The 71685-nt window shown below is 43.9% G+C and overlaps 1 protein-coding gene across 1 annotated transcript; it reads left to right on the top strand.

Annotated features, from left to right (window-relative positions):
• Positions 1–19779: 19779 nt before the first annotated feature.
• SMS (spermine synthase) lies at positions 19780–70614 on the top strand. The gene is made up of 11 exons (XM_069463291.1): positions 19780–19922; positions 41429–41549; positions 45104–45197; positions 45728–45792; positions 50630–50805; positions 51542–51696; positions 52829–52918; positions 61263–61377; positions 62154–62233; positions 67744–67859; positions 70133–70614. Exons 1-11 carry the CDS (start codon positions 19874–19876, stop codon positions 70170–70172), a joined length of 1101 nt encoding a protein of 366 aa, XP_069319392.1. The 5' UTR covers positions 19780–19873; the 3' UTR covers positions 70173–70614.
• The last annotated feature ends 1071 nt before the right edge of the window (positions 70615–71685 follow it).

The raw sequence follows: 71685 nt of genomic DNA, 5'->3' as shown, positions 1-71685 counted from the left end.
GAAGATTCGGTGACTGTTGGGATGTGGGAAGTGAAGGGTGAAGGGAAGGGGTCAAGAATGAGTCTAAAGTGGCCGGCCATGGTGGCTCACGCCTGTAATCCTAGCACTCTGGGAGGCCGAGGCGGGAGGATAGTTCGAGGTCAGGAGTTTGAGACCAGCCTGAGCAAGAGTGAGACCCCGTCTCTACTAAAAAAATAGAAAGAAGTTAACCAGACAACTAAAAATATATAGAAAAAATTAGCCGGGCATGGTGGTGCATGCCTGTCGTCCCAGCTACTCTGGAGGCTGAGGCAGGAGGATCACCTGAGCCCAAGAGTTTGAGGTTGCTGTGAGCTAGGCTGACGCCACGGCACTCACTCTAGCCCGGGCAACAGAGTGAGACTCTGTCAAAAAATAAATAAATAAATAAATAATGAGTCTAAAGTGTCTGATGTGGTCAGTTCAGTGGACTGAGGTACAGAGTCTGTTTTTAATCACTATTTATGAGCATGTAAATGTCTCAAGTTAGAGATTACAGTTTGGTCATTTGATTTTGACATTATAGAGGGTGAAGACCAATAGCAGGTTCCATGCTCAGGGGAAGAAGTGGGAGCCAAAGATGGAGATTTGGGAATCTTCTGCATACAGGTGGTTAGAACTGTAGGTGTAGATAAGGTTACCTGAAGAAAGAGGTTCTCCACCTTGGCTGCACCTTAGAATCACTTGGAGGGATTGAAAAACCCCAGGGCCCAGACCATACCACAATAAAATCAGGGGTGGGAACCAAGTATGACAATTTTTTAAAGCTTTCCAGGTGACTTCAATATGCAGGCAGATTTGAGAACGAAAGGTACAGGGTAAGGAGAGAAGACATGCCAAGGATGGAACCTTGGAGAAGCCCAACATTTAGAGAAAGAAAACGGAGAGAGGAAGTGTAGAGCAGGAAGGAAAACAGGAGTAACTCCATGACAGACTGGACCTCCTAGGATAGGCCTAAGTTTTGGTTTCCCCGACGCAGGCCCTCCCCCTCCCCGGAATGCCGCTGGTAACAACTGAAAGCCCCCGGCTTGGAAACCCGCCAATCAGGAGCCAAGCCCCCGGCTTGGAAACCAGCCAATCAGGAGCCAAGACCCTGGCTTGGAAACTGGCCAATCAGGAGCCAACACTATCAGCCACTTTTGAAGGAGCAAATGAACTAAAAGGGGGGTGGGGGGATGGTGTGCCCCGTACCTGTAATCTACTGATGAATATAAAAGCTTAGTTCCCACCCTAGGGCGGGGTCCTGGCTCGTGGAGAGGCCACTGTGTTGGTGCTCTGGGCCTTGGACCCTAGCTCAAGCTAGAGAATAAACTCCTTTGTTGCAGCCTTGGTGACTCTGCCTATCTGTTCCTGGGGCTGAGGGAAACCGGTTCTAACAGAAGAAGTTTGTGAAGACATTGTCAAGTCAAAGAAGTAGGGGGAACGAGAAGATAGTGATGTCATGGAGGCCACAGGAAGAGGGGTTTTCAGCAATGGAAAATAATGAAGATCAAGTAATGAAAGAACAGGAAAAGGTGAACAAGGATTGCTGAAAGCGGCAAAAGCCCAATTGCATTGTGCGTGTGTGTAGCAGTCAGCACCAGCATGAGGTTCCCCAGTATCCTGAGCAACAGTGGAGGAGGACAGGAAAAGCGAAGGGCTGGATTAATCCTGGGTTGGGAGTTTGCAGGGACAAAGGATAAGGCCTTGAGTGGTTGAGGATGTGATGAGAGAGTGGCTGAGGTGACCAACCAGAGGAGAGAACTGAAATGAGAAGTTGAAGGATCAAGTGAGGAGGAAATAGGGCAGTCAGGGGACTGAAGGTCTTTAAAAAAAAATTTTTTTTAAACTTTTTAAAAAGGGGTGGGGAATTGTGGGGAGGGGTGCTCAGTTGCCTTGTTTGTTTTTGGTGAGACACAGTCTCCCTCTCTTGCCCTGGGTAGAGTGCAGTGGCATTATTGTAGCTCACTGCAAACTCCAACTCCTGGGCTCTAAGCAATCCTCCTGTCTCAGCCTCTCGGGTAGCTGGGACTACAGGCAGGCACCCGGCTGGTTTTTTTCCACCTTTCTTTTTGGTAGAGACAGGGTCTTACTCTTGCTCAGACTGGTCTTCAGCTCCTGAGCTCAAGCAATCCTCCCCACTTGGCCTCCCAGAATGCTAGGATTATAGGCGTGAGCCAACGCTCCCGGCCTGAATATCTTTTTTTTTTTTTTTTTGAGACAGAGTCTCACTCTGTTGCCCGGGCTAGAGTGCCGTGACGTCAGCCTAGCTCACAGCAACCTCAAACTCCTGGGCTCAAGCAATCCTCCTGCCTCAGCCTCCCGAGTAGCTGGGACTACAGGCATGCGCCACCATGCCTGGCTAATTTTTGGTATGTATTTTAGTTGTTTGGCTAATTTCTTTCTATTTTTAGTAGTGATGGGGTCTCACTCTTGCTCAGGCTGGTCTCGAACTCCTGAGCTCAAATGATCCGCCTGCCTCGGCCTCCCAGAGTGCTAGGATTACAGGCGTGAGCCACCGCGCCCGGCCTGAATATCCTGATATGATCGAAGAGCGGGCATAGCACACATATTCTGAGCAGCCCTAGGCCTTTTACACGAGCTGCCTCCTCCCTCCACTTCTCCATGGCCAATGCCCACCCCCATCTGCTCGTGTACCTGGAATGATTGGAGCTGTGGAGGTCAAGGAACTGAGATGGGGCATTGGCTGCATCATCCACAAAGAAGCCGAAACTCCACCCAGGATAAGGCAGGCTTCAAGGTCATGCTGCCATCAAAGTCACCAGTGAAGGTGCGTGGGAGACCTGGAGGCCTGTTAGAGAGGCTGAATGGGGCCTGAACCTCCCAAGGGAGGAGTGTGTTGAGTTTTTAGATTTTGTCATTAAGTCTGTGAACAACAGGCTGAAAGTATCAAAAAGGAGACCTGTTTTCCTCAACCCTGCACTTTAAAGTGCAGAATGTTTCCCTGAAGGTCAAGCTTGTTTGTTACCAAGAGATTTAAACATGTCTTAGACTCTGCTGTGTTGTATACACTTCAGTAGCATTGCTTTTTTCCCCCGTTTTCTTTTGTAGCATTCTTATATTTTCTATACAGTCATGATTTTGGTAAACATTAATTCTGATTTAGTTTTAAATGCATGCACAGAAAAGTTGCAAAAATAGTACAAGAAACTTTTGCATATCCTTTGTCTAGATTCAACAATTGTTCATGTTTTGCTCCATTTGCACTATGAGTCTGTTTCTAGATTTTTATTTGTCTATGCATATTATTTTTTTCCAAACCATATGAGAGTTAGAGATATTATTTCCATTCACCCAAAATGCTACAGTGTGTAAATCCCAAGAACAAGGACATTCTTTTATATAACCACAGTACAATGATCAAAGTCAGGAAATTTAACACTGAGGCAGTGTTATTATCTAATTTGCAGACCTTGTTCCATTTGGTCAATTGTCGCAATAATGTCTTTTATAGCTATTTTTCTTTCTTGGTCCAGGATCCAATCCAGAATCACACATTGTGATGTAGTTGTTACAGGTCCTTAATCTCTTTTCATCTGAAACAGTCCCTTAGCCTTTGCATTTCTTGACCTTGACATATTTTTAAGGCTATTCATCTTGTGGAAGTTCCCTTAGTTTAAGTTTGTCTGTTGTTTTTTCATGAATAGATTCAGGTTATGCATTTTTGTCAAGAAGACCACAGAAAGGATGTTAGGTCCTTCTCAGCAGGAGGCATGTAATGTCAATATGGCCCAGCTGATCATACCATTGCTTTGTTATAGCAAAGGAAAGTTCATTTAGCTTTATTTTTTTCATTTAGCAGGCATCTTGCATCACAGTAAAATTTTCTTTTTTGTATAAGAATGATAACCTGAAGCTTTAAGTTATTTGATTAATTGCAAATAACCAAAGAGCAATAACCTAGTTTTTTTTTAAGGAAGCAAATTTAAAATAATATGCATTCATTTCTACTTGTGGAGTTTTAATGTCAACAGGTATACTCAGACTGAAACAAAATCTACTACTTTCAGAAAAAAAAATGAGAAAACTATAGATTTGTAAATAAGCTTGAAAAAAATGTGGTTTAAGACTATTAAAGGACAAAGTTCCAGACACAATGAACATATTTTTAAAACATTAACATTAATATATCCTTAAAGTGCAAGAACTTTATGATTAACATTGTAATATGCCAGGCAATACACAATATCACCAGAGGAGACCTATGGCTTAGTAGAAAGGAGTGAATTTTCATTTGCGGCACGAATCCTGGCAGTAACCGCTACATAAAGATGATTCTAGGCAGATACTCAGAATCTGACAGAGGGGAGTCATGGGACTGGTTGTGCCAAGGGGAAGAAGGTGAATATGGTGCCAAAGAAGATTTGAAAATAAGATTTGAGTCAACATGCATAAATTCACTTTCTTTGAAGAAGTTGCAATGGGATCCAGGAACAGGAAAAAAGAATATTTATTGTTTTGCCTTTGCATGCCAAAATGTAATCTCTCTTTTTCTTCCACCCTTTCCTTAAAACAACAATTGTCTGCATGTACAATGAATGTGTTTTAAATGAGCCATTCAATGCTTTTTTTTTTTTTTTTTTTTTTTTGGCTCTCATTTCCAGTACTGAGTAGCAACATGATGACAGACTAGAAATTCTACTGACTTTGAGTCAGACTAACCGAGGAGCCAAGGTTCTCTCTGCCACAGACTGGAGTGTGGCCTTGAGCAAGTCACTTGGCTTCAGTGTCTACATATGGTATTTAAACGGGGGAATGAACCTAGCTGGGTTGGGAGGATTAGAAATAACACATAGAAAGAATTCAAAGTACATTACCAATACCATTGCCCGTCCTACGTATTCAATGATGTAAGCTAGATAGAAGGACAATGTAACAAAAAGTTCAGTTTAATGAAAAGAGCCCTAGCTTGAGAACTGGGACACTAGGATTCTGGTCACTGAGCCTTTGTTAAACTAATAAGCTCCTGACCTTGGGCTGGACTGTAGTCCCATTAAGGAAGTGTTAGGTCCAGAGCTGAGAGGGAGACACACAAAGTCTCATGTGTAGCAAAGTGCTGTTTATTTAGAGCATCTGGGTGCAGATGGGTGAAGGCCAAAAAAGCGTCCACCACGAGGGAGGTGAAAACCTTGGGTTTTACAGAGGGTTTTTCCTGGGGGAGTGAGCTACACCTGCAGAGATAGGGGGAGGGGGTAGCTTCATCCTTATCAGGGGGGATAGGAATGCTGGCCTTGCTGCAGCTGTCTGTTAGATTTACAACCTCTGGACTCTCCAGACTCCTGCGGCTATTGTTTTACAAGCCTAAGTTTTCCATTAACCGCATTCCGTCCCATACATACTTTTCGGTTCCCACCGGGAACAAACCTAACAGGAAGGAGTGTTGGCAAGAGAGAAACAGGTCAATTTCTCAGGGAGCAGGTGGGGAGCTAGCATGCGGACGCTGATACAAGTTGGAATGTTTTTCCCTGGTGGGCTGAATGTTGCGCTGTGGGAATGAAGAGGTGAGTGAGTGTGCAGTTCTGCCTGGGCCAGGGGTGCCACTTGAGCTTGGCCTTGAATGCTTGCGTGTGGATTTTTGTCACTGGAGAAAGGAAGGTTTTCCAGGCAAGGACAAACATCCAAGATCTGGCAGGTGAAAAGGCGGTGTGTTAGGCCGGGCGCGGTGGCTCATGCCTGTAATCCTAGCACTCTGGGAGGCCGAGGCGGGAGGATCGCTTGAGGTCAGGAGTTTGAGACCAGCCTGAGCAAGAGTGAGACCCTGTCTCTACTAAAAATAGAAAGAAATTATCTGGACAACTAAAAATATATATAGAAAAAATTAGCTGGGCATGGTGGCACATGCCTGTAGTCCCAGCTATTCGGGAGGCTGAGGCAGGAGGATCGCTTAAGCCCAGGAGTTGGAGGTTGCTGTGAGCTAGGCTGACGCCACGGCACTCACTCTAGCCCAGGCAACAAAGCGAGACTCTGTCTCAAAAAAAAAAAAAAGAAAGAAAGAAAAAAAGAAAGAAAAGGCAGTGTGTTGCCACTGTGCAAAATGGCACCTCACATCCAATCCCACTGCAGTCACCTTCCGGGACTGCCCCTGACTGTTGAGTTGTATCAAATACATGTTTAAGTGGACCCTTTGTGGACTTCAGGAATCTTTTTGCTCTACTGTAGGAAAATAGTACTTGATTGTTGTTTTGTTTTGTTTTGTTTTATTTTTGAGACAGAGTCTCGTTCTTTTGCCCTGGCTAGAGTGCCATGGCGTCAGCCTAGCTCACAGCAACCTCAAACTCCTGGGCTCAAGCAATCCTTCTTCCTCAGCCTCCCGAGTAGCTGGGACTACAGGCATGTGCCACCATGCCCAGCTAATTTTTTCTATATATATTTTTAGTTGTCCAGCTAATTTCTTTCTGTTTTTTTAGTAGAGACGGGGGTCTCGCTCTTGCTCAGGCTGGTCTTGAACTCCTGACCTTGAGCGATCCTCCCACCTCAGCCTCCCAGAGTGCTAGGATTACAGGTGTGAGCCCGGCTGAAAATAGTACTTGAAATGGGATTGCTCTATAAACTCCCAGCACCCACCATTTGGACTGGGGACAGGGAAACTATTAACAACAGTTTGAACGATGGTCTCAGTTCATTAATAATACTAGCTAACTTTTCCATGGGGCTATGTGCTAGGCACTGTTTTAAGTGCTATACTTCTATTAATTTATTTAATCTTCAGAACAATGGTGTGAAGGAAGTGCTGTTATTATCCCTCTTTTGCAGATGAAGAAACCGAGGCCCAGAAAGATTAGATGATTTGCTGAAGATGAAGATTAGGACCCAGGCTGGCTGACAGAAGGCCTGATCCAAACCATTCTGCTGTACTGCCTCTCCCGAGACTGAGGAAGTAGGGACTCAATCTCACAGAAAAAAAAAAAAAAATACACGTAACTAGCACTAACGACTGAGAATTTAGTTGCAGATTCAAGTATAGCTGTAGTAAATGCTGCATTCATACGAGAGGCCATTGCATTACTTTTTGGCCCACAATATGCTCTATTGTTTGCTTTGGTAATGGTTTTGATGGGATCATTACTTGGGCATAAGCGCTTAGGTAATGCATTACAACAATTAAGTCTCCTCTCCCCCTAGCATGCCATTTTATGTGGAGTGAGAGGAAGTGGGGTGGGTTGGACATTTCATACAGAGAAATGAGGACTTTGTAGAGTCTCAAGTGGAGGTTCTCTTAAAAAAGGCTGGCTTGGCCAAGTGCCGTGGCTCACGCCTGTAATCCTAGCACTCTGGGAGGCCGAGGTGAGAGGATCGCTTGCGCTCAGGAGTTCAAGACCAGCCTAAGCAAGAGTGAGACCCCCGCTTCTACTAAAAATAGAAAAATTAGCTGGGCATTGTGGCACATGCCCGTAGTTCCAGCTACTCAGGAGGCTGAGGCAGGAAGATCACTTGAGCCCAGGAGTTTGAAGTTGCACTGAGCTAGGTTGACACCATGGCACTCTAGCCCAGGAGACAGAGCGGGACTCCAACTCAAAAAAAAAAAAAAAAAAAAAAAAAGGCCGGCTTTATTTTCTCCCTGAGTTGTGTCTTCTCCTCAGCGTTGAGTGGTGTATCAACCCCATCAGAGCTTCAAAACTTTCTCAAGCTGGAGGAAGCCTCTGGGGGTGTACAGACATATTTCAGGGGTCCATGAGTCTGCAGGGGTGAGGAGTGGCCATGGGTTAAAGGCAGGAACTGACTTCTCATCCTTTTGTGTTCTATATGCTAATTCTAAATGGGTCACTGGAGATACAATTGAGGGTTATGACTGGCACTCATGGACTAGCTTGAAGTGTCTCAAGGAAAACTAATTTTGTCATTGACTTTTCTTAAATAATCATCTAGAAGTTTCTACCAGTGAACTCTTAAGGGGCTTCTGAATAGGCTGTGGACTGCTCAGCGGCCTTGGTGATCAGTTATGTGAGTCAAATGACGACAGGGAATGGAGTGCAGGAAGTCACTCTGTTGGGAACATGGGTTGGCTGTTGTCCTCACCTCCCTGCCCTGGAGAACTTGGTCTCTGCTTGGGTTCCTTTGCGGGTATCAAGCATGATGTTCTATTCCATAGATCATTTCTAAAGATGCAGATATTGAGGACCTACTGTGTGCCAGGCACCATGCTAAGCACTGGGAACACGGGAAAATTGGAGTCCTCAAGGAGCTTGGCATCTTAATAATAATACCAATGTCCCCTTCCGTGTTTCAGATACTGCTTTCAGAGTTTGTCATACATTTATTCATGTAATCCTCACAACAACTCTATGAAGTATGTACTGTTACTAGCTCCATTTTAGAGAGAGAGAAGGAGGCACAGAGAGGTTGATGAACCTGTCCACTGTCACACAGCTAGTAAGAAGTAGGGCAGGAATTTCACTCCAGAAATTGTTTGGTGGAGTTAGGCAATAGCTTCAGAGAGGAGCGAGGCAGGGCACTTCCTTCCGTCACACACACCCTGATGAGGAGGGCGTGCCCACTGGTGGGGGGCAAGCAGACACACACCTGGGGTGTGAAAAATTGTAAGAAAAGTGGGGGTACTTTGGAACAACTGAGGCAGGGCAATCAAGGGCAGCACAGTGAGGGGGTGAAGAGCCTGACTGTGGAGCCACCTGCCTGGGTTCTAGTCCTGGCTCTCCCACTTTCTACCTACCTAACCTCTTTGTGCTTCAGTTAACCTGTTTGTTAAATAGAGATAATTGTACCTACCTCTTAGGGCTATTGTAAGGATTAAATAATTCAGCATTTGAAGTTGAAGATGCTATCAAAGCAGGTAAATGTTAAGGAAGCTGACGCCACCTTCCTAGTGGCCCAAGAGAAATGTTTACCCCAGGGTATTGTATCGGCTGCATTGGTGATGGGTGAGAAGTCTTTCCTCTTGGACCCTAAAATGTTTAAGAAACTTTGTAGCTAATATGAGGCAAGACTTGAAGGTAAGGGTGGGTCTTGGGGCCAAGACAGAGGAAAACCCACTGCAGGATAGCCTCCTCTGAGTTACAGGGCAAGGGTGTGTGTGTGTGTGTGTGTGTGTGTGTGTGTGTGTCTCCCCCTCCCCTGCCCCATCTCTGGGAAAACTACAACCAGGAAGCTGTTGTCCCAGCAGCCTTCATTTTTGCTTTTTCGCCGACACCTCACTCCAACTCCCTCCCATCAGGTATTTACTTGAAATTTGCTTCAGATATGACATTTGCTTATAAAAAATTTCTATACAGCTTTACCTTACAAACTTGGTGTGGCTACAAGCTTTAATTTGAGGTAAAATTCACATAACATAGAATTAGCCATTTTAAAGCGAACAGTTCAGTGGCATTTAACACATTTACAATGTTGTGCAATCATTACCCCCATCTAGTTCCAAAACATTATTGTTACCCCAAAAGGAAGCCTGTTCCCATAAAGCAGTCACTCTCATTCCTCCCCCTCCCTTTCCCATTTCTAAGTCTCTATTGCCAATGTCTCTAGTCTGGATTTTTCATATAAATGGAATCATACAATAGGTGGTCTTTTGTGACTAGCTTCTTTTGCTTGGCATACTATGTTTGAGGTTCATGTGTGCTGTAGCATGGGTCAGGACTTCATTCCTGTTCATGGCTGAATAATATTCCATTTATGGCTAGACCACATTTTGTTTGTCCATTTATCTATTGATGGACATTTGGGTTGTCTCCGCCTTTTGGCTCTTGTGAATGATTGAATAATACTGCTGTAAATATTCATGTTTTTGTATGGACACCTGTTTTCAATTCTTTTGCGTCTACCCAAGAGTGGAATTGCTGGATCACACGGTAATTCTGTTTAACCTTTTGAGGAGCTGCCAAACTCTTTTCCACAGCAGCTGCACCATTTTACATCCCCACCAGCAATGTATGAGGGTTCCAATTTCTCCACAGCCTCACTGACACTTGTTATTTCCTGGTTTTTAAAATTTGTTTATTTATTTACATAGAGCCATCTTTGTGGATGTCACAGGGAGTGGTATCTATTGATACAAACTGCTTTTGGATTTGGCAGTGGTGTGCTTGTCTTTACATTGGAATCTCCTGGGTTTTTATTTATTTACTTTTTTAACAATCCCAATGACAGGCTGCACCTGGGCCAATTCCATCAGACGCTAGGGGTGAGCCTAGGCCTCCGCAGTATGTTTTAAAGCTCCCCAGGTGATTACAGTGTGCAGCTCAAATTGAGAGTAGCTGTGTCAAAGATCCAAGCCCCTCTCACTTAACACTCTTTTTAATCAAAATTTTAAATAGTGTTTAAATAGCTGGGCGAGTCCCACAGTCATCTGAAAAAATGGCGGGGGAGTGATCCAGGTTTTTGTCAGCCATTCTAACCCTAATAGTTAATGCCAAGTTTTTTAAGAGAGGAAGTGATTTCATCACAGCTGCACACAGGGGGCAGGGAGGCGAAATGTCTCCAAGGGTCCCAAGTGAACTGCTGAAAAAGCAAAACAGTAAAACAAAAGGCTATTGGCTTTGATGGCCAGGGCAGCTGCTAAGGACTGCCAGCCCCCAACAGGTCCCCCCAAAGGAAAGTTTGGGACAGCAGCATAATGGGCGGCCTCAGGGTGGTTCTGACAGCCTGTGGATGTTTCCAGTCGGCACCCCAGCTTCCCCTCCACTGCCATCACCGCCACCTTCTCCTTTTTAACAGAGGGCTCTTTTCTGCTCTTGATTAGTAGGTAGTTGCTGTTGCTAACTGTGCAGGGTGGTGAAGCTCTTTCTTTTGGTTTATAAATGCTCTGTTGCTGATGCCCAGCTTGGCATGACTGCTAATAAGCAAGTGGCCTTGAAGCCAGGGGCCTAGATTATAAAACTCAGGCAATGAGAATATGTTCCAGAATCCAAATAGGTACTCAGAGCCTGGTTGGAGGTGTTTAAAGAGGCTTTGATCCTTTGGTTCCTGTCCATGTCCTACCTTTAACAGTCTTGCCAGTCTCACTCATTTGAAAGTGAGTTTTGGAAAAGGGTACTACCTAACACTAAGTAGCATTTTGCTAAGTGGGACACCACAGCTTTCACACTAAGCTTTGACTTCATCTTATTGTCTATATTATCACTGCACTCCAGCCACACACTCCCGGGAACACGCTGGAGTTGAACAATCCAAGTTTTCTTCTCATTGCAGGGAGAACAGACACCATGGGAATGGGGTGGGGGTGGATCTCAACAAGAGGGTGTGAGAAAGGACGACTTAGAGGATTTGCACCTGTGTCAGGTGGTTCTGGGGCGCGGTTAAGGATGGTGGGTGTTGCTCTGGATTGAACGCTGCCAGGGTAATTCTGTGACTGGGTGTTTTAACAAATGTTTTCTAAAAGCAGGGAAAATTAGAGCCAGGCTACAGCTGTGGCTGGTGAAGAAGCAGTAATCAGTCGTATTAGCCAGGATTGAGGGATGTTTGGTTACATTTGTAGTGTGGATCGGGTTCATGTTTTGTCCGTATTCAGGCATAATTACGGAGTGGTCTTGTTTTGGTCTTATCCTGTCCTGGTCACAGAGTGGCCTTGCCTGATGTTGGAGTTCTGGGGAGCTGTTTCTGTTCAACAGGACCCCCAGGCCCAGCTGTGAGTGTCTGGCCAGCTCTGCAAAAGCAGGGCCACTGTTCTCTTTCTCAGTCCTCCCTTTTGGCTAAGAGCACTCGGGGGCAGGCCAGAGGATATGTATCCATAATATCCACATTTTCACCGTTGGCAAGATTTTGTTGGTCGGGAGATTGTTTCAAGAATGCAGACTGTAGTTGGACTAGGGCAAATCTCATCTCTCCTGTGTCTTTTGTTGCAGGATGAGTTGCTGAATTCTCTGATGTGATAACAGCTGTGCAGTAACATTTAAGACTTGGCACAGATATACTGGTTGACTGTAACATAATCAATTACCACAAACAAAATGATTATTAGTCCTGAAACAGGCCTTGAAGTCAGGAGCCTAGATTATAAAACTCAGGCAATGAGAATATGTTCCAGAATCCAAATAGGTACTCAGAGCCTTGTTGGAGGTGTTTAAAGAGGCTTTGATCTTTTGGTTCCTGTCCATGTCCTACCTTTAACAGTCTTGCCAGGATTGTATTAATGGTAAGTAGGACATGCACTGGGAACATCTTTGCAATAACTCCTAACATTACCCCAACAATGTTGGTTCCATATTAAAGCCCATTTATCTCTGATGTTCTGTTAACATCATGGAGCATTTTTGTTAAACTCCACTTTTGTTAGGCCTGATTAGTTAATTAATTGCAAAGCATCGTGAGGTTTTTCATCTGGGGATGAGGCCAAGGGCCACCTGCACTGCTGGACACAAACTGCTGAGCATGACCAGCCACATAATTTACAAGCCCAGTGCAACATAAAAACACAAGGCCCCTTATTTAAAAATATTTAAGGCCTGGCGCAGTGGCTCACACCTATAATCCTAGCACTCTGGGAGGCCGAGGTGGGTGGATTGTCTGAGCTCAGGAGTTCGAGTCCAGCCTGAGCAAGAGCGAGACCCCGTTTCTACTAAAAATAGAAAGAAATTATTTGGATAACTAAAAATATGTAGAAAAAAATTAGCCGGGCATGGTGGCACATGCCTGTAGTCCCAGCTACTCGCGAGGCTGAGGCAGGAGGATCGCTTGAGCCCAGGAGTTTGAGGTTGCTGTGAGCTAGGCTGACGCCACGGCACTCTAGCCTGGGCAACAGAGTGAGACTCTGTCTCAAAAAAAAATTTTTTTTTTAAGAATTTCAGGATGGTGACAACAGAGATTAAACCAAGTGCAGGGCTCTTTTGAGTATGAGGCCCTAGGTACAGGTTAAGTGCCTGTGTGGCCCACTCTGGTGCTGAGCGGGGAGAGACACACCTCAGGCCTGTGGAGCCCTACTTCCCCTGCAACATGCAGGACCAGGACAACTCTATTCCCAGGGGCCTGACTCCAGAGGAATGGCAAGAACTGGAGAATATCCCAGGAAGAAAGAGGAGCGGCAGACTGACATAGACTGAAGGATGAGAATGAGAACCTGGATCCACAGAAGAAAGGAAGACACACAAAGCAACAAGCAAGTGGCTGTGGGTAGGCAAAAATTAATGTGGGTGCTAAAAAGGGATCCAGTTCTTAATAGAGAAAGATCTGTTCTTTAACAGACCCTTGTTGAATACTCGTGAAGACATTGCCCAGTTCTTGTACAAAGGTGAAGGACTCAGCAAAACGACCATTGCCTTGGGGAGAGAGAATTTCCTCTTCACTCGGAGGGGCTCTGCCGACCGCCAAGCCCTGAACCCGGCCGGACGAGGTGAGGTGCAGACAACCAGGCAGAAGGCAACGGATACGGTAAGGTCCCGGGACCCTGTTCCAGTCAGTCAGGCTCGTCCCAGCAGATGGAAGAGGAGCTTGATCACCTCCTGCACAGGTAGAGGTGTCCCAGGGAGGGAATGTAATAACCTTTTTGTGTGTTTGTGTGTGAGTGTGAAAGCTTCCACGGCCTGTGGCTGCTACGGAACTTGATTGGGTCCTCACCTGGATCTCTGTGGCAGCTTTGCAAGGCATAACGGTGACTCACTCCCCAGAAGGGAAGTGACCCGGCCGGGATTTATACGGGAGCACCTTAGCCAAGACGTGCCTAATTCCCCGCAAGGGGAGCAGCCAGACGGACAACTGAAAGAACCCCCACATTTGTGTGACACTGTTCACCAGTCCATCATGGGAGGGCAGGAGTCCAAACCCACTGTTCTTAGGTGCATGCTAAAGAATTTTAAGAAGGGATTCTTGGGTGATTATGAAGTTAAGATGACTCCTAATCGCCTCTGTATGCTCTGTGAAGTCAAGTAGCCCTCTTTTGGGGTTGGGTGGCCAGATACAGGCACACTTGATGTCCCAGCGGTTCGGGCAGTTTGAATCTAGCCACAGGTACTCCAGGGCACCCCGACCAGTTCCCATATATTGATTCCTGTCTAGAAATAGCCCAGACTCTGCCTCTTTGGGTTCGGTTCTGCGTAGAGAAGGGTCAAAGTAGGGTCGTCTTTGCTCAGAAGCCAGTGAAGGTCCCCAGCCTTAAGACTATCTACCAGGGACCACGGGAAGGTGACCTAGTTCTGCCTCCTCCCTATAATCCTGCATACCTCATACCAGGGCTGCCACCCCCAACAGTCCCAGACACTCTACCACCATCGGACCCGCCACCCCAGATGCCAGAAACACCTACTGAGGGGACCCCAGTAGCCCACTGTCTCTGCTCCGCCCAAAATCCAATTCTGGCCCTCCAGTTGCCGGTCTACAAGGTTCAAGGCCAGCCCCCAGTTGCTGATGATGGAACTGTCCAGCCTGGGCAGCCAGTCCTCTACTACCAGCCTTTCTCCACCACAGACCTACTGAATTGGAAACAACACACTCCCTCCTATTCTGAAAAGACACAGGCTATGATAGACCTCCTGGAGAGCATTTTCCAGACCCATCAACCAACTTGGGAAGACTGCTGGCAGCTACTCCTGACACTCTTCAACACACAGGAGCGGTGCAGGATGACCTCGGGTGCTCGGAAGTGGATTCAGGACCATGCACCGGCGGGAGTCCTTGATGTGGAACCGTGGGCCCAATGTGCTGTACCTGATACTGAGCCCACATGGGATTTCAACACCCCGGGAGGCCGGGAGGCCCTGACCAGGTACTATGAGGCCCTCCTACGTGGTGTCCAGGAAGGACCTAAGAAGCCTACTAATATGAATAAGGTTGCTCTTGTCACACAGAAGGCAGATGAAGCTCCCAGTGACTTCTATGAGCATCTCTGTGAAGCCTACGGAATCTACACTCCCTTTCACTCTGAAGCACTGGAAAATCAACGGATGGTGAATTCAGCCTTCGTGGCACAGGCGTACCCAGACATACAACAAAAACTAAAGAAGTTAGAGGGCTTCGCTGGGATGAACATTACTCAGCTGATAGAAGTAGCCCAGAAAGTATATAGGAATCGGGACCGGGTTGTCCAGAAAGAAAGTGAGAGAGAATGAGACAAAAGACCACACTCCTAGCAGCAGCAGTTGGAAAGCGTGCACCCCCTCTAAAATCGGGCCAACACCCGGAGAAGGGACCTCAGAGAAGGGGAACACTGAGACCAGACCAGTGCATGTATTGCAAGGAAACCAGACACTAGAAGAATGAGTGCCCCCACCGGAAAACTGGCCCCCGCCCCTCTGAAACAGAATTCTCCCTGAGGCTTCCAGCTGCAGTCAGAAACCCAGGACCTCATCCGACTTGCAGGCACCAACTCAGAATAGGGCCGATGGGGTTCCCTCAACCTTGCCCCCCGGGAGCCCATGGTCATTATGAATGTGGGGGGCCAGCCAGTGACTTTCATGGTGGACACCGGGGCAGAACAGTCAGTGGTGACCACTCCAGTAGCCCCACTCACCAAGCGGGAGACAACCATAATAGGAGCCACTGGAGACCAGGTTGCTCGACCCTTTTGCCAAGCCGGCACCTGCCAGATGGGAGGACATGAAGTAACGCCTGAATTCTTATACCTTCCAGATTGCCTGGTTCCTCTGCTGGGGCGGGATCTCCTACATAAGCTAGGAGCCCAGATCACCTTCCATCCTGAGGGCACTGCCAACCTCTCACCACCGGCCCTAGGATCCCTCATAATGGCAGTCATGGTCCCCAGAGAAATGGAATGCGACTCCACAGTGACGGCACTCCCGGGACACCAGTCAAATCCTGTTAGCACCTGAATGGCCAGAAAAGCCCAAGTACACTCCAGAAGAAGACAGTTGGGCAAAATAAGAAGGTGCTGGAAGAAATTAATTGGGGCGGTGGCACCTGCCAGACAGTCGGATCTTCATCCCCGGAAAGCTAACATATCTGATTGCCTCCCAATACCACCTTCTGTGCCACATGGGAAAGACAGCCCTAACTAATCTGCTCCACAGGTATTACTACATTGCTAGGCTCCCCTCTCTTGCTGCAACTGTCTGTGCTCGCTGCCTAGTCTGTGCTAAGAACAACGCGACCACACAGCCCAGACCTACCCCGGGTATCCAATACACGGGAACCTCCCCCTTTGAAGACGTAGAAATTGACTTTATGGAAGTAAAACCATGCAGGGGATTCAAGTACCTGCTGGTGATGGTGTGTACCTTTTCAGGCTGGGTCGAAGCCATCCCCACATGAACTGAAAAAGCCAGAGAGGTAGTAAAAATCCTCCTAAAAGAGATCATCCCACGGTATGGACTGCCACTCTCATTCAGTAGTGACAACAGGCCCAGCTTCATGGCAGAGATTACACAATCCTTGGCTAAAATGTTAGGAATCAAATGGAAACTTCATACTGCACAGAGGCCACAAAGTTCAGGGAAAGTAGAGCTCATGAACTGAACCCTCAAAACCACCCTCGCAAAATTGTGTCAGGAAACACAATTACCCTGGACAGATTTACTCAGCTTGGCACTCCTCAGAGTCAGATGTACCCCAGGACCAGCAGGATACTCACCCTTTGAAATTCTATATGGAAGACCCCCCACCCATAATTAAGAGGATCAAAGGAGATATTAGACAGATAGGGGAAAGAAATCTACATACACAGCTTATTTCACTATCTAAGGCCCTAAGCCAGATTAACCACACTGTTTTAGAAAAAACTCCCATAGCCTCAGGACTCCCGGTCCATCCCCACCAGCCTAAAAACTTAGTCTGGGTTAAAGACTGGAAAAAGACACCCTTAGACTTGTGGACAGCGCAACGAGACCCAGAAAAATCCACTGAAGGTTCACCTACGCCAGAAAACCCACCCAGACTACAACACCAAAGACTGCGCCAGACAAATGAACGGACTGGCTCTCAACATTGCAACCGGACTCTTCGGACTGACTGTTGGCCCTACTTTTGGGTATCGGACTTTATACAGTGATCCCTAAAGACTGGACAGTGGGGGAAAAAATAATCTTTACTATATTGTACTGGGCCATAGCAGGATATTTCTTTTACTTCTGACACTAACTCTGACCCCCGTAGTAGAAGGAGGGCCCAAACCCCCATGCCTAGGAGCAGGCCACTCTTGAGTCAGGGACTATGCAGGGACTGCCTTTATCTCCCAAGTTTACATGCCAGCAAAGTGCTACATCAGAGCCACTCTGTGTACTTACGGGAACAAACTCTATTAAACCGGGCAAATTATTAGCACAAATAGATTCACTAGCTGCGGTGGCCTTATAAAACCTCACTGCAGAAAAGGGGGGAACTTGCGTCTTTCTGGGGGAAAAATGTTATTATGTAAATCAATCAGGGATAGTAACCACAAAGGTTAAAGAATTAAAAGAACAGAGAAGAGAAACCAAGAGTTAAAACAGTCATAGGGTTTCAACCACGGGCCATGGGTTACATGGTTATTCCCACTGGCAGGACCCATCATAATTATACTCCTCCTAATAACCTTAGGCCCCCAAATTTTTAACCTCATCACCAGGTTCATACAAAACACAGTTTCACAAGCCACGGCCTGAATCATGATTATACAGGAATATCATGATGCCTTATAGAAAGAATTTTATAATAGGCATCAAAGGGAGGAAATGATAGAGAAATAAAAATTCTATTAGACAAAAAATCTCTCCCCCTTGGGCTTCATGAAACCAATAAACTGCTGCCACTCTTGCTTCTGTAAACCGCTTGCAGGAGCTTCCTGCTATGACTAGATAGCACAGAAAGAAATTCTATAGAAACCCTATCCCAGGAATTAAGGTTATTCAAAACGCTGCCCCCAGGCCTGGTGCGGTGGCTCACGCCTGTAGCCTGTAATCCTAGCACTCTGGGAGTCCAAGGCGGGTGGATTGTTTGAGCTCAGGAGTTTGAGACCAGCCTGAGCAAGAGCGAGACCCCCCCCCCATCTCTACTGAAAATAGAAAGAAATTAGCTGGACAACTAAAAATATATAGAAAAAATTAGCTGGGCATGGTGGTGCATGCCTGTAGTCCCAGCTACTCGGGAGGCGGGAGGCTGAGGCAGAAGGATCGCTTGAGCCCAGGAGTTTGAGGTTGCTGTGAGCTAGGCTGACGCCACAGCACTATAGCCCGGGCAACAGAGTGAGACTGTGTCTCAAAAAAAAATTAACAAAACTGTGGAAACAACCCAAATGCCCATCAATTCATGAATGGATTAGTAAAATGTGGTATATGTATACCATGGAGTATTACTCAGCTATAAGAAATAACGGTGATATGGCATCTCTTTTGTTCTCCTGGAGAGAGTTGGAACCCATTCTATTAAGTGAAGTATCTCAAGAATGGAAAAATAAACATGTACTCACCAGCAAATCGGTTTCCCTGATCATCACCTAAGTGCACATTTGGGAATATCACCAATTGGGTATTGGACAGAGGTGGGGGCTGGGGGGAGGGGATGGGTGTATACCTACTAGATGAGTGCGATGTGCACTGTCTGGGGAATGGACACACTTTAAGCTCAGACTCGGGGGGATGGGGGGGCATGGGCAATATATATAACCTGAACTTTTGTACCCCCATAATAAGCTGAAATTAAAAAAAGGAAAGAAAATGAGGTATAAAAAAATTAACAAAACAAAACAAAATAAAACGCTGCCCCCCATAACAACATTGTAACTGTGCCCTACACCCTCCCTAAGAAAAAAACTGAAATGTATAAAAGACTGCTACGCTTTTTGTTGGAGCTCAGAATTTGGTGGCGAGGCCCCTCTGAGCCCGCCAGCGTAATAAACCTGCTTTTCTTTTCTTTTTTCAATATTTTTTATAATTTTTTAAAAATATATTTATATTTTTGAGACAGAGTCTCACTCTGTTGCCCAGGCTAGAGTGCAGTGGCATCAGCCTAGCTCACAGCAACCTCAAACACCTGGGCTCAAGCGATCCTCCTGCCTCAGCCTCTGGAGTAGCTGGGACTACAGGCATGTGCCACCATGCCTGGCTAATTTTTTCTATATATATTTTTAGTTGTCCATATCATTTCTTTCTATTTTTAGTAGAGAGGAGGTCTCGCTCTTGCTCAGGCTGGTCGCAAACTCAATGGATACACCCGCCTCAGCCTCCTGGCCTCCCAGAGTGCTAGGATTACAGGCGTGAGCCACTGCACCCGGCCATAAACCTGCTTTTCTGCACCCTTTAAGTGCCACTTGGTTTGTTCTCGGTCAACTCTGCTGTAACAGAACAACGCGGGAATCTGCAGTTTCCCAATTCAACACTAACAAGGGTATCCTTTTACTCACTTTCCCCCCTCTCCAATTTTGCGTGAAAACGTAGATAACTTAAATGCCCAAGAGCTTTCTATTGGGTCCTCAAATGCAAAGCAGACCCTTGCTAAAAATAATGGCAACAATAATCCGAGTGGGTTTAAAGGTAGCATTATTAAGAAAAAGACAGGCAGTACTTTTAGACTATATAGGGTGGATCCCAGCATTTTATTTTCTTGACTTGGCCAGGAATTAAGAGGGGCCTTGGCTTAGGGAGAGGTATATGGGAAGTGTATGGGGTGGGCCCCCCGGAAGTCCTGCTGCGCTGTTTAAATCTAAGGTGACCTAACGGATGGCGGGAGCGTCCGCCCGAGCCTCCGCGCAGGGCGCGGCCATTGGTGACGCACGCCGGGGAGCAGGCGCCCACGTTTCCACCATTAGCGAGGCCTCACACCCGGCGCTCCAAGTTCGGGGCTGGAGGCGTCCCCGCTTCTTCCCTCCCAGAGGCGGGTCTGGCCCCGCCCCTGCGCCCCGGGTCGCTCCCGGCGGCCCCTCCCACCTCTTAGGCTTGGCCTCCCCCGGCGCAGCGCACTCCCCGCCGGCCGCAGCCTGACACGCCGCGCGGCCCCCCAGTCTCCCGCGGTCGCCTCCCCTAGGCATGGCACAGGGCCTCGCCTCACTATGGCAGCAGCACGGCACAGCACGCTCGACTTCATGCTCGGCGCCAAAGGTGAGGGCGCCGGCCGCCACCTGCGCGGCCGCCCTCGCCGCCCGGCGGGCTGGGGCTGAGACCGGGCGGGGCGCGCGCCGCGGGCCGAACAATGCGGGCGGCCCCGGGCTGCCGAGCCGAGCGCGCTGCAGAGCCGCGTGCACCGGTGGCCGGGCGGAGGCCGCTCTCCAGTCCGCACCGCGCTCGGTCCCGGGCGCAGCTCGGGGCCCCGAGGGGCCACTCCGGGTGCCCGCCGGCCGCGCCGCCCTTCCGGGCCCGGACCGCCCACCCGCGCCCCACGCGGGCTCGCAGCCTCCGCACCCCCCGCACCCCCGCCGGGGGTTCCCCTTCAGGTTGCCCGTCGCGGGCGGACCCCCCGGCCCCAGGGGCGGGGGTGCAGGGGCCGCGTGGGGCGAGGCGTAACTCTCGCGGTGGGCCCTGGTGGGGGGCGTGCGCCACGCGGGGCTGCCCGCGCGACCTTTTCCTGTTCTTGCAGGCGGGTAAATTTCCCTCTTGGGGGCTGGGGTTTCCCCTCGTGGGGAGCTAGGGCTGGGGAAGGACCGCGGCCGCGCAGCACTTGCAGAATTCTTAGCCGTCTGCGTAGGAGACGGATCCCCCGGAAAGGACCGGGGGGACGGGAAAAGGAAACGATTATTATTATTGGGGGTGGGGAGGTATGAGGCCTGGGCGCGGGAAATATAACACCCGGAATCGGGGAGACTCAGGAGACAGAACTGGCTAGAACAGAGAGGGCTGGGGAAGTCGAACTGGGTGCAGGAATTTTGAAGAGGGGGGATACTTCGTAGGCTTTTCTCTGGTTGCTTCTAACAGGGGTGGGGGTGGGGGAATAGAATTGCCTGTTCTTTTTCTGGAGGCTTTTGAACCTGTGACTGCTGCAGACTTGAATCTGCACTTCCCGTACGTCCCACTTGGAGTGTCTCGCCCGTACCCTGCTTTATCGCTGTTTTCCGCGAATTGGAGGGAGCTGCCTTTTCTGTTACCGTGTCTAACATTGACTTTATCTTTCTGAACTCTGAATACTCATTTTGCATTTTCTTCCTCAATTTAAAGGATCTCCGAAGGCACAAGATTTAATAAAAAGACAGGATTTGAAGCCACAACTGGGTTTGAGTCTTGCTTTTCCTGATTGGTTCCGCCTGTGACCTTGGGTTTATCTCGCAACCTTTTTGAGCCTCGTCTTTCCTCTCTATAAAGGGAAGGACAATGCACAGCTCTTCGGGCTTTTTACTATTAAGGGAGTAGCTGTGAAACACTGTAGGGTTGTTGAGCAATGTCCAGTGTATTTGGGTGGTCAGAAGTGACCGGGAGAAAAGAAAGCATTTTTAGTTCCCGCGTTTTTTAGGTAGGATGGAGGGAAGGGAGACTGCTGGGGAGAATCTGGAGATAAGATGATGCCTGGGTGATGAAGTATAAGATAGCTAAGGTTTTGTTGAGTAATTACCCTAACAGCTTCAGGCTGGATGGCTAATGAAGGTTCTAGAGTACTGAATTTAGTGGTGAAGAGAGTGAGGCTTGAGGAGAAATAGTGGGTGAATGTATCAGCGTTGCCCAGCTGGTAAGAGGTGAGTCTGAGAAGTGTCCCTAGTGTGTCATGTGAACACTCACCTGTATTTATTGTGCATGTGTTCTAGGCTTAAAGGAGGGTGATCTCAGCATGGGGCCCAAATATTCTGGCACTTTCTTCAGCCCTTAAACGTCCCTCACTTAAATTCAGCTGTTGGCCTCCTGAAATGCTTGCTCACACAATGGGCTGCTTCTGTTTGGTTGTGAAAGTGCGGAAAGACCATCACTTAATTGTATGAAGAAAAATTGAGAGAATTTTAATACTTTGGGCTGACGTGGGCCAGAGATGGGGAGAGAACTCCTTGATGGGCAAAATGGGAGGGAGGAGAAGAAACTGGCGGGTTCTAAGTTGGCAAGGTGTGGAAGTGGCATCTAAATAGTTGTGCAAAGGGAAAGTAAAAAGATTGAGGATAAAGGGGTGTGTGTGTGTAGAGCAGAATAGAAGGTACTTAAGAGGGAAAGATCAAACAGCTGTTAATATCTTAATTCTGTCATTCTTGAAGATGAGAAAGCTTCAGGGTGAACAAACTAGAAAGAAATACTAAGAGGGATGTGTATATGTATGTATGTATGTATGTCAGATTTTAATTCCTTACAAAAGTGTTCTGTAAAAGAACTCTGATTCTTTTGAGTTTTTTTTTTTTTTTTTTTAGACAGAGTCTCACTCTGTTGCCTGGGCTAGAGTGAGTGCCGTGGCGTCAGCCTAGCTCACAGCAACCTCAAACTCCTGGGCTGAAGCGATCCTACTGCCTCAGCCTCCCGAGTAGCTGGGACTACAGGCTATGCGCCACCATGCCCGGCTAATTTTTTCTATGTATATTTTATTTTATTTTATTTTTTTTTTTTTTTTGAGACAGAGTCTCTGTTGCCCAGGCTACAGTGAGTGCCGTGGCTTCAGCCTAGCTCACAGCAACCTCAAACTCCTGAACTCAAGCGATCCTCCTGTCTCAGCCTCCCGAGTAGCTGGGACTACAGGCATGCGCCACCATGCCCGGCTAATTTTTTTTTTCTATATATATTTTTAGCTGTCCATATAATTTCTTTCTATTTTTAGTAGAGATGGGGTCTCGCTCTTGCTCAGGCTGGTCTCGAACTCCTGAGCTCAAACGATCCGCCCACCTCGGCCTCCCAGAGTGCTAGGATTACAGGCGTGAGCCACCGCGCCCGGCCTCTATGTATATTTTAGTTGGCCTGATAATTTCTTTCTATTTTTAGTAGAGATGGGGGTCTCGCTCTTGCTCAGGCTGGTCTTGAACTCCTGACCTTGAGCAATCCTCCTGCCTCAGCCTCCCAGAGTGCTGGGATTACAGGCGTGAGCCACCGTGCCTGGCTAAGAACTCTGATTCTTAACTGTATTCTCTCCCATCACTTCTTTTGGGGTGAAGCATGCCACTCTTGCTGTCCTATCCACACTAAAAAAAATAAAGGGATCTGGCTAGATTGGGATCTTCTAAGTTTTTAGTTTTCAGTAAGGGGTACTTGGTGAAAAATCCACTTGTGAGGTCTCTAAAAGCACTTAATTGATGATAATGAGTCAAAAGGCATTACTCTTGGCATGTGAGTATTGGATGTGACTCAAGGGTGAGTCAAATGCCTGTGAAGTCTAGATTCATGTTCTTTCTCCCCCTCATTTGTCAGTAATCCTAATGTTCCAATTCCATGATGTGATTTTAGTGGAATTAAACTTAAACCACTTAATTATTTTGTTAGGACTCCATTATAACTTAGTTACCAATGCAAGCCTAGCAGCCACCAGACCAAGAGCAGTTGTAGGTTGGGCCTGGTGAGTGCCCCGTTTAGTGTTTTGGCTGATGAGGTAACTCAGAAAATTGTTATTTTTGCTTTAAAAAAAAGTCATCTTTGGTCCTCTTATAAGTGAGGTATTGGAACTCTGAGGACTCTTGAGCCCAGAAAACATTTTGTGACTTAGCCTGAGGCCAAAAAGAATAAACCTGACTCATGTTTATATAGTTCAGGGATCTCTGGGTTGGTGGAGGACACGTGGTTTGTTCCTAGCTGTATATGCCAGGCAGGGTGCTGAGTATCCAGAGGTGAGTGAGGTGCCATAGCCTCTCCCTGTCCTGTTGGAGCAGACAGTCTCTAGCTGGCCAGTCAGCCCTTGGGAATGGTCTAGCAATCCTTTGTATGTCCGTTTCTTCCTCTGGGCTGGGCACTTCTCTAAAGGCAGATCTCCACGGTCTGCATCCTGGACACAGCTCTCGTACATGGTGGATGTTTGACAAATACTAATTAACTGGACCAAATTCATGTTGCAGTAAAGGTGAAATGCTGGTTCACATCCCTTCTGAGAGAGTGAGGCACACATTTACCTTTTAGAATGATGAGGATGCATCCTGTGTTCAGAAACGTGGCTGATGCTTTTTGGTCTGTCTTTTGGGCCATTGATATATGGCTTGTTTAGGGAAACCAAGTGACTTGTGTCGCTTAAATTCACAAATCAATTTTGTAACAGAAATCTTGTTTAATACATTAATGGAAGACTGCTTAGGAATTATGGGCTTAGCAGAAAAAGTTTGGGGTAGGGGTCCTATAGTGCCTTTGACCCCCATCAGAGAAGCCTGTGGACCTCTTAAGAGTAAGAATATTAAATGATAAGATAACCCAATTATTTAAAATACAACTTTCAAAAACCCCAAATGCGTGGTATAGTAATGTGTGCTTCTTTATTAACACATTAAATAAGATCTAGCAGCAAAGCTAATTTTCATAATGTTAAAGTAGAGCTGAGCAAAATTGTTATTTCAGCTGTAATGTGATATGAAAAAAATGTGATTTTATTGTGATGGTGGCCAGGTGTAGTTGATAATGTGTGGGTTTTGGCCTCTAAGCATAATTGAAATGCTAAATTTCACTTAGTGAAAATAAGGATGTATATTTTATTCCCCATCCAAATTCACAAACTCCCTGAATTGCATCCGTTGGCCCCTTGGGAATCTGTGGACGCCCCCCCCCCACACACAACCTCCCTCCCCCTCAGGCTGGAGAGAGAACTGGGACTGCAAGTTGTGTATGTTCCTATTAGGTGTAGTAGTTTTCCACCCAAGGCCATGTCCTAGGCAAATGTCCTTGGTTCCTGTTCAGGAAATCTTTGAAATCTTTGAAACCATAGCAGTTGCAATTTGTTGCCTCCAGGGCTAGGCATTGGCCTAAAATCCTCACAACGAGCCTGTGGTAGGTCTTGTTATCCCCACTTTAAAGATGAATAAATAGGCTCAATTGAGGGTTTTACCTTTTAACTGGTATATCTGAAATTCAAAGCCTTGTTTCATTCTAAGGCCTTTGCTGCTTCCACAACTCTGAAGCCTCTTAGCTTAAGGCAGTGATTCTCTACAGGCTTGATCCCTCCCATCCTGGGTAGGGTAGGGAACATTTGGCAATTCCTGGGAACATTTTTGGTTGTCACAACTGGGGAGTTGCTAATACCATCTAGTAGGTAGAGAGGGCAGGGATCCTGCTAAACACCCCACAGTGCACAGCCCAACACCTCGACAGCATTGACAGCCCACAATGTTTGTAGTGCCCGGATAGAGGAACCCTGTTTTAAATTCTAACTAGATCATTTCTGTAATCTGGATGACAAATTTGCAGCTAAATTTCCCTGGTCCTTTTTGGAAGTCTCTTTTATGCACACAGATTGTTAGGGAGGATGAACCATACCTTTCTTCAAGGTTTGCTTTCAGGGTCTTGTTAGGAGCCAGCATTTCCTACCCAACTGAACCTGTAGCTTGAGGTGATTTTCCCTCCGTCATTTTCTGAACTGTTGGCCCATCCAACCAGCTCTCACTTTCCCGTGTGTGTGTGTTGAGCTGTTTTCTGGTGGAAGCATATCTTTTTGTGTTTCCAATAGTCCATAAAACCTACACAATCTAGTTCTGATTGCATCTAGCTCTCTTGTTCAAGAGTAGAAAATGCTGCTCTCCCCCAACTCCTTCAGGATTATCCTTATCCCCTGTCCCATTACACTTTATCCCCCGTTGTGATAAACAACTACTGGGGCACACGTGCGCTGCTGCTTTAACAATGAAGCCTTGGAGGGCTGATGACTGGGAGTGGGGAATGCTTGCTTGCTTGAGCCACTGTAGACAGACTGAATCACGGTGATGGGGTGTGGGGGGGGAGTGTTCCTGGAATTTGCAGTTTTAATCATCTTCCTCCCAGTAATTCTGATGCTGATTGAGAGAACCACTCTAGAAGTTTGCACATTAAAAACAAAAAACCTTTGGCACACCCACCTCACCCCAACCCCCAGTCAGCCCAGTCATTAAGTCCTGTCTATTCTACCTGCTGAACTCTCTCAAAACGCTGTTCACCTGTTTCCTGGCTTTAGTTTCTTGGCCACAATCTCCCCCTTTGTCTCTGTTTTTGGGAAGGGCTAGATCATCAGGAATTCTGGATCCCTATCCCTTTTCCCATTTGAAAGTCCTTCCGTGGGTTCCTATTACACTGTGGATAAAGTCTAAACTTCGTATCAACATGTACAAGATCCATTTCTACCTGGTTCTCCCGCCTCCCCCAACATAACACCTGAGTCTAAGTACATTCCTTGTGCTTCCAAGTAGCCAGGAAACACCTGGACTTTAACAGCTTTGGGAAAGATTTTGTATGTGCTTTATGTGGGTATTCTCTCGTACGTTAATTGTGTTTGGAAATATTTTAAGGACTGCTTGGGAGAAGTCACTTGTTGGAATCTGCCTTCCTTTGGCATGCTCTTTTGCTTTGTGATGTTTTTCAAAAACGACTTCCCCAACTCTGCAAAAGAGACTTAATTGCACTGATCATGCTTCGTAGGACTCCAGGCTGAATAATCTCATGTTACTGGGAATTAGTTTTGTGGGCTTGCCATTAAAACGTATAAACCATGATGATTCTTTTTAGAGTGTAGTTCGTAAGTTATACCTATTTCGTTAAATCTATGTAGGTAGCACATGGAAAAATTAGTTTGTACTTTATATCAAGAAGCCTTATCTAGCTCTTACTGGGTAGTTTTCTATTGTTTTAAATACTTTGGAAGGGATACCAGCTGTTTAAGAAATTGACTCCACAATAAAGGCACTAAAAACGACCTCCACCTTAATAACTGATATAGTCAATTTGTCCTGCGATTTTTTTATTTTTAAAGGAGAGAAAGTCACTTTTGTTTTTGCAGTGGAGGAGTTACCAATTTGAAATCTTCTCATTCCTTCACTATACAATTAAATCTACTGTATTTGAATTGGCAGTTGCTGGCCTTAGCTACCTTCTTAAAGACTGAAACACTGATCTCTAATAGCTTTGAAAAATTAGAGCTTTTGGTTTTGGACTTGATACCTGGAAGATTTGGAATCAGGGGCTTTATAATTTGAATTGTGACTACCATGGTCATACTCATCCTTCACAAGGATTAGTTATAAGGTTAGTGGTATCTATTTAAAAACATTTTCAATACAGTTGTTATTGAGTTTCATTTTTGGAGTTGTTGCATATTCCACGTTTTTGTGGTTTTGTGTTTTTTTTTTTTTTTTTTGAGACAGAGTCTCGCTCTGTTGCCCGGGCTAGAGTGCCGTGGCGTCAGCCTAGCTCACAGCAACCTCCAACTCCTGGGCTCAAGCAATCCTCCTGCCTCAGCCTCCCGAGTAGCTGGGACTACAGGCATGTGCCACCATGCCCAGCTAATTTTTTTTCTATATATATTTTTAGCTGTCCTGATCATTTCTTTCTATTTTTAGTAGAGATGGGGCAGGGCGGGGGGTGGGGGTGGAGTCTCGCTCTTGCTCAGGCTGGTCTCGAACTCCTGACCTCGAGCAATCCTCCTGCTTCGGCCTCCCAGAGTGCTGGGATTACCGGCGTGAGCCACCGTGCCGGCCTCCAGGTGTTTTAATCCACCATTTCACTGCAGTTGTAACCGAAGCCTGCTGGTGTGCACTGGGGCTCCAACCACCATTTCGTAGTAGTTTAATTGCAGGCTCAGTTCTCTTGAAAAGCTGGGAAACCTCCTCAATTGAATCTGCAAACCAAGTATGTAAACTATGTACGATTGCTCTTTTAAACCCTTACGACTAGGCACTTTTCCAGACCCCAGGAAAAACAACTCTGCAGCCCTAAGGTGTGGTGGGCTTGGATTTCATTAAATTGATATTGTCATCTGTGTTCTCGAAGAAGCCACTGAGCTAGCTAGTGGTGATACTGGTGATCAAGTGCATTTATGTGCTAAGCCCCAAACTCAAGAAGCTGGTAAGCGCCAGTAGCATGTTCTGGATTCCTGAACTGACTTAACTGTGTGGGTAGTTTAACACGCACCTTGATTTCTTCCTCTCCATGAAGGTGCTAATGATACCAAAATCCCACACACTGTGTTGTTGGGTGGGATGTCCAATAAAATGTTTGGAAGAGTGTCAAATGATACATAAAATACTTAACACTAATTGCAATACTTAGGGCCGAGTACTTTGAAATTGTTCCAGTGGATAAAGATGCTCAGTTATGAAGAGGTGTGAATTTAACTTACTGAAAGATAAGGAAAGTTCTACTGGCAGGAAGCAGAAAATAATGGGTTGGTCTGTGATTTTTAAAGGTTGGTCTACTTTATTTAAAGGACCTCTCTAAGTTATTAATGCAGAATTTTATTTATTTTTTTGAGACAGAATCACTCTGTCGACCAGGCTAGAGTACACTGGCGTCTTCATAACTCACTGCAACCTTAAATTCCTGGACTCAAGTGCTCCTCCTGCCTCAGCCTCCTGAGTAGCTGGGACTACAGGTGCATGCCACCAGCTAATTTTTCTATTTTTTTTTTTTTTTGTAGAGATGGGGGGTCTCAATCTTGCTCAGGCTTTGTCTTGAACTCCTGGCCTCAAGCAGTCCTCCCAGCAGTCCTCCCACCTTGGCCTCCCAAAGTGCTGGCATTACAGACGTGAGCCACTGTGCCTGGCCTAAAGCAGAATTTTAAAAGGACACTTTGATTTTTAAGATATCACATGTTTTTATTGCATGACTCCATTTTTCCATAGAATGGAAATTTCTCCAGTGAGAAGCCTGAGCAATTTCTAGGACATTGCCATGTTTAATACTGAATTCTCTTTTCTGAAAGGACTGGATCATAGTGGTCAAACAAGACTGCTGTGCCAATGGGCATTCCAGATTTTTCTGTTGGTCTTAGAGGGGAATATAAAATATTTCTCAAATTTGGGTCAACAACGCTTTATTCTTAGAGTGTAGGTTGAGCATCCCTAATCCGAAATCTGAAGTGCTCCAAAATCTGAAACTTTTTGAGCACTGATGTGGCACTCAAAGGAAATGATCATTGGAACATTTTGGATTTTCAGAGTAGGGATACTCACTGGTAAGTATAATGCAAATGGCAATTCATGTAACCAAAACGTTACCGTGAAATAAAAAGATATAATGCAAATATTCCAAACTCTGAAAAAAATTGAAATCCAAGACACTTTTGGTCCCAAGCCTTTTGGATAAAGGACAGTCAACCTGTATTTTCAGGATTGGTGCTTTGGATCACACTTTGGGAAATAGTAGTTGTACAGGTTTTATAAATGTGTTAATATTGAATCTTTGAACCTGTATAATGCTACAGCTAAGTGGTGCAATTGGTTCTGGGGTTTTGAGAAAGGGTCATGAGCCTGTCTGTCCAAGTAAGTGTTTGATGTTCCTACCTGGGGTTTGTCTAGTCTGGAGCAGGTGGCTTGGTGTTGGAGAGCCAAGAAAGAATTTACTGTCAGCTCATATGAGGTGCAAGAAAATGATAGGACTTATTTAAAAAAAAAAAAAAATTTGTGAATGTTAAATTGTTAGTGCAATTTATGTAATTTTTTCTTTGAATAAAGGATCTGGCTTTACTTGGAGAGGCTGCAGAAATTGTTCAAGTGTAGTGGTTTATGCATGTGTCTTATTACATAACTTGTTTTGTTTGAAAAGTTATTTGCTTATTTTAGACTACGTTCAAGGGTAGGGAAATAAAAATTTAACTCTGTGATCCTATCACAAATAGATAACCACTTTGATGTATGGGACAAATGGCTTATTTTGTTGTACATATAACTAAAGAAGGCAACACAGTGTCATGATTAAAAGCACTGGATCTTGGAACCCAACTGCTTGGGTCTGAATCCTGGCTCCACTTACTGGCTTTGTGACTTTAGGCAAGTTGTTAACCCCTCTGTGCCTTACTAAGCTGGCTGCACTTTCATTACCATGTGCAATAGCAGAGGTGAGAATAAGACATCCTTGCCTTGTTCCTGATCTTAGGGGAAAAGCACAGTCTTTTACCATTGTGTGTTATGCTAGCTGTAGGTTTTTTGTAGCTATCCTTTATCAAGTTCCCCTCTATTCCTATTTTTCTGTGTGTTTTTATCTTCTATAGGTGTCAAATTTTGTCAGATACTTTTCCTGCATCAGTTAATATATCGTGAATTTTTTTTTTAGTGTATTAATATGGTAGGTTGCATTGGTTTTTTTTTGAATGTTTTTTTGTTTGTTTGTTTGAGACAGAGTCTCACTCTGTTGCCCGGGCTAGAGTGAGTGCCGTGGTGTCACCCTAGCTCAGAGCAACCTCAAACTCCTGAGCTCAAGCAATCCTTCTGCCTCAGCCTCCCGAGTAGCTGGGACTACAGGCATGTGCCACCATGCCCGGTTAATTTTTTCTATATATATTTTTAGTTGTCCAGCTAATTTCTTTCTACTTTTAGTAGAGACAGGGTTTCGCTCTTGCTCAGGCTGGTCTCGAACTCCTGACCTCGAGTGATCCTCCCGCCTCGGCCTCCCAGAGTGCTAGGATTACAGACGTGAGCCACTGCGCCTGGCCCAGACTGGTATTCTTAAATACTCGTATTCTCTAGTGTGGGGTTTTCATTAGTTGTCAATGTTACTTCCATGTATTCCTTAAAAAGCAGGGATTCTAGTTATATAGGTTATTAGCTGTTTTTTTTTTCAATATTTGATAAGTTGCTAATTTAGAACTGGAAAAGACCTTAGCATCAGCAAACTGATGCTCTTAGGCCCAAATCCTGCTCATCTGGCCTGTTTTCACTTTTTGCATGATCCTCCAGCTAAGAATGACTTTTTTTGGTTGTGTGGGGTTTTTTTCCCCTTTATTTATTTATTTTTTTTTTTTGGAGACATGTCTTGATATGTTGCCCAGGCTGGCCTTGAAGTGGGCTGAAGTGATCCTCCCACCTCAGCCTCCCTAGTGGCTGGGACTACAGGCGAATGCCACTGTGCCCTGCTGACTTCTGCATTTTTAAATGGTTGTAAAACATGCACACAGAGGAAATATGTGACAGAGACCTGATTTAGCCTGAACGCTTTACTTTGTGGCCCTTCACAGAAAGAGCTTACCCACTCCTGCCTTTAGACCATCTGAGTCCAATAATGTTGGTTGCCTGCTTCAGAGCCATCTGGAAAAATTTTGAGGTACAGATTTCTAAGACCCCCACGTGGCTTTTTTTTGGTCATCTGGAATCCATCATAGCACATGGCCCTCTCTGTTGTTTGGGTAGTTTTGACTTGTGTCCTTTGTGTTTCATCTTTGTACTATTCTCCAGTCACACTTTCTTTTCTAACACCTCCTAGGTGCTGAGTAATCGCAGTGGTCCATTCTGAAGGGGGCCCACTGGCATGTGGACTTGGCCGATAGTGCTCTGGCAAAACCAGAGGAAGGGAAGGTGGAGGGGCCTCCTCTGAGACATGTATATCAGGGATGGCTTTGATATAAATGTGATTTTTTTTTTTCCATAAAATTCACAAGAGTCCAAACTGTTTTATCTTTGGAAATGCTGTTTCATTTTTGATTCACAGCCTGGCATGGAAGGTTAGATAGAAACCCTTGAATTGTTCATAGAAACACAAGTGGTAACAGGTATGACCTATAAGGGATTCTGCCCACTTAAAGCTAGTGGGAAGAAAGCTGGATATTCATGATATTGCTGAAGCGCTTGGAAAGCCTGTTGCATCCTTCCTGGATAATAAAAGTGGCAGTCCCACAGTTTCTACTTTGGGAAAGAAATCTTCTTCCCTTTCTGGTCTGAGCCGGAGGAGACAGTTACCATTTGACCTTGGGCCAACCTGTAACCTCCATTTTCCACCTGTTGCTCTGCCATGAGGGAGCGAGGGTGGGACACCTCACAGGGGACTGTGGATACCAATTGTGAACTAAAGATAAGGGCTGGTCATTTTACCTGGTCCAGATGCATGCCTTCTTAAGTCATCTCCTGTCCTCTAACCTCAAACACTGTGAGTCCCCTCTTGATACCTTCTTCCTTGCCCTCTTTATGATGCTACTGTGCCTGGCCTCCCTTCACTTCTTTAACTTCTCCTTCCTGTTGGGTTATAGCACCCCCCTCCCCTTCTCCCAGACTTCTTTGTGGGTCCTGATCTTTTTTCCTGATCCTCTGCCTTGGTTCCCTTCCACAGCTCCTGGCCCTTCAAAAACACTGTCCTTAAGCTGATGGGGCATGTGTTAGTGTCATAGGATGCCTTATGTTGCTCGAAAGATTCCTTCCAGTAGAGGTCAAGTGACCTTCCTGTTTGGTGTCTCATAACCACAAACTAACAGTATTACCTTCCCCCCAAATGAAAGGGAGGCTTTAGCATAATCTCCCCTGTCTGTGCCTTATTCTCTACTTTTTTACTTTTTTTTTGTTTTTGAGACAGAGTCTCGCTCTGTTGCCCGGGCTAGAGTGCTGTGGCGTCAGCCTAGCTCACAGCAACCTCAAACTCCTGGGCTCAAGCGATCCTCCTGCCTCAGCCTCCCAAGTAGCTGGGACTATAGGCATGCGCCACCATGCCTGGCTCATTTTTTCTATATGTATTTTTAGTTGTCCAGCTAATTTCTTTCTATTTTTAGTAGAGACGGAGTCTCGCTCTTGCTCAGGCTGGTCTCGAACTCCTGATCTCAAACAATCCGCCCGCCTCGGCCTCCCAGAGTGCTAGGATTACAGGCGTGAGCCACCATGCCCGGCCTATTTTCTAAATTTTGGTTAGACTCCCATGTGGGTTAAGTCAGAAGGGTGAAGACAGGAGAGCTGAGTCTCTTGACAACTCTAGCAAGGTGCTGCCCTCTCAGATCCTGGCTGAGGTAACGAGAGTGAATCAGGCCTGGGGGCTGTCTCTCTACTTTTAAGGCTCTGCTCCTCTTGTGGGGGGAAAACACGGGCTTGCCAGGAAGGAAGGGGGTACAATGTTGAATTAGTGTTTAGTTTCTAAACCAAAGAGGGATTAGGATTGTGTCATAAATTACATTTTTATAAACCCTACTTTAATTTCATAAGGAGATTGCCTCATGGAGGACCTAGATTATTGGTGTTATTTTAAAGTAGAGCAGTGGGCCCCTGCCCATTTTTTAGTAGGTGTTAGGGGAGGGTGACAGAGCTGGCCCTGTGTATCTGTGGGAAATGCCCGTTTAACTGCTCTCCCTTGCAGTGGGACTGGGAAGGCCGGGCAGTGAAATAATTAGCAACACATTGACTTTATGCTATAAATTAGTGCATGGTGAGTTTTAAGAAATAGTCATTGTGGCTGGTACTCTATAAACATTCCCACATGGCTTTCCTTAATGCATGTTTGCATGAAAAGAGATTGGGTGTTGTTGCTGTTGTATGGCTGTTAATCCACCCTCAGTAGGTCTTTTTTTCTCTCAGGAGTTAATTTTTCCTGGTTTGGTTGCTCTTCTCTGAACATCAGAAACTGTGCTCTAAAAGTAAGCCCTCCAAATCGTTCACACCATTGTCTGTGTCTGTGTTTTGCAGCCACACCTCGATGCTGTGATTGAGCCGGAGCCCTAGACTGGCAGGAAAGCTGCATGGGAGCCGAGCACTGGCCGCCACACAGTGCCTGTGCACAGTGCCACTCAGACACTTGCTGTTCGGGGGGTGGGGACGGGTAGAGAAGACCACCCCTTGCGGCCTCTTTACCTGCTGCGCGTTGCATCCGAGCGTAGTATGTGGCTTGTGGAGGAGGGATAGAAGCTAACTTCTGGGACTTTCTGTCAGTTGCCTTGGTAACCTTGGAGTAAGTGGGAATCTGAAGGCTCAGCTTGTTTGTTTGGGTTTTTCGGGACAGCTTTATTGAGATACGATTCACATGCCATACAGTTCCCTTATTTAACATGTACAATTCAGTGGTTTTCAGTATATTTGCAGAGTTGTGTGTCCATCAGCACGATCGGTGTTAGAACGTTTTCATCATCTCAAAAAGAAACCTTATACCCCTTAGCCATCACGCCTATTCCTCCTAGCGCCCTTCTTCCATTTTTCTCTGCCCCTGGCAATCACTAATCTGCGTTCTGTCTCTATGGATTTGCCTTTTCTGGACATTTCATATAAATGGAATCGTACAATATGTGGTCCTTTGTGACTGGCTTCTTTCACTTTGCATGTTTTCAAGGTCTGACCGTGTTCTACTCTTTTTTTTTTTTTTTTTTTTTAATTAGAGAAGGGGGTCTGCTCTCGCTCAGGCTGGTCTCGAACTCCTGAGCTCAAGTGATCCTCCTGCCTCGGCCTCCCAGAGTGCTAGGATTACAGGCGTGAGCCACCACGCCCGGCCTGACCATGTTCTGTGTAGCATGTGTCAGTACTTCATTCCTTTTAGGGCTGAATGACAGTCTGTGGTATGGATGTACCACATTTTGCTTATCCATTTATAGCTTGATGGACATTTGGGTTGTTTCTACTTTTTGTCTTTTATGAGTCATGTTGCTCTGAATGTTTCTGTTGGCTTGGATTTTGTGTGATGAGATGAATCTCATTATGCAGTTGTAAAAAGGGCTGGACATGGGAATATAAAACCAAGCTGTCGAAGTAAGGCATGCCCAAGAACCACCTGTTTGATCCTCACGTTAATCCCTGGAAAACTCATTAGGCATCTGAATGTCAAGTCTGATAGGCATACCCTTTTTTAAAATTAAAAAAAATTTGAGTATAACTTAAAACTTACTGCAAAATATGAAGGATTTTTCCATATATCACTTGATTTCGGTGATCTGGACTTGCTGCCTGTCGATCTTCATGTTTTTGATGGACTTAGGGTATCCTAAGTGGGTTTGAAGGATGTTCTCCAATCCCTTAGGCAGTGCTGAGCCACCAGCTTGGGTGAGAGGGACTCCATGAGGGATGCTGTGCCCTTTTGTCATTCTTTTCAGACGGGTTATGCGAGTGGTGTTGGTGACTCCTGAATGGATATTTCTTTTTTAACTTGAGAGAAATACACATAGAGTACATTTTAATGTACAGTTCTGAGTTTTGACCAGTGCATGCAGTCATGCCACCACTACCACTATCAAGATTAGAACATCTGAACAGGGTTCTTTTTTTTTTTTTTTTTTTTAATTATTTATTTATTTATTTATTTGAGACAGAGTCTCGCTCTGCCCGGGCTAGAGTGCCCTGGAGTCAGCCTAGCTCACAGCAACCTCAAACTCCTGGGCTTAAGCGATCCTTCTGCCTCAGCCTCCCAAGTAGCTGGGACTACTGGCATGTGCCACCATGCCCGGCTAATTTTTTCTGTATATATTTTTAGTTGTCCAGATAATTTCTTTCTATTTTTAGTAGAGACGGGGGTCTCGCTCTTGCTCAGGCTGGTCTCGAACTCATGACCTCGAGCTATCCTCCCACCTCGGCCTCCCCAAGTGCTAGGATTACAGGTATGAGCCACTGCGCCTGGCCTGAACAGGTTTTTAAAGTAGCTACCTGAGTGACTTCCAGCTGGGTTGGAGTCCAGTTTCCCTTTTTTCCTCTTAGGTTTAGGGGGCCTATCAAGAAAAACCAGAAAGCTGCTTTACATGTGTACCTGAGTCTGGCTCTTAGATTCTCTGACATTAGAGTCTGGGGTTTTGGGAAGAGGACGCCTGCATTTATACTTCCCCTTGCAGGGAGTTGCTGACTGGATCTGTTGCCAGCCAGCTTCTGGGCCATCTTCCCTTGGAAACAATGCAGATATCCCTGAAAGGAGCAGGCAGGAGGGGTGCAGGTGGACCTGCGCTGTAGGTAGTAAGGGGGGTGGGAATAAAGTGTGAGTGAGGGCATGGAGCTTTGGAAATTTTGGTGGATTAGGAGTGGCAGCACCTGCAGTTGCTGGAGTAGTAGGTGGGCTGGAGACGAGGTTAGGCTGTGGGCCTCATCACTTTGGCATGACGCGAAGATGGGAATGATTAACCATCCCTTGGAGCCCGTGTGGGAGAGACCTAGGAGGCAAAGCAATGGGCGGTAGGAGCCTGATAGTGAGGTGTGGAATTTCCAGCCTTCATAATTAAAAAATACACTTGGCAAGAATAGAAACTCATCTCCTAGTTTCATAAGCCAGGTGCTACTTGAATGTGAGAGAGCTGAAAGGAATGTGAAGGCAGACCTTCTGTTCCACCCCCCTCACGTTGCAGAAGAGAATATTAAGCCTCTGGCCTGTGGCAGGGCAGGCTGAGCTGGTGGAGTTTGGCTCTGCACAGGGGGTGAAGTCCACACACAAGACACTTGGGATTGTGTGGCCTTCAGAAAGAGCCTGCATACCATCCAGTGTACCTTTGGCCGAGTTTTCTTAGCTGAAGTTGAAACAAAAAGCTGTAAGCCAAGGTTACAGTGGAGAGAGTGTGTAAGAGTTTTTTTCTGGATATGTGAGAGTTGCATATTTCCTTAGGGCAGCCTCTAATTGAATTCACTTTAAGAGGAGCATTTAGCCTTTCAAAGCTGAAGGAGAACCAGGAATATAACCAAAGCATGTTTTTTTTGCCAGGTCACATGGTGTCTTGGGTTTTTGTTCAGCATGACTTCCTTGGCTAGTAAGGTTGGGTCAGTACAGCAAATCTTCCTCAGGGCTGCCCATAATACAGATCAGTGATTAAATAGCAGTGTAAGACCATGAGGGATGGAGGGAACTAACACTGATTCTGGGTTCTGTTCAAGAACCCTGCGAAGTAGTGTCTCCACTTTTCCTAATTTGAGGAAATCAGGTCTGTAAGTGCAAAGTGTCCTGGCCAATGAGTTTGGGTGGGGTAGAGAGGCTGTGGTGGGTGGGGGATTTGTGGGAAAAGCTTGGAGGAGGGGATTATGGGCATCTGAGTGGCTGGTGGGAGTAGGGAAGTCACAAGTCTGATTTTGATCTCAGACCTGTGATGGAAATAGTGCAGTGGGCAGTTGCATGGGAAGCAGGTTCCAGCTGGATTATATAGATTTGGGCTTCAGCCATCTGGAGCTGATCTTCAGGGTCAGAGGAATGATGTTCTCAAAGAAAGGCCTATAAATGGATCCCTGGGAAAAAATGAGACAGGGAGGTAAAACGTAGGCCTTGATTCTTTTTTCTCCCCCTTCCTGTCTTCCTTTCCTTTGCTGTAGTGGTGTATTTAGTTTGGACCAGTTGATTCATTTTAACTTATTGTTGAACAAACACAAAGCAGGCAGTGGTCTGGAAACGGGGACATTGCGTTGTTCAGTGGACAAAGGATACATTTTTTGCCCTGGGAGAGGTCACTGTGTTTCTGAGTGGTAGGTTCTGGGTGATAACACCAGATATAATACATCATTCTTGCCTGACCATTGACATGCATTTTCTAAGAACTTCTGCCAGACAACATTTTATTGGCCTAGTTTGGATTACCGTGTCTCCTGGAAAGCGATGTGGTTATCTTTTTAGCATTTAAATCTACTTTCAGATTTTCTGTGTTCCCAAATTTGGGTATGCTTTGGTCAGGCTCATTTTCACCCATGTGTAGAGCATCTAGTAGTTCTCAAGAGATTGTGTTGCCCTTCTTCCACCATTGGGGCAACTGGGGTGTGGGTCTTTTTTTGACAAGGGGAGCTATTACTGATAATTAGTGGGTATGGCTGGGGTTGCCAAAGTCCTGTGAGGGACAGTACAGGCCTACCGTACTGTCAGCCTCACCCCCAATGTTGAGGAGCCCCTATAGAGCAAGTCTGATTTGTTTGGTCATTTTACAAATTCTGCACTAGACAGGTATGAATGTTGAGATTTGAAATAATTGCAAGGCATTTTTTTATGTGGTGGCAGGGGGCATGTGACATTGCCTGTGGCTTCAGTTAGTAGAGAGTTTGAACTTTTTTCAGCCCTTCTGTTTTGTTGAACATTTTATACTTAATATAACTTTTTGGTGATTTGGGTGTAGTTAGTATGAAGATGGGGGTTTCTTTTTCTTTTTTATCAGGTAGTTTAGATCAGTGATTCTCAACTGTGGCTGCACATTGGAATTTCCCAGGGAGCTTTTGAAAATGCTGATGCCTGGGTCCCACCCCTAGAATTTTTACTTAATTGGTCTAGCTGTATGGCATTGGAATTTTTAAAAACTCCCCAGGTGGTTATAATGCATAGCTAGGATTGAAAACAACTGGTCTGGATGTTCTAGAAACTCTGCAGAGATATGGTAATAAAGATCATGAATTCAGCCAAATGAAATAATTTTTCATTTACCTGTAAAAAATTTACCGAGCATCTGAGGTCAAGATGACTAAGTGAACCAACCGCTTCTGTAAGCCTAGCAGAGCTTGTGGCTTTGGCTTGTAGTTTTCACTTTAAAACTCTGATTTGGAAAAGAGATATGACCAGGTAGTTTTCAGCTCCAGTTCCCCTTTCTGGAGTCTTCCCCAAGGGCTAGGAGCAGACTGGGTAATGGGGGGGGGGCATGCAGGGAGGATCAGGAGGAAGGTGAATATGAAGTGAGGTGACAATGGGCAGAACAGCATTGTCCCCATAATGCCCTACAGATACCTTTCGTGGTAGGGCTGGCATACTCAGATGCCCACAGGAACCAGGTGGCCCGCACAAACAAACTGGGCATGTAGAAGAATGAGCTACCAGAAATAATTCAGACTTGGCCTGTTTATTACTGCACCGGTTGGGGGGTAAGCCCATAGTGTGGAAACAAGTAACACTTCAAATTGAGTTTCTTTTGTAAGGTTTTTTGTTTAGTTTGAAACCTGGCCGGAGGGCTTTCTTTATCCCACATGGTGCCTTTCCACTAATTGTGCCAGTTAGGAAAAGGGGATGGCCGCCATGCTGGGCTTGGCCAGCAGTCAAGGCGTTTGGGTAGAACAGACAAAGACACCCCCTTCCCCTGGCCCAAGGGATGGAGCTCACCCCAGCTCAGCCTCCAGGCCTGAGTCCTTGTTCAGTGCGCAGCCTGGTCAATCACACACAGGGTGGCCCTGCCTGGATTGTTCCTTCACCAGCATGGGGGATTTGTGTTCTGTTTCGTAATGTGCCAACAGAACCCAGTCTTGAGGCAATTTACCCAGAGTGATGACTTGTTTTATACACTTTCAAAACAGAAAACATCTGTTCTAGCCAAGGAGGGATTGCATAATTTCAGAGTGGCTTTCATATTCAGGGTAAGTTCTGCCGGGCTGGGCACACTCAGTCACCTCCACAGTGGGCTGACCCACCATGCTTCGGTGACAAACACAAAGTGAACAAGGTTAGTTCATTTGATCACATTTGAAATCAGAATTTTTCTTTTTCAAAGGGAGGTGGAATTCAGTCTTAAACACCGCAGTTCTGGGGATATAATTCAGGCCTTCCCTTTTAATTTCCTGAAACCAATTTCAGAATAGCAAAGCAAGCAAGATTATTTTCTGCCAAATGAGCTTCCCAAAGGCACAGTTTTGCTGGGAATGACTGAGAACTTAATGATTCACTGGGCTGCCGCTGGTGTTCATAGATGCTTGTGTTGCCACAGGGGTGTGATGTGGATTGCGGTAGTGTTTCCCTGGTGCGGGGCTTTCTCCTGGAAGCTTGTTCATTTTGGCCATCCATAGGGCTCCACCACCCTGACATTATCTGGCCCTACCCAGGTCCCCTTCTCTCTCAGTGAGTTTCAGCTGCATCCTTACTTTGGCTTGCTGGGTGCTGTGTTACATTTGGGGCTGAACACCTGTTGGTGACTTTTTTGGGGGGGATTCCTCTAATTCTCAGGGCTGTTTGAGGTCTCTTTGCTTTCTCTCATTTTCCTCTCACACAATTGCTAGTACCAGACAAGTCTCTGGGCTGTGGCCCATTTTATTTCCACCCACTCCGGTTTGGGGGTTTGGAGGTACATTCTGCCATCTAGTTTTGTTCTACATGTTATCTGAGTTTTGGTTGAGCTGTCCTAATGGCTCTGTTTGGCGATTCCAAAGATTAAATTATGGTTTCGCTGCCATTTTTACTATTCCATTTGCTGTCGTTTGTTAAACAAAGTTGAAAATGTCAATTTTTGGTGGGTGCATTAGCTTGCTAGGGCTGCCGTAACAAAGTACTACAAATTGGATGGCTTAAAATGGTAGAAATTTGTTCCCTCACAGTTCTGGAGGCCCAGAAGTTCAAGATCAAGGTGTGGCAGGGTCATGCTTCCCCTGAAGGCTCTAGGGGAAAATCAGTCTTGCCTCTTCTGGCTCCTGGCTTTCCTTGGCTTGTAGCCCTTATCACTCCAGCCTCTGCCACTGTCTTCATATCACCTGCCCCTCTTTCTCCCTGTGTCTTCTGTCTCTTGTAAGGGCACTTGTCGTTGGGTTAGGGTCCACCTGGATAATCCAGATGCTCTCATCGTGAGATCCTTAACTTAATTACATCTACAAAGACCCTTTTCCAAATCAAGTCGCACTCCCAGGTTCTGGAGGTTAGGATGTGGACATATCTTTTTGGAGGCCACCATTCTACCAATACAGTGGGAGAGGATGAAACCTTCTGATTTTTAAATAGCAACTAATTCACACTTTTAAAAAGTCTGTGCAGGCCTCAGTAAGAGACATCCGCTATCCAATTTGGCCTCTGACCCCCCTGTTTGTGGCCTTCATTCTTACTGTGTGCTGGAATGGCCTTTGGACACAGTTCCAGAAGTCACTGGAGATAGACTCTATATGGCATAGTGACAAAATCCTTAATTTCCCAGCTGCAGGTTCGGCACTACTTATGAATTGTTCCTGGCAGGAATTCTAATGTAATTGTCTGGGGAAACTGCACTGCAGTCAGCTGTGAATCTTTTTTTTCCTTTTGCCTCTGTTCAGGTCACAGAGATGGTTCTTTGTTTTGACGCTTTCCAGGCTATGTTGTCTTTTTCCTTCACAGGGAGCCAGCCTGCAGCGGGCTGGTGGGACGATACAGAGCAATTCCTCTTGTCACATCGTGGTTTTTCATTTTACCTTTATCGGGGAATGCTTGCTTTGCAGATAGAGCTAGAGAAGAACAATTGCATTTTGTCCTTCTAAGTATTGTGATGTTGGGTGTTCTTGAAGGTTTTGGCTTCAAGTGAACCTGCAGAAGTTAATGTGTTTTCTGTAACCTTGATCTTAGTCCTATCTGGGGACACTGAGCTCTACCATTGGGGGTGGGGCGGGCAGAATGGGAGAAGGGAGGATTGGCCTTGGGACTGTGTGGGTGGGGTGGGGGTAGGGAAACAGACAACGCAGCAGGTTGTCTTGTATGGAATCGTTGTCCAGTTTCTACCATTTAGAACTATGTTACTGAGCATAACTATCTTTTTTCCACTTACAAAGCAACACATCCTTTTTGTAAAACACCTGGAAAAATCAGAAGTTTTCAAGTCTTTATAATACCCATCAACAGTGGATTGTAATCCTCTTTCTAGTACTGTGTATCCTCACTAATTTATCTAACCTGAAGTAGAATCTCATTTATTGTATGTGCATTTATTTGCATTTCTTTGATTTCTGGTTGGGCTGAGTATTTTGTTATTCTGTCTCTAGTTAGGCTGAACATGTCTGCATCCTTGGCACAGCTACTTGTGATCGGTTTTTTGTGTTTTTATGGTGTAACCTGGTGAGCTGTGTAGCCTCTCCTTGCAGGGTGCAGAATGTTTATACCTTATGATAGAGGGGGTAAGCGATGCTGGCAACTTTGTTCAGGTTTTCTTGTAAGGTTCAGTTGTCAGACCCTGCCTCATTGGCTTTCCTTCTGGCCATTCCTTCCTGACCGTCTTGTCTTCTCTCTCTCTCTTCTAGCTGATGGCGAGACCATTCTAAAAGGCCTCCAGTCCATTTTCCAGGAGCAGGGGATGGCGGAGTCGGTGCATACCTGGCAGGACCATGGCTACTTAGCAACCTACACAAACAAAAACGGCAGGTGAGCCAGCCTAGAGTGCTCTTGTTCAGATGGGGGAAGAGCAGAGAGGGGGGCAGAGGGTGAGGGGTGGCATCCAGGTATTTGTTTTCTTCTTTGACACCTTCTAGGAGGGGGCTGGAACTCAGTGCTTCTCACCTAGCTGCACATTAGAATCTCTCTCCTGGGAGAGCTTTCACAAAATACCCACGTCCAGCCATTCCCCCCAGAGATTGAGACCACTGGGCCCAGACATTCTGTATTTCTCCAAAGCCCGAGTGATTCTACTGTGTGGCCAGGACCAAGAACCTTTGGCAGCATAAGCAATGTGAGATGGCAGGCAATGATCCAAAGTTGGTTGTGACACAGATTACTGGGCTCCCACCCCAAGAGTTTCTGATGCAGTAGGTCTGGGGCAGGGCCCTGGGTCACATTTTTAACAAGCTCCCCAGGGGATGCTGATGCTCTGGTCGGCTGACCACACCTTGAGTGGCACTGTTCTAAGTGATGATCAGTCAGTGCAGGCCACAGTAAAATGCAGGATGATAAAGTCAAGTCTACAAGTAGTTTGATAGGAAGCTGAGATGATCCAAGAGAGAGTTCTAGTCTTGGGTTTTTAAAAAAAAAAGACTTCAAAGACTGTATATATAGACTTTTTGTAGTAAATATTTAGTTGAAAGTAAATGTGTTCTGAGAGTAGAAAGAAAGCCTAAACTAAGAAATGACTGATAAAAGAAGATGCCAGTGCATTGAGCTCTTTGTAGTTTCTTAAATCTAGGTTTGTAATTTATCTAGACTGGCTTAGTTTGTCACACTGTTAATTTAAAAATGTTAACTGGATATTTTCAGTGGCTTTCATTCTATTAATGTCCCACTTTCTCTCCCTTTTTGTTTCTCTATTAAAAGAAAAAAATAACCACCTCCCCAATCTTTCAGAGGCCTGTAGGACAGTGCTGTGAGATGAGGGAAATTTCTACTTTTTGAGCCCACCCCACCTTCTATTATTCTCTTTATATGCCTACATGGCCCACCCCTGTGGCATTAATTGGTGTTTTCTATCCTCATGCCTCTCAAAGACATTCCAGTCCCCTCCTCCCCAAGCCCAGACTTGTATTTCTAACTCTGTAGCAAACTTCCCTATATGTGTTTAGCAGATACCTCCAATGCGCCTAAAGTGAATATTTCTTCATTAAGGGTGACCCAAATCAACACCACAACCAAACCCTCCTCTGCCCTTCATCCTTCACCATGCTCTGGCACAATTGATGGAGAGTGTCCTGGAAGCAGAGGTGCTGCAGCTGTCCTAGAGCCCTGTCTCCTGCAGGCTTGCACTCAGCCCTTCCCTGTCCCTGCCACCTCTCACTGTCTTTGCTGTGGTCCGTCCTTTGGCAGAACTCATCACTCTGCCACCTCAGTAGGCGACTTCTCCAGTCCCAGATGAGTAGCTGCATCTCTCACTAGCTCCTAAAGGTCTTTCCAGCCAGGCCCTGCCTACCTCTCTACTGAAGTTCTTGAAGTTTCTATTAATACCATAGACACGGATTCCAGTTGTACAGAGGACTTAGAATTCTTCCTAGAAGGGGGTTTTTGAGTGACAAGAGCTATTAATACTTGGAAATTTCTTCTGAAAGCAAAAAAATAAAATCAACATACTTAGTTAAAAAACTTATTTGTTTATTTTTTTTTTTTGAGACAGAGTCTCACTCTGTTGCCTGGGCTAGAGTGAGTGCCGTGGCGTCAGCCTAGCTCACAGCAACCTCAAACTCCTGGGCTCAAGCGATCCTCCTGCCTCAGCCTCCCGGTAGCTGGGACTATAGGCACGGCTAATTTTTTCTATTTTTAGTTGTCCGGATAATTTCTTTCTATTTTTAATAGAGACAGGGTCTCACTCTTGCTGGTCTCGAATTCCTGAGCTCAAGCAATCCTGCTGCCTCAGCCTCCCGAGTAGCTGGGACTACAGGGATGCGCCACCATGCCCGGCTAATTTTTTCTGTATATTTTTAGCTGTCTGTATAATTTCTTTCTATTTTTTAGTAGAGATGGGGGTCTTTCTCTTGCTCAGGCTGGTCTTGAACTCCTGACTTTGAGTGATCCTCCCACCTCTCTGCCTCCCAGAGTGCTAGGATTACAGGCGTGAGCCACTGTGCCAGGCCTAAAAAACTTATTTTCTACGTTGATTTTCCTCCTCTTTCACTTGGTCAACTGGGACCTATCCTGAGGTACCTCTCCTGAAACCCCACTTGCCCTACCCGCACTTGGGCTTAGCCACTTGGGCTTAGCAGGGGAGATTGCATCTCCACAGCCTGTTTATGGCTTGGCTTCTCCCAGTTAATGGTCCTTTTGTGATGCTGAGTAGCCTGGCCCTGGTCCTCAGCCACCTCTTTTCAGCTTCTCCATTTTCCCCCACCTGGCACTCCTGTTTTTCTTCTCTATTTCTGCTTTTATCCCTAGGAGCTCTTATTCTTGACTTTGGTACTTGACCCCATCTTCCAGCATTCTGTGTTCATACTAGAACCACCCAAGTGGTTAAGGAGTGGCATTTCTTTCTCTCTCTCTCTCTCTTTTTTTTTTTTTTTTTTTGCCCAGAAACAGACTCAGTAGAGACTGAGAATGTGTCCCCAGGGGTGGCATTTCTCTATCCTTTACTCCAGGCCCTCTCTCCTCTTTTGCTGCTGGTGGTGAGGGAGGGGGAAAGAAAGATTATCTACTTCTTCAGGTGTAGATGAATTTGTGGTGTCTGGGCCTGAACTTGATTTTGAGGCCATTTAATGGCCGATGGTAAAAAATAACTAGTTTTATTTATTTTTAAATCCAGGCACACTGCTTGTATTCTCTGAACAGAAACGTCTGTGTATATGCAATAGAAATACATGCATATAATCGAAACAAAAGTTGTATCAAACACATTTTTATTGCATGTGATACACTTAAATATATTTATTTCATAAAAAAGGGCTGATCAGATCCACTAAATTAGGGGTCAGGAGACTTTCTGTAAGGAGCTGCATAAAGTCACTGTTAAATTCCTTTTTTTAAAAACAACTCTGAAAATATAAGCCATTTTTAGCCTGCAGGCTTTACAAAAGCCTGCTGCAGCCTGCATTGGATTTGCAGGCTGTGGGGCTGGAGTTTGCCACTCCCCTACCCCCTACTAAATTAATTTACCCCCTGCTGGCTTACAGGGGGGTGGGGGGAAATGGCTCTGTTTTGAACTCTGAAGGTCAGTTGGGAGAACCCCCGTTTGCCCTTCTCTACCCTCCCTTCCTCTTAAACCTGACAGAATCAACTGGGGAACTTTTAAAAAAAAATCGGATTCACAGAACTGCTACTGAATCAATTTCTGGGCCCAAGAACCAGTTTTGAATAACCTAGCATTTGGTGACATCCTTTAAATCTTCTATAAATGATTGGTAGCCTCTTCCCCTAAGAAGAGGCCCTAATAAGAAAGCAAAAGGATTAACTGTGTAATTTAGAGAAATAAAGGGCAGTGGTCATTTTTTCTTAATGGGGCTGCCATCTTTTTTCTTTTGAGTGCCATGATCTAATTCCTAACCTTAAAATTATTCTTTCCTTTGTAGCTTTGCCAATTTGAGAATTTATCCACATGGATTGGTGTTGCTGGACCTTCAGAGTTACGACAGTGATGCACAGAGCAAGGAAGAAATTGACAGTGTCAGTTTTTCATCGTTATTTGCTCAAGTGTTTAAGAATCATAATGTCCACTTAGCTTAATGACATTAAAATTGTTTTCTCTTAATTGCTGGGTTCCCAGTTAATTTTAAACTTTCCTCCCTCCAGATAAGTGGTTTTAGAAGAGAAGTAGTTGTTCCTCAGTTGTTTTTAGGAGCCTGGCTGTCAGCTTTCCCCTTTAACTGCCTGAGTATGAGTAATGATTTTACTTTCCACTGGAGAGAATATATAAAACCTTTAACCAGGATTTTATAGGGGCAGCACACTTTAGACTTCCCCTCCCCTGTTGTTGTGCTGCTGAGACTAAGGTTAGGTCAGCACCATGAGGGATAGTTGGCGTGGGAGGGTGGAATTGGGCCAGGCCTGGAGGCTGCTGTAGGGATGGAGAGGGACAGGTGTATGTGCCCATACACCTCCGTCAGCTCTGTCCATACGGCCTCAGTCTTCTGGTCTGTAATTTAGCTGTTCCACGCAATTCAATCTATAAGCCCATTCATTCCTTTTAATTATAGCTCTTGAACAAAGTTGAAGAAAGAATGAAAGAATTGAACCAGGACAGTGCTGGGCGGGTGAAGCGGTAAGTCTACTCTTGAATGTCCTCTTAGATTTGTTTAATAGGTAAAATCATCAGAATGTCAGTGTTGTCCCCAGTAGTGTCTACTTAAGATGTGGAAAAGATAAAAATCAACATGTGCTTCTCACAACACAGTGAGCTACTGGGCCCCTTACACCAACACAAGACAAAATGTATGAGCACACACACACACACACACACAGAAATGCTGGATAAAATGAGCCAAAGGCAGAGGGGAGATAGGGAGTGACTTCAAGGAGTTGGAACTGTATAAAGCGGAGACCTAGATAGGGCTGCTGCCTCAGTCAAAGGGGGGCTAGAAAACTCCTGACCCCCAACCCCTTCAGGAAGGACAAAAGGACACTTTTCTGTGCTCAGGGTTCTGGGCCCCAGAGTAGAATTAAGCAATTTTAGGACACTTCTGACAGGGTGGGGTGAAAAAATTTGCTTTAAGGCTTTCAAGTAAGAAAACTTTCCAAGGTACGAAGAATTCAGAGGCCATCTACCTTGAGCTGCCATAGGTAGATTATTTTCAAATGATTTTTTTTTTTTTTTGAGACAGAGTCTCACTCTGTTGCCCGGGCTAGAGTGCCCTGGCGTCAGCCTAGCTCACAGCAACCTCAAACTCCTGGGCTTAAGCGATCCTCCTGCCTCAGCCTCCCGGTAGCTGGGACTATAGGCACGGCTAATTTTTTCTATTTTTAGTTGTCCGGATAATTTCTTTCTATTTTTAATAGAGACAGGGTCTCACTCTTGCTCAGGCTGGTCTTGAACTCCTGAGCTCAAAGATCTGCCCGCCTCGGCCTCCCAGAGAGCTAGGATTATAGGCGCGAGCCACCGTGCCCGGCCCTATTTTTCAAATGATAATGAAGAAATGAAACTTTCCCTGTCCAGTAGGGTAGCCACTAACTGTATGTGGCTATTTAAAGTTAATTAAAATAAACAATTCAGTTCCTCAGTCACATTAGCCTCATGTCAATAGCTAGTGAGTGGCTAGTGACTGCCACATTGGACAATACAGATATTGAACATTTTCATCATCGAAGAAAGTTCTGTTGGACAGCACTGAAGTGTTTGCCAGCGGTGTCAGCTTTTGAAAGAACTTTGATAGAAGGTAGCAGTTTTAGCATTTGCTTGAGGGAATAGGGTCTGGTATGTCCTGGGAGTCTAACAAGTGCTTGAGATACACAGCACATATTGCAGAGCAGTTTACTCTTGCCTTGCCTTGGTGGCTTCTCATTAGGCCCTAAGGCATAGGAGGCCTGTCCCTTGTTCGTAAAGTTAACGTCATAGATGCAGAGACAGACACAGAGGGACTTTATCAGGATGGAGCAACCAGAATATAGTTTTCTCTAGTCCATGGCACTTTTGAGAAGAGGGAATCCTTACTGGCAAGAGCTAGGATGTTTAAGTACTTAATGACTCACCATGCTAAATTTGATCAGCCCATAGGAAAGCCCTGGGGCAGATGTAAGATAACAAGGTAATTACTTAACCTCCTGTAGGAAGAAAGGAAAGCAGGAAGCTTAAAGTGAAAAGAACATGAGGCACTGCAGAACTTGCCCTCTCTTTTGAGATCTACCAGAGCACCTAGACTCTTACTCCTCTCAAGCTCAGTTTAGGGTCCTCAGCCATGTCTCTCCCCTTTCCCATCCTTTAAAACATACCCACACTCACACCGCTTTCTGGGTATTTCATCTTTTCCAGTTTGCGGAGTTTTCATTATCTGCAGCCAGAACAGGTTCCCGCTGTTTCTCACCGTGTCAGAAAATGTCTTATGTGGTAATGAATTGGCCCTCAGCAAAACGTGGTCTGTTTTTTTTTTTTTTTTTTAAATCGGGGTTAATTGTAGAAGTGAGGAAATAAAATGCACTTATGGGCTTTACATTCATGAGAAGTCTGACTCTTTTGTTTTTTTTTTTTTGGTGTAGGAGTTTTCTAAGTCAGAATGGAGTTAAGCTTTAGATTTTTATTTCAAAATACAGACCTTATTTTTGCTTATCACGGTTTTTACATCTTTTCATAAAATAAGAGTGTAAAGAATGAAAAGTTCGGAATACCTTGTAGGCCTTTTGTTTTTGGCCTCAAAAGGACAAGGACTGCACTATTTTTTTCAATCTGGCGAATGACATTGTCAGATTAAATCATTAACAAATAACTCACTAACGTTGTCTGAAATTCTTATTCCCCTTTGGTTGATGAATTAAATCTGACTTTTTGACTAAGAAGCCATGGAATTGACTTGAATTTATTTTTGTATTCTACTGTCAAATGAAATGGAATAAGAAAACAATGTCAGATAAGTTTTATTAAAAAAAAATTCTTGGGCCGGGCGCAGTGGCTCATGCCCGTAATCCTAGCACTCTGGGAGGCCGAGGTGGGAGGATCCCTTGAGGTCAGGAGTTCGAGACCAGCCTGAGCAAGATCGAGACCCCGTCTCTACTAAAAATAGAAAGAAATGATCTGGACAGCTAAAATTATATATATAGAAAAAAAATTAGCCGGGCATGGTGTGGCGCATGCCTGGAGTCCCAGCTACTCGGCAGGCTGAGGCAGAAGGATTGCTTAAGCCCAGGAGTTTGAGGTTGCTGTGAGCTTGACACCACGGCACTCTAGCCAGGGCAAAAGAGTGAGACTCTGTCTCAAAAAAAAAACCAAAAAAAAATTGTTGGAATTTGCATGGATTACCTGAGGCCCAGGACATATTCCACCTGACTTTCTACAATCCAGTTTCAGTTTTCAGCAGTGAAGGTTGAAAACAAGTTCTTCTGGGCTCCACGGTGTCCCCTGGTAGCCCATTGTAAGGAGATGAACTTTATGCTAGGTTCAAGCACTTCATCAAGGTAATGGCTTCCACATCCTGTTAAGATCCTTGTTTCTTTGCCAGTCTTAAAAAACTGTGGTGTTGCAAGAGCTCTTCACTTTGACCAAGGCACTAATGACACAATCGAGAATAGGCATCTGTTTATTTTCAGTGAGTTTGTCATAATGCAGTAATTGCCTATAGCTGACTGGCTGTCAACCGGGGGTGGGTTTCCTCCCCTGAAAGTGGGTGACTTTGTATTTGTAACTTCATTCAGTGCTGTGGGTGGCTCACTCTCTCACCTCTACTCCCCACCATCAGGGGTAGAAGAGGCTTCCTCCTAGTGCTATTTGCCTGTTCTCTGGGGGTTGTCCTGACTGGTGCTTCACATTTTATAATTTACAAGAAAAACCTGTGCTCTGCCCAACATTCTGAAAGCTGAATCTGTTCACTTAAAAGGCTAAGAAGTGGTTAAGTCAGGAGTCGTTAGGATTAAATGAGAGTTTATGGGAATTTGCTTCCTCAGTCTTAGTGCTCTTTGCAGATGTTAGTATTTCCTTATACAAAGCCTTGTTAACTTAGAACAGGTTCAGACAGTAGTCTTGGAAGCAGGTGAGCCGGGAGTGGAAAGAGACTCACAAGAGTAAGTCAGAGGTAATGTATCCCAGCTGTACGTCCTGCCGTTTTACTGTTGAACACTGTTGTGTTTGAGAACACAGGACTCGCACGAGGTTGTGTTATGTGTGCAGTGAGTTCTCATTTTCTTTGTGTTCAGGTTAGATTTGCCAAGCCCCTTTTCTAGGTCTCTCTTCCCTTGTCATTTGGTGTCCCCTGCTGGTAGTTTTTAGTACATTCACTCTATCAAAAATAGCATTTACAAGAGAATGAAATCAGAAAATCATAATTTTGCAGCCACGCTAGTAATAATTGGTTCAGGTAATAATCTTTTAGATGCTAAAACCGCTAGTAAAGGTTTGTTTTGGGATTAGGGCCTTTACCCAGTTTCAAGGGACCACCCCACGGCCTGCTTAGTAATTTTAAAAGGGAGGGATCCAGTGAATACCACTTTAATCAAGTGGCCATACACTTAGCATCACCAATAATAGGACGAATACACATCCTGTGTTCCTGATGTGATGCCTGTGTAATATATGTCAACCTGACTCTAATCATGAAGAGATCAGGTAAACCCACAGGAGGGGGGTGTTTTTTTTTTTGTTTTTGTTTTTATTTTTTAGCAGAACATCTGGTCTGCACTTTTCAGAGATAGAAATGTCATGAAACATACCAGGAAAAAAAAGAATGTTCTGGGGCCCAGCGCAGTGGCTTACACCTGTAATCCTGCACTCTGGGAGGCTGAGGCGGGAGGATGGCTTGAGCTCAGGAGTTCAAGACCAGCCCGAGCAAGAGCGAGACCCCATCTCTACTAAAAATGGAAAAATTAGCCGGGCATGGTGGCTCGTGCCTATAGTCCTAGCTACTCGGGAGGCTGAGGCAGGAGGATCGCTTGAGCCCAGGAGTTTGAGGTTGTAGCGAGCTCTGATGACGCCACTGCACTCTACCCAGGGTGACACAGAGAAACTCTATCTCCAAAAAAAAAAAAAAAAAAAAAAGTTTCTAGGTTATGTGAGGCTAAAAAAAACTAGCAAAATGCACACTGTATTCAAGAGCAGAGCAGCTATAAAGGACTTGTGTGAATGTGCTAAGGGCAATAGGAGGTCTTAAGGGACATAACCTCCTTGAGTATTTGGTCAAGTATGAAGTCTGCAGTGGCCACTTTTCTCCTTCAGCTTTTCATTAGGAAAAATCTGAAACATGCCAGAAAGGTTTTGAAAAAAGTAAACTCCTGTGTATAATAGTTGTTGACATTTTGTGGTGGCCGTGATTGTACAAAACAAAGTCCAAGCTTTGGATTCATTTTGTGCTCTTCAGGAGTCTGCCTGCAGCCATAGGGCTTTCTTTTGTACCGTCTTCATTCCAGGTCCTATTGTAAGGGAGTATTCTAGTAAGGCACGATCCTGTTCCCTCTTTTTCCAGATTACCACCCATAGTTCGAGGAGGAGCCATCGACAGATACTGGCCCACCGCTGATGGCCGCCTGGTTGAATATGACATAGATGAAGTGATGTATGATGAAGATTCACCTTATCAGAACATTAAAATTCTACACTCGAAGCAATTTGGAAATATTCTCATCCTTAGTGGGGATGTTAGTAAGTACTCCATCCCTGCCCCGGTCGCATAACAAAGTGGTGATATGTTGGATGTTTTCCAGACAGTGCTGTTGTGGGTTTGTCCAAGTTTGTCTTTGATTCTGCTGTTCTTTGAGATGTACATTTACATCATATTAACCTGTAGATTGTCTGGGCTTTCACGTAAACTTATCTTGACATTGCTTCCTTAATGTTGAGTATTTGGATTGTATTTCAAAAGAAAATGCAATTGCTAATTAAAAATGTTATGGAAAAATTCAAACCTGAGTAGACAAACTGGTGTGATGAACCCACATGTACTCACCATCGAGCATCAACAGTTATCAATTCCTGCCCAGTCCCTCTCATTTTGAGGCAACTCTCAGACATCATATTTCATCTGTTAAGATGTAATTTCTTTTACTTTTTTATCTTTATTTCCTTACCAAGTTTTAACAAGTATCAAAGATACAATTTCTTTTAATTATTCAGCATGTCAGCACATTTCTTAAGACTAGATTTTCTTCCCATCAACTAATGTCCATTTGTATTAGGTGTCTGATGATCAGGGTTGATGAAAAGTCCTCAATCCAAAAAAAAAAAAAAGAAAATCTTGCATATTGTTGATAGTTTTAGAGATTGAAAATGAAGATTTTACATTTTGGCCTAAATTCTAGCACTTTCTAGTGTGGTGAGGCCAGGCAGTTTGTGTGTTCGGGTGGAGTCACCAGTTTGGATCTTTGTTTCTCTTTTCTAGATTTGGCAGAGAGTGACTTGGCGTATACCCGGGCCATCATGGGCAGTGGCAAAGAAGATTACACTGGCAAAGACGTACTGATTCTGGGAGGTGGAGATGGGGGCATATTATGTGAAATAGTCAAACTGAAACCAAAGATGGTCACTATGGTGGAGATATCCTTTGCTGTATGAGAGAACAAATGAGTTCAGTGGGCTGCTTTTTTTCTTCCTTCCTTTAGTGTCTTGAGACTCAAGTTACCACAGACTCTAGGCAAATTTGTTATATAGACTACCTTGAACAGACATTTCTATTTAGTGCCGGTAGATTTTTATGTGGCCACCAACAAGAGGCAAGGATAATCTAGTTGAGAATTAAAGAGCAAGCGACTTTGATACCATGTCTGCTACTCGGCAGTTTCCTTAATGGCTTTCCGAAGCCATCTCATGAGAAGAAAAGAAAATTCAGTTCTTTTTGAGTGTCTTTAGTGTGAAAATAAAATCACTGTCTTATTTTTTAACTTGTGACACCCAAATTAGTCTTGCTCTGTTGCCCTGGGCTAGAGTGCCGTGGCGTCAACCTAACTCACAGCAACCTCAAACTCCTGGGCTTAAGCGATCCTACTGCCTCAGCCTCCCGAGTAGCTGGGACTACAGGCATGTGCCACCATGCCCAGCTAATTTTTTCTATATATATTTTTAGTTGTCCAGGTAATTTCTTTCTATTTTTAGTAGAGACAGAGTCTCACTCTTGCTCAGGCTGGTCTCAAACTCCTGACCTCGAGCGATCCTCCCTCCTCGGCCTCCCAGAGTGCTAGGATTACAGGCGTGAGCCTCAGTGCCTGGCCTATAAAACGTTTATGTTTGACTTAACCTTTTTATTTATTTATTTTTAAATTTTAAATTGGTAGGATTGTTTTCTTGGCCTTCTATGCTTCTTTTTTTTTTTTTTTTTGAGACGGAGTCCCACTCTGTCATCCTGGCTAGAGTGCAGTGGTGTCATCATGACTCACAGCAACCTCAAACTCCTGGGCTTAAGTGATCTTCCTGCCTCAGCCTCCCGAGTAGCTGGGATTACAGGTGCATGCCACCACGCCCAGCTAATATTTTGTATTTTTAGTAGAGACAGGTCTCGCTCTTGCTCAGACTAGTCTTAAACTCCTAAGCTCAAGCAATCCTCCCGCCTTGGCCTCCCAGAGTGCTAGAATTACAGGCGTGAGCCACTGCGCCCAGCCTTAACCTTTTGTTTGAAGTATTACTATTTCAGAATTCTCTGATACACCTAAATTCTCCTTAACCTATTTCGGACATTGACCAAATGGTGATTGATGGATGTAAGAAATATATGCGAAAAACGTGCGGTGATGTCTTAGACAATCTTAAAGGAGACTGCTATCAGGTAATTATGCTTTCTGGATAATGTATTTTTAAGTGCGCTGATGATATAATTTAAGTTTTGATCAGAATTGTGCCTTCTTAAAACAGCTTTTATTATAATCGGTTAAGAAGATAAACAGGTTGTCTTTTTATATGAATCATATGTATATTTTGTATTTAGGGTGGATGTGTACAGATGATAAGAAACCACCAACTCTATATATATAGAACTTAAGAAAATCAATAAGAAAAAAATCAAACAACCCCATCAGTAAATGGGCAAAGGACATGAACAGAAACTTTTCAAAAGACAGAATAATGGCCAGTAAACATATATATAAAAAAGTGCTCAACATCTCTAATCATTAGGGAAATGCTGATCAAAACCACAATGAGCTATCACCTAACTCCAGTGAGAATGGCCTTTATCAAAAAGTCTCAAAAGAACAAATGCTGGCACAGATGTGGAGAGATTGGAACACTCACTGTTACACTGCTGGTGGGACTGCAAATTAGTACAACCCCTGTGGAAAGTAATTTGGAGATACGTCAAAGAGCTAAAAATGGAAATAATATTTGATCCAGCAGTCCCACTCTAGGCATCTACCCAAAGGGAAAAAAAAGACATTCTATAATAAAGAATGTTTATAGCAGCACAATTCACAATTGCAAAGATGAGAAAACAACCCAAGTGCCCATCAGTACATGAGTGGATTAATAAAATGTGGTATATGTATACCGTGGAAAAAGTAGACATTAATCAAGAATAGAGCAACAGAAAGTCTGGAGGACTTGGAGGGAGATGGATGAGGAGATGAATAATCACAGCAGATGATAAGAATTAGAAACTTCTTGGTGCTGTCTGCTTGCTTTATCCTTCACTGACTTCAGTGTCATATGTTAAATAATAAACTCGGTACTCTTGGGGGGGAAAAAAAAAAAAAGGAAACCACCAACTCTAGATTATCCGAATTGAGAGATGTGAGTTCTTATATAAAAGATGTCATAAACCTTTTTATTTATTTTTTCAATTTTTTTTTTTTGACAGAATCTCACTCTTTTGCCCTGGCTAGAGTGCTGTGGCGTCAGCCTAGCTCACAGCAACCTCAAACTCCTGGACTTAAGCAATCCTTCTGCCTCAGCCTCCCGAGTCACTGGGACTACAGGCATGCGCCACCATGCCCGGCTAATTTTTTCTATATATTTTTAGTTGTCCAGATAATTTCTTTCTATTTTTTATTAGAGACGGGGGTCTCACTCTAGCTCAAGCTGGTCTCGAACTCCTGACCTCGAGCGATCCTCTTGCCTCGGCCTCCCAGAGTGCTAGGATTACAGGCGTGAGCCACCGCGCCTGGCCATATACCTTTTTATGACCTGGTAACCACCAAGTCACCGTTTGTCTCTCTCTCTCTCTCCTGAATAATCTCTTTGAGCCTGGGTCTTTCAGAGGGAATTAAGGTACGTGTGTATGAATAAAATATTTGAGGTAGGAACAATTGCTTCTTGCTAATAAGCAATTGGTTTCTGTCCTAAATCCTACTGTAGGTGAAGGGTGACCCGTCATTACAGTTTGTAGGATACATTTTGTGTTGTATTTTGAGAATGTGAGAATGTGTATGTCCAGTGTCCATACCTACAGTGCTTGTTAGAGCAACACATGGAAGCAAATACATATTTTAATGGAATCTTAAATGTGTATCTCCAGATTTATAAATAATTTAGATGAATGATTTAGTTAATATGTAAATTAACCCCCAAATCTTCTCTAATGTGTGTACATTGAAATTTGATTGCATGGTACATGCGTGTTGTGTTTTTTTTTTTTTGAGAGAGGAATTCACATTACAATCCAGTTTGTCATTGTTTTGTGGGCAGAAGGGAAAGAAAGATGTGTATTATACTGTTTGAAAGCTTAAAGAGGAAGGGAGGAATTAGGTTCTTCTGAGCTATGACAGAATTGTTTCACAATGAGCTCAAAGTTACCATTGTTTGCAAATAATGAGCCAGACCTTCTGGCTGCAGAGTTTAATCCTCACACCTGTACCAAGTGGGTATTATTTCTAGTATATGGATGAAGAAGATGAAGCTTAGAGAGTTTAAAGGGGATTTATTCAAGGTTATAGGATCACTTTAGAGGAGCGATTCAGACTCCCGACTCCCTGGCTTTTTATATGGCTTTCTTTTATGGATTAAGAAAAGACAGAACCGAAAACCCAAACCAACAGTGTATACTACAGTTGTTGACTGTTGTAATGAAAGGCCAGATATAAGTGGTAGGAAGATTTACTAATGGCCTCTGAAAGCAACCTCTTGACCTGAAGGCAGGGCACCAAGGGCAGACAGTGACCAAGACAGTTGAACCCTTGAGACAAGGGGAGAGTAGTGTTTTTGTTTAAGGAGGCACTTGTGGAAGTTAGTGCCTGAATGCATTCTCTTTTCTTCTCCACCTTCTCTCTAGAACAGCACAACCACCAGGGAGAGCCTGGAAAATTCTTCTGGGGCTGAGAGCTCTTGAGGGACGGGGAGGGGTCTTGGGTTCCATGGTATGTAGGATTGGGTGAGAAGAGAGACCAGCAGGGCCACCTTCCCTTAGGGACAGGCAAGCCCTTTGGCCATTAGAATGCTATTATACCATTAACAATAATGGCCTCTATGTGGTGCTTATTTTTCCATTCTTGTGATACTTCACTTAGTAGAATGGGCTCCAACTCTATACAGGAGAACATAAGAGATTCTATATCATTGTTATTTCTTATAGCTGAGTGATACTCCATGGTATATATATACCACATCAATATACATAACCTAAACTTTTGTACCCCCATAATATACTGAAATAAAAAAAAATAATGGCCTCCAGGCTCATCCTTGTTTCCAGGAATGACAAGATTTCCTTCTTTTTTGTGGCTGAATATGAATAGTGTTCTGATATGTCTATGTACCACGTTTTCTTTATCCATTTATCTGTTGATGGGCACTTAGGTTGATTCCGTATCTTGGCTATTGTTAATACTGCTGGAATAAACATGGGAGTGCAGGTATCCCTTTGATACACTGATTTCCTTTCCTTTGGATAAATAACCCAGTAGTGAAATTGCAGGATCCTATGGTAGTTCCATTTTTAATTGTTTGGGGAATCTCCGTACTGTTTTCCATAATGGCTGTACTAATTTACATTCCCACCAACAGTGTATTAAGAGTTTCCGTTTTTTCCACATCCTTACCAGCAGTTATTAATATTTTGTCTTTTTTGATAATAGCCATTTTAACTGGGGTGAGATACCTCATTGTGGTTATGCATTTCCCTGATGATTAGTAATCGTGAACATTTTTTTGTTGGCTATTTGTTTGTATGTTGTCTTTTGAGAAATGTCTATTTGGTTTCTTTGCCCAATTTTTTAAAAATGTCTCCTAAGTTTACCTAGTTCAACATGAGAGGGGGGAAAAAAATAAGATAAAAAAAAGTCTCCTACTTTAATTTTTTAAAATTAATTACTTTTAGACATAGGGTCTCGCTATATTGCCCAGTCTGGCCTGGAACTCCTGGCCTGAAGCAATCCTCCCACCTTAGCATCTTGAATTACTGGGACTACCAGTGTGCACCACTACACCTGGATCCTTTGCCCGCTTTTTAATGGGATTATCATTATTATTATTATTTTTTTTTTTTTTTGCTGTTGAGTTCTTTACATATATTCTGCATGCTAGTCCCTTGGCTGATGAATAGTTTGCAAATACAAATATAGTTGTCCCTTGGTATACTTGGGGGATTGCTTCCAGAACCTCCAAGTATAACCAAAATCCATGCATACTCAAGTCCTACAGTGGGCCCTCCATATAGGAAAATTTCACATCCTCCGAATACTATATTTTCGATCTGCATTTGGTTGAAAATAATCTGTGTATGAGCGGACCTGCACAGTTCAAACCCTTGTTGTTCAAGAGTCAGCTGTATTTTCTCCCATTCTACAAGTTGTCTCTTCGCTCTGTTTCCTTTGCTGTGCAGACGGTTTTTAGTTTGATGTAGTCCCTTTTTTTTTTTTTTTTTTTTTTTTTTGAGACAGAATCTCACTCTGTTGCCCAGGCTAGAGTGAGTGCCGTGGCGTCAGCCTAGCTCACAGCAACCTCAAACTCCTGAGCTCACACAATCCTTCTGCCTCAGCCTCCCGAGTAGCTAGGACTACAGGCATGTGCCACCGTGCCCGGCTAATTTTTTCTATATATATTTTTAGCTGTCCAGATCATTTCTTTCTATTTTTAGTAGAGATGGGGTCTCGCTCTTGCTCAGGCTGATCTCGAACTCCTGACCTTGAGCGATCCTCCCGCCTCGGCCTCCCAGAGTGCTAGGATTATAGATGTGAGCCACTGCGCCCGGCCGTCCCATTTGTTTTTGTTGCCTATGCTTTTGAAGTCTTAGCCATAGAATCTTTTCCTAGACTAATACCCTGAAGCATTTGCCCTGTGTTTTCTTCAGTAGTTTTATAGTTTTGAGTCTTATGTTTAAGTCTTTAATCCATTTTGAGTTGATTTTTGTATATGGTAAGAGAGAGGGGTTTAGTTTCTTCTGCGTATGGATATCCAGTTGTCCCAGCACCATTTATTGAAGAGCGGGCTCCTGGTTGTCTACCCCTAGACCCAGAATGACCTCCTTCAGAAATGTTGTCATGCACTTGGATGACCTCAAAGGCAACTTTGCTGAGTGAGCTGTAGTGTAGCAAACTGTGTGCATATCTTGAGAACTTCTGGCTCATAGGCAATGTGATACTGATTGTCTTGGCAACCCACTTCAGCAAGGAATTTACCCCATAGACCCAGGCTTCCTGACAGAAACTGACAACTGCTATAGCTAATGCTCTGGCCCACAAGTACCACTGAGTTCCCTGTCCACCATGTTGGTGTCTACTGGAGGGCCCTGTGTCCCCAGAGTCCATCTCCTTAAGATGGGGTGGTGGCAGAGTACCCTGCCTGTAGACTCAGCTCCTGTATGATAAAAATAAATTATGTTCCATAAGAAAAAATTTAAAAAAAGCTACCTTTAAAAAATACCAAGTCTTTGCAGCTGTTATTTGAGAAACATAATTACTCTGTTTAACATTTTTAGAAAATGTTCCAAAACCCTTCATTCCTTTTACAAAAATAGAATACCTTAATACAAAATCAAGGGCAGTATATAAAACTGAAGGTTAATTGTATGTGTGTGCAAAATTTGAGAATGTTTAGCAGTCCTTTTTAATAAAAACACTTTAGGTAAAATAAAATTACAGTAGAGGGGAAACTACCTAAACAGAAACTATTTCTCAGAAACTTAAAGTTACAGTAAATGGCAAAAATCATTTCCACTGCCACTAGGAACAGGATGAGGATGTTTACTACCCTTATTCAGCATTGTTTTTGAGGCAGCTAAGACTGTAAGGTAGGAAAATGAAAACAGTATAAATAACCAAATTATTTGCACATGATATGACTACTAATAAATCTAGGAAACTTGTATAGAAAATTAGTTGAATTCATGAGAATTTGGTAAAGTGATTGGATAAAGACAGACTATAAATTTTTTTCACTATGCTAAATGCTAAACCCTCCGTGGAAATGGAGGGTGGGCAGAAGATCCTATTCAAAGTACTAACACTGAACAAGATTGATACTGTGAGACTGATAGGAATTATTTAAGATCTTGTTGAAAGACATCAAAGTCTGAATAGGCAGAGAGGCATGCAATATTTCTTTTTTTTTTTTTTTTTTTTTTGAGACAGAGTCTCACTCTTGCTCGGGCTACAGTGCCGTGGCGTCAAGCTCACAGCAACCTCAAACTCCTGGGCTTGAGCAATCCTTCTGCCTCAGCCTCCCGAATAGTTGGGACTACAGGCATGTGCCACCATGCCCAGCTAATTTTTTTTCCATAATAATTTTAGCTGTCCAGATCATTTCTTTCTATTTTTAGTAGAGACGGGGTCTCGCTCTTGCTCAGGCTGGTCTCGAACTCCTGACCTCGAGTGATCCTCCCGCCTCGGCCTCCCAGAGTGTTAGGATTATAGGCGTGAGCCACCGCGCCCGGCCCATGCAGTATTTCTTGTATGGAAATAACAGAACAACATCTGTTTCTTCCTAATTATAAGTAATTCCATTCAGAATCCCAAGGCGGGCATGGGGGCTTTAGAATTAGACCAACTAATTTTACAGTTTGTACAAATAAATATCTAAGAGTAGCTAAGAAAAATTTAGAAAATAATCATTAGTAAAGGGAGATGTGTCCTACTGGTAATTTATTGTTAGGCATTGTAATCAAATAGGAAGTATGACACAAATATACAGGTAGATAAGAGGAATGTCATAGGAACTGGAACACATCTGAGTATTTCTATACACACTGCTAATATGTGGCCTAAGATGCATTTCAGTTCACCTGGGCAAAGGAGATTAGTTGATTTAATAAGCAATGCTGGTATAATGAGCTATCCATCTGTGAGAACAAAGTTGGCTAACCCTAGAAACCACAGAAATGTGGATTTTGGTGGCTTAAGCTCTAGATGTAAAAACTAAAACGTTTAAGGCAGTATTTAACCTTGGGAAACCTTGTAAAGAAAGACAAGACCCAGAAACTGTTTATGATGTTATGTTGTCATTACCAAGGTAAAAGACAGACTACAAAAAAGACTGGTAACAAACACGACAGGAAGGTGGATCCCTTGAAAAATACAAGAGCCGGCTAGGCACGGTGGCTCACGCCTGTAATCCTAGCACTTGGGAGGCCGAGGCGGGAGGATTGTTTGAGATCAGGAGTTCAAGACCAGCCTGAGCAAGAGTGAGACCCCCGTCTCATTAAAAAAAAAAAAAATCCAAGGGCCCCTACAACTTAATAAATGAAGTTAGTCTTTACACCTTTTGAAATTTAGCTATGAACTGGTACTTCTCAGAAGAGGAAAGTCAACCTGTGAAAATACCACAGTCCATGTGAAAACATTAGCAAAGGACTTTGCAAAATTTAGAAGTGGGACAGTATCCTGTGCTGGAGAGGATGTGAGAAGGAGACAGGTGCTCGCGTGCATTGCTGGTTGGAGCATGAATCGCGGTCAAAACTAAAAACTAAAACACGTGGCGTTTACCTTGGTAACCCAGTGCTTGCGCACCCAGCCCACAGACAGAAAGACATCAACACAAGGAGCTTTGTTACAGTTGTGCTCATAGAGGACAAGGCCTGGCAATAACAACAGTAGAACATTTTCTAGTGGAATGGGTATCGTTAGGAATTTTATAATTACCTGGAGAGATGTTAGGTTAAAATGTCCCAAGTTTAGAATGTGTGTGACCCAAGTTTTACGAAAGAGGACACATTTGTGTTTGTGTGAGGGTATTTATAAGAACGTGAGCCTATCAAGTGGGATTAACATGTGGATCGCAGGCAGCCATGGTGTTAGTACCTCCTCTATCTTTGCATAGCTGGACTTGTATGATGCATTAAGTGAAGCAAATTACAGAACAGGACAATAAAATCCAGTTTCTTAAAATTAATGACTGTGAGGCTTTGTGTAAAAAACATTCATAGGAAAAAAATTTGGAATACATCAAAATAGGGAATTGTGGCAAACTTTTGATTTGTTACATGTGAATATTTTTTACATGAGTGTGCTTTTTGGTAATTAGAAAAATAAAAGTGGGGAATAACTCCTGTCTAGGATGTTGCCTAGAGCCAGATGTGTCTCCAGCACAGAGCCTCAATTCTTCAAGAACAAGACAGATCTCAAACTTATTTCCGGTGTTTACCATACAGGATCCGTGCGACAATTTTAGCCCTTCACTGCTGTGCTCTTTAATGACTCTGTGATGGTGGGAGCTGTCATTTATTACATGGCTTTATTAGCACCAGTACTCAAAATGTTAGAGAAAATTGAAAAACTATAGGTTAATGGTTTACGAGGTAAGATGCAGAAATAAATCTATAAACGGTCACTCAATGTTTAGTATAAAAGAAAAGTAAAAGACAATACGGATAGTGGTAGGAGAGGCAGTATAGATTAGAGTTAAAATTAAGTGTGAAGTTGGCTTTCAGATAGTTCTAGGTGTCGTTTGTTCCATTTCATATTGGGTGCCTTTTGGCAAACTTTGTAACTTCTCAAGTTTTTCTCCATTGGTAAGACAGGGATAATAGTAGTACTTCTAGGGTTATTTCATTGAAATGAGAAGGCATATAAACCATACAGAGTAAGCACTTAATTTTTGCTGTTACAGACATGGATGAAAGTATTTTTTTGTTCATGTGGCAACTGCTGTGGACATAAGCCCTTGCTTGCATTTTTTACCCCTTCTCCACTAGTGTTTAACTACATCCATGTGTTGGCTCATTGATTCATTCCTGTTCTCTCTGGAAGGTTCTAATAGAAGACTGTATTCCAGTACTGAAGAGGTACGCCAAAGAAGGGAGAGAGTTTGATTATGTGATTAATGATTTGACGGCTGTTCCAATCTCCACGTCTCCAGAAGAAGGTAGATTGTGTTTTGTTTTTTTTTAACCAAGATGTTTTTCATGGAAATGTTTCTCTTGGCACCATGTGATGGTAAAAGGATCTTAGAGATCAGTTCTCTCATTTTTTTTTTTTTAAAGGAGTTAAATTGAGGCCTGTGGTAGAAAGACGACTGGCTTTGGATTTGGCTTTAATTCATGTTCTGCCACTAAAAGAGTTTAGAATTAACTCAGTCATTTGAAACAAAAGTTTAAAGTGACTCATCACATCAAAACATTAAACTGTTTGATGATTTATTCAAATTATGTGATTTTTAACCTGTATTGGGGTAAACTGATGACCTTTGCTTAAACAAGAGATGATTCCCCTTCTGAAATCACTGCTGGTTAATGTTTTTTCTATAAACTTGACTTCCTGCTGAGCTGAGTTTGCAGACCTTTTGAGTTTGACTCTTACTGTTTCTCTTGGGATGTTGCTGCTTGCTTTCTTACTTAAAGCAGTTTTCTTTCAGATTTCAACTGCTGCCTTTGTGTCAAATCTTTATTGGTTTTGAGAGAGCAGGGCTAAGTAGATGCACATTTGATTTTGACCTTGCTTTGTGTGTTGTATGTGTGTGCGTGCATGCACTGGCCATATAACCATATGTTATCATTGATGAATGGGCTTGAATATTGGATCTTAAGTTTGTGGCTCGCTCTTTTTTCTTTTGTATTGAGTTTTAGAGTGAATATTTGACTTTAGATGTTGTTGATGCACACAAACCCATATTTATAAAACTTAATTTTTTCAAACATCCAGATTCCACATGGGAGTTTCTCAGACTGATCCTTGACCTCTCAATGAAAGTATTGAAACAGGATGGGAAATATTTCACACAGGTAAGCTACTGAACTGGTTTTCCCCCTAGAATTCTCAATAATAATTTTATAGTTTGAAATTTGAATGCATATTCTCGAAATTTGTCTTTTAACAGTGGAATAGCATCATTGCATTATGTTCTTTCAATCAATAAGTTTTTAAGTAACTGACCTGTCATCTGTTGGGCATTAATGAATTCTTGTGTCCTGTTAGCAGAATTCAAGATTTATCCTGATTTATCAGTCTTGGTCTTTGGGTGTAGTGCGAGCTATTGCCACCAGATGGAGACACAGACTGATTTTTCTTTTTCCTCCCGTCTTCCTCTAGGAGACTCTTAATTGCAAAGCACATTTGTTTCTCAACATGCGTTTTGCTCTGGTTGTAGTATGAACTCCTGCCACCAGATGGAAGCAGATTGTACTGTTTTTCTCATTTTTTAGGCGATTCTTCATTTTAAAAGAAAATTTATAGATTGTATTGATATATATAATATATATAAAACCTATTAAAATCCTTAACAAAATTCTGTAAATGGTTGCAAAGGCAGCTAATTGATAATCCAATCTTTATTTGGTACAGAAATTCTTTGATGAATAAGCAAAAGATAAGCACTTAACGTAGGTAGTATTGCAGTCTGGTCTCTGAATTCTGAGTTTGCAGGAGCATTCCCTCCACTTTTTTTTTTTTTTTTAAATAGAGTATACTGTATTTAAATGTCGGGTACAGGTAGAGGTATTAACTTTATTCTCCCCAGGAGGCATTTATAGGCACAACACTATCCTGGACATTTTATGGAGTGTGAGATTAATATTGCTGAAAACAACTTAACAGCTCTAAGACATCTTGACTTAGGCTCCAGCCTATCCCGTTTTCTTCCTCTTCCCTCTGCATGTGAGACCTGCAGGCAAGTGGAGATTAATCTTGGACTTTGCACTTGCTGAAAGTGTTGGGAAGCTTCAAGGAGAGCAAACAACTATCTGTGAATGGATTTTTTTCCCTTTGATATTTAGACATGATTTTTTTTTTAACACATTCTAGACCTTACTATTTAAAGCAGGGATCTGCAAACTATGGGCCAAATCCGGCCTTCTGCTTGTTTTTGTGAAGTTTTCTTTGCACACAGCCATGCCCATTCATTACATAGTGTCTGCGGCTGCTTTTGTGCTATTATAGCAGTGTTGAAATAGTTGCAGTGAATGCTGTGTGATCTGCAAAGCCTAAAATATTTTGTCTGGCCCTTTACAGAGAAAGGTTGCTGACCCCTGCTTTATAGGAAACCTACAGTGAAACCTGTTCAAATGAAGGCTTCTTACTGTAAAGAAGCAAGTTGGACTTTTTTTCATGAGTGGGTATTTGTATTTTTTTTTTTTTTTTTTGAGACAGAGTCTCACTCTGTAGCCCGGGCTAGAGTGCCGTGGCGTCAGCCTAGCTCACAGCAACCTCAAACTCCTGGGCTCAAGCGATCCTCCTGCCTCAGCCTCCTGAGTAGCTGGGACTACAGGCATGCGCCACCATGCCCGGCTAATTTTTTCTATATATATATTTTTTAGCTGTCCATATAATTTCTTTCTATTTTTTTAGTAGAGACGGGGTCTCGCTTTTGCTCAGGCTGGTCTCGAACTCCTGAGCTCAAATGATCCACCCGCCTCGGCCTCCCAGAGTGCTAGGATTACAGGCATGAGCCACCACGCCTGGCCCATGAGCGGGTATTTTTTGAAGCAGAGCATACCTATAGAATTCTTTGTTTCTGCAAGTATGTGGAAGGAAATCTCATGCAAGTTAAGTCAAGGAGGAATGTGAGGCTCTGGGATCTTTAACCAAAAGAGACAAAAAAACATGGATCCCACTGCAAACCAGTCAGTATGTCAGTAGACAACAGGTAGAGTGAGAAAGTGTGACTGTCTTCCTTTGTCCTGAGTATTTGCCTGGTAGACTGCCTCCTATGGGGAACTGTAATCTTAGTATGGAAGACTAATAGAAATGCTTGCTTAGAATGTCACCACAGCCCATTCATAAATATTAATGACTCAGGCTTTGATAACTTGCCTTGCTAACTGACTTACCAAAAATCACAAGGATTATATGCTCAGGGCTATGCTGGTTTCCAAGAATTGTCTAAAAAATGTATTATGACATGTTTTTCATTCCCACGTTCATTACAGTGGGAACCACAAAGTGATCTCATAACACCTGGGAGTCATGCAGTACATTTGGTGGTTGAATTTGTCACATGGTGAAATTCATATGAACTAAGGGGAAGGGGGAGTATAGGCTTTCAAGAAGCAGTATTTGAGTCAAGAAGCAAGGTGGTTTGACTCAGGTTGTGTTGATGGAGTTGCCACAGTGTGCTTTTGTTTTTAACTGCCAAGTGACATGCTTAGGAGATGGCCCCGATTGCTGCTGCCATGCCCACCCCACCTTGCCTGAGTGTGTAGCTGAGAACTGGAGGCAGGTTAAGGATGGGATGAAAATGTGTGGTGGTTTGTAAAAGCTAAATGCTCCCACCCAAAACTGCTTGCATCACAGTGGTAAGTTCATGATGTCAGTGGTGTCACCTGGCTGCTTGAAGGCAACTTTGTCAGCATGCCATGAAGCTGGGGAATGCGGCATGGAGTGCAGGGGAATTAAGGTGGGCCAGTGGAATTCCAACTGGGGAGGAAGTGTTTTCATGGAACTAGGAGGCAGGTCCTGGGACTTGACCTCCCTCCCTTCTCTCCCCCACCCCTCATTTAAAAAACTGTAGGTTGTTTGATACATACAGGTAAGTTGTGATGCAGAATACTAGCGTTCCCCAGCCCCCCACCCAATTTGAAAACTGGACATTATCAGTACCCTTGATGCATCTGTAGTCCTGCCTTATTCCTGCCTGCCTTCTAGAAGTAACCTATTCTTAATGTCATTCTGTTCTATTCTTGTACTTTTTTTATAGATGGTTCACGTTTATGTGATTTTCTAAATCATTATATTAGTTTGGCTTGCTTTTGAACTTGATTAAAAAAAAGCGTTATTAAGGATGTATTTTTCTGTACCTGTTATTTTTTTACATTACAGAAATAATGCTAACTAACTTAAATGTAAAAGATGTAAACAGTACAGAATCCATAAGAGGAAGTGTCAGCTACCCACACCTAATGTGGGGCAAGGAGAACTTTCTAGAACTGAAACTGCTGAATTGGGATTTAACCCCTAGGTGTGCCCCCGCAACCCTTTGTCCCATCTCTTCCTCTCATCTTTAATAGGTGCTTAATTCTTTGCTGTTAGATTGTTGTTCATCTCCCATGTGTCTTTCTTAAAGAAAAAAAAGTCCCCATTTCATTTAAATAGGGAAGTGAAATGTATCATATTACTTTTTTGGGGTAGGTCTCTATTTGTGGTATTTTTTTTTCTTTTTTAAAACTGCTTCTTGACAATGTTGGGAAAGAACAAATTGAAACTTTCCTATTTCCTTACCACATTCTCTGTAAGGAAGTCCTCCCATGTACCCTCTATAAAGAGAAAGAGCGTTGTCAATTTTAAGATGGCAAGGAAAGCCATTTACACTGCACCTTGGTGGCATTTGTATCCTATAGCTTCCCCAGTGGTATGTGTTCTAAAAATAACTATAGGCAGTGTTTTCTATTTGTGAATTTTAAATTACACATGTGGTGTTTATATGCTCTCATGGTGAACTTGATGTTGAAACCAAATTATATGCTGGTGAAGGGCACTGTGGCCATATCCCACTGCAGGACCCTAGATGATGGGTTACTAAACAGGCTGGCACTGAAGGACGACGTCATGCTAAGCAAATGTGCTAAGTTAAAACCACCAAGGCCAGCTCTCAGAATAGTTCTAACCTCTTGCCCGTGACTAGTTGGCTGGTTGCTTTTGAAATGCCGTACTGAGGAGTTCTTACATCACAGGCTGCCTTTATTTGTGAATAATTTGGTCTTACATGGTACAATGGCTATTTTGAAGTACATTAATAGTAAAGTTCTTAAGAAGAAATGGAGGCCGGGCGTGGTGGCTCACGCCTGTAATCCTAGCCCTCTGGGAGGCCGAGACGGGAGGATTGCTCGAGGTCAGGAGTTCGAGACCAGCCTGAGCGAGAGCGAGACCTCGTCTCTACCAAAAATAGAAAGAAATGATCTGGACAGCTAAAAATATATATAGAAAAAATTAGCTGGGCATGGTGGCACATGCCTGTAGTCCCAGCTACCCGGGAGGCTGAGGCAGAAGGATTGCTTGAGCCCAGGGGTTTGAGGTTGCCGTGAGTGAGGCTGACACCACAGCACTCTAGCCTGGGCAACAGAGCGAGACTCTGTCAAAAAAAAAAAAAAAAAAAAAAAAGGAGAAGAAGAAATGGAATCAGCACATAGATTCAGTAGTCTTGTGAATGTTAAGAACTTCAGAGGTTAAAAGAAAATAGATGGTATTAAATAGCCATCTTGTTTTCTAAATCCATAATGAAAAGCACTTGGGGACAAATTGTGCTGAAATGATGATAAATCCTACCCCAGACTTACTGATTCAAAAATGTGCATTTTAATAAGATTTCCTGTGATTCATATGCATATTAAGATAGAGAGGCTAGAGCTGGGCCAATACTGTGTCCACTCCCCAGCTCTGCTATATCTTGCCTCACGTCTCTAATTCTCATCACCATTTTTCCCTCATGGTCACAGAATGGCTGCTGGGGCTCCAGATATCACATTCAGGTTACAGGCTGGAAGAAAGTTGAAGGGGTGGGTCGCTTTATCTTTGCTTGTTCAAAATCAAAAGCTTTTCTAGCAGCCCCCAGCAGACTTCCACTGTATCTCATTGACCAACCCCAGTTGCTGGGGATGCTGGAAAAAGTGGTGACTAGAAAGGAAGAAAAGTTAGAATGATGGATTTGAGAGAAAGTTTTTGATGAGGGGTGCAACTAGGGGGATATCCTTGACATATATATCCTGAAGAAACATTTGTTATCTTATGCCTTAAAATAAATCACAGATTTTGGGGAAAGCATGAGGGGGTGAATGTTGTTTGTGTCAATGTTTTACACTCTTAGGAGGCTTGTAGTTTAAAAACATTCTGGAAATCGAGAACACTGTCTTTTTTTTTTTTTTTGCCCCACCCCCACATGCCAGAACACTATCTTTTTGATACATAATTTTCACACTATCTTTTTGATACTTAATTTTCAACACAATGGTGACCATTATTGAGGAAATTTACTTTGAATGGGTTGTGTGTATGAATCTTTGCTAAATTGCATGATGTTGATACAGTGACTGTGTCACTAATGAGAAATTGGTCTCACTGCTTTTTATTGCTTCATACTCTAATAATTTTGAAATGGCTTGGTAAATGAGGTAAAAGGATAATGAACTAATGGGTCTATAAATAGAATTCCGTGCAATTTGTGAAAGTTCAGAAGCCTTATTTTCAAAGATGAACTTTTATCTAAAGCTAGACTTGCTCTCCTTTATTGGGGACCTTCAAATGAGATGAGTGGGGCACTCAGTAGGACTCAATCTTATTGTTTGCATTTCTCCCTTTGATTTAGGGGAACTGTGTCAATCTGACAGAAGCCCTGTCGCTCTATGAAGAACAGCTCGGGCGCCTGTATTGTCCTGTGGAATTCTCGAAGGAGATCGTTTGTGTCCCTTCATATTTGGAATTATATCCTTTGACCATGACATTGTGTTGCCAGATCAGAGCACCCAAGTAAATCCTATGCCAGTTTAACATTTTAAATCACAGTAATCAATGGAATTAGCTCTGGAGTATATAAAGCCTGGATTCTCAAACTTGGCTGCATATTGCAATTCCTCCAGGAGCTAAAAAAAAGAAAACAAAAAAACTAATTCCTGAGTCCCACCCTCAGAAATTCTGGGGCATGGCTTGCCACAGCTTCCTAGATATTTTTCTTTTTTTTTTTTTTTTTTTTAATTTTTTTTTTTTTTTTTTTTTTTTGAGACAGAGTCTCGCTTTGTTGCCCGGGCTAGAGTGAGTGCCATGGCGTCAGCCTAGCTCACAGCAACCTCAAACTCCTGGGCTCAAGCGATCCTCCTGCCTCAGCCTCCCGAGTAGCTGGGACTACAGGCATGCGCCACCATGCCCGGCTAATTTTTTCTATATATATTTTTAGTTGGCCAGATAATTTCTTTCTTTCTTTTTTTCTTTTTTTTTTTTTAGTAGAGATGGGGTCTTACTCTTGCTCAGGCTGGTCTCGAACTCCTCAGCTCAAACGATCCACCCGCCTCGGCCTCCCAGAGTGCTAGGATTATAGCTGTGAGCCACCGCACCCAGCCCCTAGATACTTTTAATAATCAAGCACCACTGGTCCAAAGCAGTGGTTCTCAAAGGTATTCCTACACCTGCAACATCAGCTGGGAAGAGCTAGTTAGACATGCAAATTCTCAAGCCCCGTCCCGACCTGCTGCCCAATCAGATGCTGGAAGTGGGGCCCAGTGACTTGTTTTACCAGCCCTCCAAGGGATGTTTGTGCACCTGAAAAGCTTTCGAAGCCCTAGTCTAAAACACTGCCACATCTGTGGCGGGTAAACGTCTGAAGACACTCATCCTGCTCTTATATTAAAGTTATCTGACTTTAATATTAGTTTCTGCACTTGATACCTATTTGCGGTAGACATTGAGAACTAAAATAATGCTGGGGATGGCACAGTTAATGTCGGGGCTCTCCATTAGTTTCACTTAGTAAAGTTAGCCCAGAGAAATAAGAAAATGCGGAGAAGAACCAGAATGACAGTATTGTCGCTGGAAATTTGTGCCGCATTTCCTTCTTCTAAAATGTGGACTGTAGTCTGCAGAATGACAGCTTCCTCATCTGTGGTGGCCGAGTCCAGGTTCCCATGACAGCAGTTTTTATTGCTGTCAAGGGAGATCCTGAGACTGCTGCGAGCGTGCAGCTGGTGTCCCACCAGCCTGGGCAGGATGGGACAGCAGAGACAGCGGCAAGAGGAACCCATGGGTCCTCTGTGTGAGGAGGGGAGTACTGTACTTGCTGCGCAGCCATGTCCTTCCATGGCCTGTGGAGAGCTTTGACATCTCCCCCCCCCGCCCCCGCCACCCCACGACCATCCACCTTTGGGTTTTTTTTTTTTTTTTTTTTTTTTTTGTCTGTCATCCGGGCTAGAGTGCCGTGGCCTCAGCCTAGCTCACAGCAACCTCAAACTCCTGGGCTCAAGCGATCCTCCTGCCTCAGCCTCCCGAGTAGCGGGGACTACAGGCATGCGCCACCATGGCTGGCTCATTTTTCTATATATATTTTTAGCTGTCCATATAATTTCTTTCTATTTTTAGTAGAGATGGGGGTCTCTCTCTCTTGCTTAGGCTGGTCTCGAACTCCTGAGCTCAAACGATCCACCCGCCTTGGCCTCCCAGAGTGTTAGGATTACAGGCGTGAGCCACCGCACCTGGCCCATCCACCTTTGTTTAGGGTTCCTTTTGGGAGCTTTTTCGTAGTCAGGTCTGTGTTCATATGTTTAGAGATTAGAGAGAAATCAGTTGATGACATTTGGGGAAAAGGCTTCTGTCCTCTAGTTCTTCTCCCTCCTTTCTTCCTTCTACTTTTTTCTCTATCCTTTCTGTCCTCCCTGCTCTTCTCTCTCCTCCCCGCCCAATCTTTCTTCTTCCTTCTCCCTCTTTTCTTTTCTTCTCATAATTCCTTAAAACTTTCATGACACCTTGGAAGCCAGTAGTGTTAACCTGATGGAATATTTGCGTTCCTTTAGCCTTTTGTCAACTCAGTCCCCACCTTCAGCCATCCCAAGTGGTTGGTGTCCCAGGCTGCAAAGTGGTCTTATTCTCATTCCCACAATGCTAAGCTGTGAAGCTTTTCATGAATCTTCCATTTTCTTGGCCAGCAAATGAATTTTAAGTGATGTCTGTTGTTTGAATGACCTGCTCTTATTCCTTGACTCGCTGTCCAGGTGGGTATTTTACACTGTGTGGAAGAAAGCTAAGCCTTGAAGATGAATATCCCCAATCACGTGTGCTGCAAATAACCTTCCTGACCTCCATAATGCTGTACATGACATCGAAATGAGTCAGGCAATTGATTGTGAATTCCTTAAAGTTTTCTTTAATTATTATTTTTAATTTAAAAAAGCAAATGGCAAATGTATATTTTGATGAGCTAGGGTGTTATTTTTGTTGAAAGTCAGCTGAAGGACAGTTAGACAGCACAGCGAAGACTGCTAAATGCACTGACCCCCTAGAATGTGATTTTTGTTTTTCTTTCTGTGTGGGCTTTTTTTGTTTTGGTAGACCTTCAATTTGGATGTTTGGAGGAACGAACATCATTGTTTTGTTCTGGAGAGAAGTTCTTGATGGTGTTTCTTTCCCCCCAAATTGACTTAGATATTAAAATTTGGTGCTTATAAGAGTTTAAAAAATGAATAGTAATGCTTCAATTAAAACCACAAAAGAGACATTTCACGTGTTCTGTTGTTTTATTTCAGCGCAGTTCCTCTTTCTCACTTCTGATCTCATAGAACACAGATATCTCTTGGTCTGTTTTTAGTTCTATCACTCAGTGTTATTTATCTCTTTATAACAGGTTGGCCTTGGGCCTTTTTTGAACAGTAGTAATGACTTCATTGGCTACCGTGCTAAATGATACACAACCTATTAAATTCACCAGTCCTTCATTTTAACATTGTCCCGAGGGTAGCAAAAGATTTTGCCTACTGCAGAGTTGAAAGGCAAAAGCTTACTTCTATTCTCACTCTTACTGGTGTATTAGATGTGGAAATAAAGATTATTTTGGATAGCTGCTATGAAACTTTCCCAGAAGATTCTTGGATGCACAGATAGAACAGAGGCCCTCGGCAATAAGAGCAACGTGAAAATTCTTCTAAGGAAGTACATGTAACAACTTGGTATTGTCTGTGGGTAACGATCCACATCAAAGGTGAGCTTGTATAGACTTTGGATTGTTAGACATTACCGAATTATGCTATTGGTTTTATAAAAGGTTTATACCTTGTCAGTGGATTGAGTTCATTTATGGTGAATTTGTAGTAAAAACATTAAAAATGAAATATTCAGTGTCTGTTTGGAGGTAGAACTAGTGTCAACACAGAATGTTCTTTCTCCCAAGGTAGGAACAATTGTTATGGTCTGTAACAAATGTTCTTTAAAAATGAGCAAATGTATACTTTTTTTTCTTTTTATTGGATTGGCATGGAAGAATAAACTAAGGTAGAATAAAGGAGTTAGAGTCATGTTGGAACTAGATAGACTGAACAAATATTTTTCTTATGCATGTAGGTTTAAAATGGCATTGGTGGATATTATGAATCTTCCCCTCCCCCTTAAACTTTTCTATAATGCTTTATAAAGTCTGTGTACGATTTAAAATGATGGTACCATTACCAGAGAGCACTGGCAATAGAAATATGTGGGCATGACTTTGTACTTGAAGCTTGCAGCTGAGGCAACAGATCCACTGATAAATCTGGTGAACACAGGTCCTGCCTGC

This window comes from Eulemur rufifrons, chromosome 30, assembly GCF_041146395.1.
Source record: "Eulemur rufifrons isolate Redbay chromosome 30, OSU_ERuf_1, whole genome shotgun sequence".
Classification (NCBI taxonomy): domain Eukaryota; kingdom Metazoa; phylum Chordata; class Mammalia; order Primates; family Lemuridae; genus Eulemur; species Eulemur rufifrons.
The sequence above is the reverse complement of the archived record's forward strand: the minus strand, read 5'-3'. Positions and strand labels throughout refer to the sequence as shown.

Coding starts and splice junctions, on each gene's coding strand:
- SMS (XM_069463291.1), top strand. CDS start 19,874: ATGGCAGCAGCACGGCACAGCACGCTCGACTTCATGCTCGGCGCCAAA. Junction 45,793..50,629: donor AGTGCTGGGCGGGTGAAGCG/GTAAGTCTACTC, acceptor CTCTTTTTCCAG/ATTACCACCCATAGTTCGAG. Junction 67,860..70,132: donor GTCCCTTCATATTTGGAATT/ATATCCTTTGAC, acceptor CTCGCTGTCCAG/GTGGGTATTTTACACTGTGT.